Source organism: Euphorbia lathyris, chromosome 10, assembly GCF_963576675.1.
Source record: "Euphorbia lathyris chromosome 10, ddEupLath1.1, whole genome shotgun sequence".
In the NCBI taxonomy this organism is placed as follows: Eukaryota; Viridiplantae; Streptophyta; class Magnoliopsida; order Malpighiales; family Euphorbiaceae; genus Euphorbia; species Euphorbia lathyris.
This window is the reverse complement of record NC_088919.1, coordinates 15,344,415-15,415,734: the sequence shown is the minus strand read 5'-3', so window position 1 is coordinate 15,415,734 and position 71,320 is coordinate 15,344,415. Positions and strand designations below refer to the sequence as shown.

The window sequence follows — 71,320 nt, the reverse complement described above, 5'->3', positions numbered from 1 at the left end:
ACACGCAGGGCGTGTCAACCACCACGCAGGGCGTAGGACATCTGTCAGAAAATGATTAACCCAATCCTGAAAGTCAGACTGCATTGTCCCCTAAGTCAACTATCAATACGCAGGGCGTGTTTTGGGATACGCAGGGCGTACATAGGGTAATTCGAGCAATAAAATGCCAGGAGCTCAAACACGCAGGGCGTATAGCAAGACACGCAGGGCGTCTCCTCCCATACGCAGGGCGTGCCCTGAGAATTCTGCACCAAATAATGTACCTCTATGATTGTACTTTGTGAAATTACCACTCCACCCCTAGCTTGATGTATAAATAAGAGTGACTAGCACTCATTTTAGTATCTAGACTTGGCTATAGAGTTTAGACATTCAGATTTTGTATAGCTTTATTCTATCACCTTGAGAGCTTGTTTGTATATCCCGTCATTCCATCAAGTTCCGCTCCATCATTCGTCACCAAGCTCGAGAGTTCCACCTCCAAGTCCTAAGCGACGGCCTTGAGTCCGGTTGGCTAGTTCCGAGGGCCGATTCTTCCCTCTTCGCTTGCTAATTAGCTTGCACTCTTCCTATGTACTAGGCTTGGTTGTATTCATCATTTATGCTTTCCACATTTATAATATATGGTTTGCAATTTCCGTTTATATATATATGTGTTGATGTTTATTACTTGCTTTGATGCTCATAATTGACTATTGTGTAGGGGAACGTGATTTCCGACGCCATTCGGGCTATCTTTAGGGATTCATATAGGTGTTGCCTTACCGGAAGTGACGCTCCGGAAACCGTAGGACTTGACACGCCACGGAACTTACGGGCCCTAGTTTCTGATCCCCAACATTAGACACGCCTTGACTAGGAATCACGTAGTCTAAGTACTTCACGGGTCGGTCGAACTACACGTAGTCGTCTTTGCAAGAGTAGATTATTAATCGTATATATTCGGAGTCTTTGTTTGTCATATTTATAACTTATCGTCGCCATTGCACTTCGTAGAGTATTTGTTATATAAAATCTGTCTCACCAATAGTTTAGGAGTAGTTGGCAGTCGTCACCAAAACCCCTTTAAAGTATTCACCGCTTAAATAACGTATAAAACCGAGTCGTTTAATACTTGTAGTTATAAATCCCGTGGATTCGATACCCGGTCTTAACCGGATTATTACTTGATACGACGGGGTACAGTTGCCCCTAAGTAGTCGTAGCGTCTAAGTAGAGTCAAAGAGCAATTTGTAAAGACCATATCCATAGACATAGCACATTCACCGCAATACACATTAAGTCGTCGTAAGAAACTCTACCACTAGATTTTACGCCCATCAAGTTTTTGGCGCCGTTGCCGGGGATTTATAATTTCTTGCAATATTAGACAAAAACGTTTTATTGTTAGTTTAAGCATTTGTAAATATTACTTTCTTTTTGTATGAATAAGTTATTTTGTTTCGTGTTGTTACTAATGATTTGCTTCATGGTATGATGCTTCATAGTCGTCATCGGTGGGACGACCGCATGGATGAGGAATGCCCACACTCAACCTCGCAATTCGATGTGATAAATTCTTTGCTTAAAGATATTCGTGAAAGATTATCTAACACTGAGACATATTTCAGGGAAATAGGAAATCTATGGGCCAGATTGAAGTCTCCTCTTGATTCCGCCGCGGACGAATCAATTCGAGATTCCAATTCGGTTCGGCAAAATGGGAAGCTCGAGTTAATTGAGTTTTCTCAAAAGGATCCCTCAAGGAATAAAAGTCGTTTCAGTTGTGAGAAAACGGACATCGATGAGTCGGTTGTGCGCGGACCCATGGAAATAAATCCAAAGTTAGAAGAGTCGGAGGTTCCTTCTACGTCGGAACATTTCGCTCTTTTTGAACTACCAAAGGAGTCAAAAAGGGAGCAAACTAAACTCTTCGATAATTTCTGTAAAAATAGTTTTTGGTTTTTGTTAAATTCTTTTGAAGCTAACAATCCGTTTTGTAGGTACGAGTTGTTTATTCAAGAATTTGGATATCTTACGCGATTAGAGGCATTCACCTAGGATGGAAAGAAGTCGAGCTACTCCGACTCTAAACGTAGCATCGGTTTGAATTTCTCAAACCACTTGTTCATATATATCTAAACCATTTTTCGGCTTATTTATTTGCACTCTTTCTCTATTTTTACGTGTGCCATTTTTCTCCTGTCTTGTTATATTGGTACTATTTTTATTTTTATCCTTTCTCAAAAATTAAAAGAAAAAAAATCCCTTTAGAAATCCAAATATACGCGGGGCGATCACCGCAGGCGATCACCTGCTTCAGGGCCAAACTTTTCCCCTATAGCTTCTGCACACATGTTGATGAATGCGTCCGGGGGCATACTACTTTCAGCTTGCGTTATGGGAGCATTAGAATCAGTGCGGCCAGCACTAGTTATTGGTGGTGTTTCAACCCCTGAGGAGGGGTTATGATCTCCATTTGTCATGTTTCTGATAATCGTGAACGAAAACCCTTTATTTGTTTAAGGATTCCACCTTCACCGCACCAATTGATGACAAGTAGAGAAATTCTGATCAACTTCCGTCCCTGTGGGGGCGTCGTTGGGTTCGACGGGGGGAAGCTCCGATGCCAAAGTCAGTATAGAGGAACGAGAGAGCAAACTGAATTGACGAAGGGTAAGGGAATGTGTACCTGGATAGCATGAGACGTAGGCTATATATAGCTAGAAAGTTGTAACCTTCGGTAACTAGAAAGTCTCCATTAATGTTCCATTAATGGCGGTTACAAGTTATCCTTAAGCTGGCGGTTAGCTAATTGATAGCTCATTAATGGTCTTTATGGCTAGGTCGGCCCAGCCGTTATAATGGCGAATGAGTGTTCAAGGAGATTCGCCTCATAGGTTCGCCGGTGGGTCTCCTTTGATGGGTCCTTGGAGATCCGGTGATCCGCCAGTCGGATCTCGTCAATACGCAGCGTTTCCTTAGGTGAATATCCTTCTTAGTCCTCGGGATAATATCTCAATGTTATCAAACGGCATTGACCATAATTTTTCTGCTCCTAGAACGCCTCAACAAAATGGGGTTGTTGAAAGGAAGAACAAAACCTTGGTTGAAATAGCCAGGACAATGCTGAGTGAGCATAGGCTTCCAAAGTACTTTTGGGGAGAAGCTGTCAACACAGCGTGCTATATTCTTAATAGGGCTCTTGTTAGACCTATACTAAAGAAAACTCCTTACGAACTTTGGAAAGGACGAAAGCCCAATATTGGATACTTTCGTGCCTTTGGTTGTAAATGTTTTATTTTGAATACCAAAGATAGCTTAGCTAAGTTTGACTCAAAAGCTGATGAAGCTATCTTTTTAGGCTACTCAACAAACAGCAAAGCATACAAAGTTTTCAATAAACGAACTCAAGTTTTAGAAGAGTCAGTACATGTAGAGTTCGACGAAACTAACCCTGCAGGTAGATACCAACCGCTGACCGAGGATGATCCACACTCAGCATCCGCTGACCAAGAAACAGCTACTGAGTTGTTTCCTCAAGGGCTGACCAAAGGTAAAGGTGAAACTCAAATTACCTTCACTGACCAATCTACATCTGCAGAGATTGTTGAAACACAACCAGCGCAAGACATCAGTCTACCAAAGGAGATTAGAATACCAAGAGGCCACTCAGAAAGTGCTATTCTTGATGCCGCTGAGAATACCCTGATGACAAGAAATCATCTCAGGAGATACCTCAGCAACGTAGCATTCGTCTCAATCCAGGAACCAAAGAATTTCGCTGAAGCTGAATATGATGAATTCTGGATGAATGCAATGCAAGAAGAGCTTGGTCAGTTCAGGCGAAATGAAGTATGGGATCTAGTGCCAAAGCCAAGAAGCCAGAAGACCATAGGAACAAGATGGGTCTTCCGCAACAAGCTGGATGAATAAGGGAACGTGGTCAGAAACAAAGCAAGACTTGTAGCTCAGGGCTACAGTCAGCAAGAAGGTATTGACTACGGTGAGACCTTTGCCCCAGTGGCAAGGCTAGAGGCTATTAGAATTTTATGTGCATATGCATCTTATATGAACTTTAAATTATTTCAAATGGATGTCAAGAGTGCATTTCTTAATGGAGTTGTAAACGAGGAAGTCTATGTTAATCAACCTCCAGGGTTTGAGGACCCTAAGTTCCCAAACCACGTTTATAAACTCAAAAAGGCTCTGTACGGCCTCAAGCAAGCACCACGTGCTTGGTATGAGAGGCTGACCAGTTTCATGCTGACTAGAAATTACGTCAGAGGCAAAGCTGATACAACCTTATTCATTAAGAGGAAGGGTAAAGATACCCTGTTGGCTCAGATTTATGTGGATGATATCATTTTTGGTGCCACTAACGAGTCAATGTGCAAGGAATTTAGAAAACAAATGCAGATTGAGTTTGAAATGTCAATGATGGGAGAACTCAACTTCTTCCTTGGACTTCAAATCAAACAAGGAAAGAATGGCATCTTCATAAGTCAAGCTAAATATGCCAATGAGATATTGAAGAAATATGATCTTGAAAACTGCAAGCCAATATCTACTCCTATGGGCACTGACATTGTCCTATGTGCTGACGAGAATGATAAGTCGGTAGACAGCAAATTGTATCGAGGTATGATAGGCTCTCTACTTTACTTAACAGCAAGTAGACCGGACATTCAGTTCTCAGTATGCTACTGTGCTAGATATCAATCTAACCCTAAGGAATCTCATTACATAGCTGTAAAAAGAATCCTTAGATATTTGCAAAGCTCAGTGAACGCAGGTTTATGGTATCCCAACACACATGATTTCACACTCGTTGGATACACTGACGTTGACTATGGACGAGACAAGCTTGAACGAAAAAGCACCTCTGGAGGATGCCACTTCCTAGGGAGCTGTCTTGTATCCTGGTTTAGCAGGAAGCAGGCGTCAGTAGCCTTGTCTACCACTGAAGCTGAGTACATTGCTGCTGGAAGCTGTGTTGCTCAAGTCCTATGGATTAAGCAACAGCTTGAAGACTATGGTGTTCAAACAAAGACAATTGAGGTCAAATGTGACAACAAAAGTGCAATTGAGCTATCAAAGAACCCAATTCAGCACAGCAGGATGAAGCATGTCAGCATCAGACATCACTTCATTAGAGACCATGTACTCAAGGGTGAGATCAAGCTGACCTATGTTCCAACAGATGAGCAGCTTGCGGATATCTTCACAAAGCCACTGGCTTGTGAGCAGTTCAGCATACTGAGAGAAGCCATTGGTATGTTTAATCCTCTTCAGTAAGTTCCAGTTCTTAATATATATTCATGCTGAGTGAATTACCATGCTGAATGCTATTACTTGCTGAGTGGATAGATGTATGCTGAGTGTTTAATGCTAAATGAATGAATATCACATACTGAGCAAATATGCGCACTGAGTAGTTATCTCAAACTGAGAAACCAATTACTTAAACCATCCATTTATGTAAAACTGACCACTCAGAATATAGAACGGTTAGAATTCTAACACTGAGTAAAAGACCCGTTGCACTTAATGCTAAAGCACGCGAATAGCCACCTAGGATGATGTATGCGCCGAATGTGTCATAAATGCCAGGATCCTTGTCAGTTGACAATCCCAAGGACAAACTGACACATGGATTCGATAAGATCCACCTCTTACCTTTATAAATAATGGGCAAATCCCCATTTTTATCTCTTTACGCTTACAGAATTCTCTAGCATAAATATTTTTTCTCTCAAAAACTTCAAATCATTCATATCTTCTCTGCGAAAATGACGAACGATTCTGTAAACATCTCCGATGCCGGTCACCAACCTGCTGGAAACCCTAAGTCTCCTACCCAGCATGATCAAACCAAAGCTACCACACCGAGCAAGAAAACCCAAACTGAGCAAGGTACCTCCTCCAAGGGAAAGAAACCTGAGCAACGAACATATACCAAGGTCTATGAGAACGTCAGGGAATACAAGATTGACTACTCAAGGTGGTTCTCAAAAGAATTTGTGGAAAAAGAGCAACCATTATGTGAGTGGATTTCGAAGAATGGCTGGACCGAGCTGTTCTCAATAAGCTACAATACCTACCCTGACTTGGTAAGGGAGTTCTACCACAACCTGTGTGTCGCTGATGACAACCAGGACCACTTAGTCACCAAGGTGAAGGACAAAACCATCTTCATCAATCCCACCTACCTAGCCAGCCTTCTAAAACTCAAGAATGAAGGAGCCATTCTTAGGAAGTCTGGAGATCAGGACATCACTGGGTATTCCACTACGTTCTGCAAACCTACTGGCCATGCTGGAGAAATCTCCAGTACTTCAATGGGCCAACACCAAAAGATGGCACACTACCTGCTGACTAATTACATATATCCGAAGATAAATTGCACCAGCTCAGCAACAAACTTTGAGCAATGCTTCATATGGCATATGCTGATATACAAGCCCATCAACATGCCAGTATTCTTGATTGCCGGCTTTCAAAGGAGCACTAGCACTCTAAGGCTGGGTTCACTCATTACCAAAATCCTCATTGACCACCGAGTAGACCTCACGGGGGAAACTAAGGGCAAAGGATCAGAGATTACTGTCGCTGCCCTATTTGCTTTAAAGTTTAATCAGCCAATCAAGAAAGCAAAAGGTGCTGCTAACCCAAACGCTGAGGGGACGGTAATCAAAAAGGGCAAAAGAACTAAGGCCCCTGCTGACAGGAAGAGGAAAGCTGTGCAAAGCACCTCTAAGGAAGCTGTTCCCACTCCTAAGAAGATAAAGATTGTGTCCAAAGGAACGACTGCACAAGCTGAGCCCAAGTCAGCTGAGAAAAGACCTAGGCAAGATGAGCCTGAGGCAGATGAAAGGGAAAACGTTGATGACAAACCTCTGAGTAAGAAGCAGAAGAACTCTTCGGAGTTAAGTCCAATCGATGCCATTCCTGCTGGGTTCTTTGTTCCCGACGACTCTCACTATACTCAGAGTCAAGGTATTGCCGCTGAGCAACAGAACAATGAAGTTGAACTGGATGATCAGTTCATTGAACAGTTGGAAGAAGAATTAGATGAGGAAGATCAGGATGATGAGCAAGAAGAAGAAGGAGAAGAGAGTGGTCAGGATGACACTGAGGAGACAGCAAGTGAAGAAGATGCTGAGCCAACTCACACTGAGTTGACCACAGAAGAAGGTGCTGAGCAAACAGAATAGCAGGATGCTGATGAAGGATAAAATTCTCCATCTCATTCAATTCACGCTGATCCTACTCCTCAAAGGACTCAGGGAAAAAGAAGAAGACTTGTCAAGGCACATGCAACAACAGTGCTTGACTTCATGGATGATCTAACGCAGAAAAGACCAACCACTGATCCATCGAATATCAAGCTTAAATTCTTCAGAAAACCTTCTACAACTCTGCCAGAGCAAACTGAAAAGTAAGCCTCTGTTTCTCTTCTACAGGAACAAGCCGACTTAGATGCTTCTGAGAACCCGACCAACACCGAGCCAATTCTCAATGCAGATGCTGAACCTAGCCCTCTGCCGGCTAAGGAAATACCTGCTCCAGTCAGCACTGAACCTATCCCACCTTCAACAGAAAGTCAGCTTCAGCCTGACTCTGAACCTGCATCCAATGCTGCTGTTCAATCACCTCTCCATTCTACAGAACAAGTGCAAGTTGAAACACTAAGACCAGTCACTGACCCCACTGGCACTACAAATGATGCACTGAATCTCACTCCTCCACCAGCTGGTCAAACTAATGAAGACTCATACAACTACCTCAATGCCACTGAGTCTGATAGAAGGATAATTAACTCAGCTCAGGCCTTGATCCAAGACCTTCATCAAACTTCAGACACTGCTGCTGGGTCTTCCGATAATGAGTCCACTCAGCTTCCACAAGTCACTCAACTTCTCAACGAGGTTCGAGGTCTAAAAGACTTGCTGAGTGTAATGATCAATATCCAAGCCCAACAACCAAAGCAGGAGTCCATAACAAAGCTGGCTGAACTCCAGCTGACCATGGTTCAACATATCAACTCCCTACATGGACAATTTCAAGCCTTGTCAGCTGCGAACTCAGGGTATGCAACTTCTGCCGAAGTTCATCAGTTATTCACCCAGCTTCAAACTGAGCAAGAGAAGACAAACCATCAGCTTTCCTCTTACTCCCAATGCTCAGTAGAACAGATCGGCGAAGCTGTTCGTCTTCTGAATCTAAACACGACAGAGATGGACACTGACTAGATGAAGCAGAATGAGATTCTCCAGTATACACATCAAATCTTTACCCATGTCTGTCATTCCAACATTCAGCGTCAGTTCTATGACTCATCTCTGCTCAAGATGTTTCATCAAGCTTATGCTGCGCTGACTGATACACTCACTTGGATGGGTAAATCTCAAGCCTACGCACTGAGCATCCTCAGCGCTGCTAAAATTGGTGTGCCTCAAGAGGTATTAGACAATGGTATTGCTATCTTTGATGGCATAAATGAAAGCACCGGCAAGCTGAAGGACTTCTCAGCTCGCATATCTGAAGCTGCTCAGAACAACACCTTCAGGCCTCCTCCTCCTCCCGATGCTGCCAAAACGGGGGAGAAAGAACAAACAGGAAGAACTCAGCATGAGGCTGCTGGAAGTAGTCAGCTTAAGGGAAAGGGAAAACTGATATATAAGAAGAAATAGCGTAGTTAGGATAACTAGTTTCTAAGTCTTAAGTATCCCTGTTATGTTTAATGCTGATTACTTATTAATACTATGCTTGCATCAAAATTTTCAACTTGATTAAAATCTTATGTGATGCTGAGCTATTATGTGTTGCATACATTAACTGTGTTTATCATTCTTAATGTCTTCTGATTGTATGCTATTAACACTATCTTGTATGATTAAAACATTGTCTTATAAGACTCATTGAACATCAAAATACGCAGCGCTCTCTGATAGTTAAATCTTCCGCTTAAAACTGAGTTAATAGAATATGTTTCATGAGCTGGCCTTTATTTGAAAACTGACCTAGGACTTACTCGATTAAACCTTAAAATGTTTAGAGTAAAACTGTGTCAGTAGCTCAACCCTTACAGGGGAGTTTATTAAGTTATAAAAGGTCAACTATCATGAGGGAGCTCAAAACTGAGTTCTTCATTGAATAGTTTTGCCAACATCAAAATGGGGGAGTTTGTTGAAACACCTTTCCACATGATTTTGATTTAACAAAATTATTTGAGTATATGTTTAAAAATATTCTAAAACACACTAAGTTTAAATGCTTTGATTTATTACACTAATGTGTTTGTTCAATGTTGAGTTAAATTATTTATAAGACATAAAGACTAAAAGGCTAAAGGCCCAAAGGAAAGTAAAAGGCCCAAGACAACTCGGCCCGTGTAAACAAAACGCTGTCGTTGTGGACAAAACGCAGCTCAGCATGAATAAGGATCTGGAAGACTTTCTTTATCTACTTCGGAACGAAGCTGCTGAGTTGGACGACAAAGAGTACAAGACAGCAGCTGAGCAAGGAACAACTTCAAGACAAAGTATTTCTACTTTGGGTAAAGTTCAGAAGACACAGAAAGCTGTCTGGAAGACTTTGCCATAAAAGGCGAAACATTCTGCCTGTCTGTCTAAAAGCTGCTCAGCACTCGAAGACAGAAGATACAATAATCTGATTAGCCAACGGCACTGAGCGTGTACTGAGTGACAACGACATCAAGCTGTTTCCCTCCAATGGTTATTTCGAAATTTGAAATAACCGATACCTCAAGTGTCACTATAAATAGGCCTTTCAGTTGCTTCATTCGATGCAGATCTTCAACTAGCCATTACGCTGACCAAATTCACACTCGAAGAATCTGTGAGAAAAAGCAAAGCAAATACTTACACCAATTTCCATATTACTGTGTAAAAGTCTAGAGTGATTATCCAATCATCTAAAGTGTCTTAGCAATTGTTGTTTAGGACAATCTTATTATCAATTCTAGAAATAGAAAGGAGAGACTGAGTACTCGGTTATAGTACTCAGCAATAGAATAGGAGTGAGTAGAGGTATAGAGGAAGGTACTCTTGTTATACTCAGATTCTTGTTGTAAAAGGTTTGATGCTCTACCGTTAAAGAGCCCAGTAGAGAATTCGAAAGCTCGGAACGTGTTCCGGGGACAGGACGTAGGCGTAGAGGCCGAACCTGGATAAATCTGCTGAGTAACATCGTTCTAACCTTAAACTCCTTTAATATATATATTGCTTGCTTAACCAAAACTGACCAAGTAAAGAGGTCACGCTGAGTTGTGTGCATTGAGTATCCGAGTTCAGGAATAGACTTAAGTGCTATCTCCTGACTCAAAGAAAGAAGCTGACTTAGTCACCAGTTGACTAAGCTAGTGTCTTGAGTTCACTCAGCGCGCTGTGTAATTCCTTTTAAATAGTTCCTAACCCCCCCTTGGAACTAACTTGTTACGTTATAAGGGACCAATAGATAGTGTTGGTCGAAGTGGAGGGATTTGTGTGTTCTGGAAAGATACTAGCTGCTGTTCGTTACTGTCTTTTTCGTACCATCATATTGATATGGAAGTTGTGGATCCGTCGAATGGGAATTGGCGGGTTACTGGTTTCTATGGTTGTCCAGAACGGATAGAAGGAGAGAATCTTGGGAGCTGTTGCGGTCTTTAGCCTCTCAATCCCAATTACCTTGGGCTATTCTTGGGGATTTTAATGATTTACTGGCGCGGGAAGATAAGCAGGGGTTACATGACCATCCTGAGTGGTGTTACAGGGGCTTTAGAGAGACAATTAGGGAGTGTGGCTTGTTTGCTCTTCCCCTTATGGGTTATTAGTTCACATGGATTCGTCATAGAGGAAAGCCAAACGAAGTTCAGGAGAAACTTGACAGAGTTTTCGTTAACCTGTCATGGCAAGAAAAATTTCCAAATGGATCCTCTTTAAACACAACAGCCCCGTTATCTGACCATAATCCTATTGTCCTTCAAACTGAGCTTCTACAGGGGTTTCGACCGAGTCGTCGCTTCATGTTTGAGAACAAATGGCTCCGTGAGAATGATTTGGATCCTACTGTCAAAGCGGGTTGGGAAGAAATGAGACATGTGGGGATCCTTGATAGACTGTCAAATGTGGAAGGCCATCTTGATCGTTGGGGTCATGCGCTGTTACGAACGGAACAATCTAATACGCGCGCTGGTTTGGCTCGGATGGAGCAGCTCCGTGAATCCTCTACGGAGCAGGCCGCGAGGGGTTATGAAGTGGCTAGACAACAGGTGATTGACAGTCTTTTGAAAGTGGAGGATCATTGGAGACAGCGGGCGAAGGTGGAATGGCTGTCTGAGGGTGATTCTAATACTAAGCTTTTCCAAGCTGTCGCAAATGGTAGAAAGAAGCGAAATAAAATCAACAGACTGCAAAATAGGAGCGGAAACTGGACATCTGACCCTGACGAACTTTGTCAGATTGCGCAGGATTATTTCTCTAACCTGTTCGACGGCGGATCGGGGGATTTTGCTCCTGTCACTGACCTGATTACAACCAAAGTATCTAGGGAGGATAATGAACAACTGCTAAGGGATTTTACGATCGAGGAATTCAAATCTGCCCTGTTTGAGATGCACCCTGAAAAAGCCCCTGGGCTCGGGTTTAATCCGGGTTTCTTTCAGAGATTTTTGACACTACTTGGAGCTGATATCTTTCAGGCAAGTTGCAGATGGCTTTATTCTAGTATGTTTCCTCCCGGCTTAAATGATACTATTATTGTGTTGATCCCAAAATGTGAACAACCTTGCTCTATGAAGGACCTTCGGCCTATTGCCCTGTGTAATGTAATCTATAAAATAATCTCAAAAGTGCTTGCTAATCGCCTCAAGAGGATTCTTCCTAGGCTTATCTCTGAAAACCAATCTTCTTTTATCAAAGGAAGATCAATTCATGATAATATTCTTATTGCTTTTGAGGTTATTAATAGTATGAAAAGGAACATGCATAGGAAAAATGGGGACGTTGCCTTTAAGATTGATATTAGTAAGGCCTATGATAGAGTGAATTGGGATTACCTTGCTGCCATGCTCCTTAAATTGGGTTTTGACCCTGGGTGGATTAAATACATCATGCTTTGTGTCAGTACAGTGAAATACTCAGTAAAAGTTAATGATAGATTGGTGGGCCATATTTCTCCGAAACAGGGGCTTAGACAGGGCGACCCGTTATCTCCATATCTCTTTCTGTTGTGTGTGGAAGGTTTATCAGCTCTGATTTCACACTCGGAGAGGCTTGGAAAATTGCATGGGGTTCGTGTGTGTAGAAGGGCCCCCCCAGTCTCTCACTTATTATTTGCTGATGATGCATTCATGTTCTTTCGGGCAAATCTCGAGGAAAGTAGGGAGATGAAGAGTATCTTATCCGTGTATGAAGTCGCTTCGGGCCAGGCAGTCAATTTTGCTAAATCCAGCATTATGTGCAGTAGTAATGCGGATCCTCTTCTTACTGAGGGAATCTCCAGCATTCTGGGTGTTAGTCAACCCCTTGATACTGGCCGTTACCTGGGCTTACCATCGTTGGTTGGAAAGAAAAAGAGGGCCATATTTGCTCATCTGAAGGACAGACTGTGGAAAAAGATATAGAGCTGGTCAAATAAGCCTCTATCTAAAGCGGGTCGAGCAACATTGATACATGCTGTGGGACAGGCCATACCCATTTACTATATGAGTGTCTTTTTGCTTCCTATCTCCACGGCTGAGGAGCTCCAACGGATGTTAAACTCCTTCTGGTGGGGAAACAAGAAAGATGGATCTCGTGGAATTAACTGGATGGTTTGGGATAAGCTGTACACTACAAAGGATGAGGGAGGATTGGGATTCAGGGATTTCACTGCTTTTAATTTAGCTTTATTGGGAAAACAAGGGTGGAGACTTCAGTCATCTCCAGATTCTCTTGTCAGTCAAGTTTTTAAAGCCAAATATTACCCAAATGGGGAGTTTATTGAAGCCTGGTTAGGACATTGTCCTAGCTTCATTTGGCGGAGTATCTGGAGCTCTCAATTATTGCTTAATAAAGGAAGTAGATGGAAGATAGGAAATGGCCAATCGATCAATGTGTGGAAAGATAAGTGGTTGAGAAATGATTACAGCCAGAAGATCACCTCCCCTAGAGTGGATGGTCTGGAAGATTTAAGGGTTAGTGACTTATTCATTCCGAATTCATATGACTGGGATGTCGAGTTTCTTGAGGAACTCTTTACTGAGTCAGACATTGCGGATATCTGTCGTACTGCTGTCAGAGTAGAGGGGCGTTAGGATGAATCAATTTGGGGTGGCTCAAAATCTGGTCTTTATATAGTTAAAAGTGCCTATCGCACCGCAATGAGAGAGGATGAGGTTGCTCAGGGTTTTCAAATCGAAGGGGATTGGCGTCTGATATGGTCCGCTGATGTAACGTATAAGGTGCGCTACTTTTGTTGGAAGTTGGTTCGGGATTGTATTCCAACTAGGGTCAAATTAAGGAAACGAGGGATTGACATACCTGACGAGTGTGTGATGTGTGGCCTGGACATTGAAGACGCTTGGCACCTTTTCTGGTTGTGCCCAAAAGCACAGCTGATATGGCGGGAGGCGGGTCTTCATGGAAATCTGGAACTGAAAGTTACTGATACTGCAAACTTTGCATCCTATTTTTTTGATTTCTGCAGGTCAAATAATCCTTGGAATGTGTAGCTCTTTATGGTCCTGCTTTGGTGCTGTTGGCGCGCGAGAAATGATAAATTTTGGAAGCAGACCACCAGTTCGCCAGCGATTGTGGTTGACGGAGGCCGAAGAACTCTGCTGGATTGGCAGGCCGCACAGAGGCGACAGAATCTCTCAAGTGCCGAGTCGTGTTCGGCCCTGTGTGCGAATAAATGGCACCGTCCGCCTCCTCATTCCCTCTCTTGTTGCACTGATTACAACACTTTCACTATCCTTGGAAAATCTGGTAATAGCGCGGTGTTACGAAGACCCGATGGTTCTTTTGTGGCTGCTCGAACTGGGACTACGGACGGCTTGATGGACTCCCGCGAAGGTGAAGCATGAGCTATCCTCCAAGCGATGAAGTGGATCTGTGGTAGAGGAGAAAGTGCAGTAAACTTTGAATCTGACTCACAGGTTGTTGTTCATGCCATCAATTCAAACCTTCCTGATGTATCTGAATTCGGGGATCTTATTGGTCAGATCCGGCTCTTATTATCAACTCACAATGGCTTCTCTATCCGTTTTATCCGAAGGCTAGCAAATAGTTTAGCTCATGTCTTGGCAAGAGCGGCCGCCCAACATGTTAGGCCTTTTTATTATGATGTTGTTCCGAGTTTTGTTTCGCTTTCTGTTCTGAATTTTTGTAATGACTCTCAGCATTAATGAATTTATCTTTAAAAAAAAAAATACATATTAGGTCTAAAATGAGCCCAAATTTCTATTTTTAGACTTTTAAGTACAATTTTTTTTTATTAAGGGTCCATTATCTCTTATTTCGCCTGGGGCCCCTAAAATGTCAGGACCGGCCCTGATGTGGAATATGATTAATTTTGACTGGATCAAAAATAGATCAATAGATTATATATATTAAGTTAGATGAAACCTTACTCTAATGATTTACACAATCATCGAATAAACAATCTCTATTTAGATTTTATTACTTGATCACGATAATATGCACTCACCCTTAGTTTTGCATATACATATATTGAGCATCACTTACCAAAACTATATCCCATACAATACCAGAATCACTTACATTAGTCAATGACTTCTAGGAATATGGTATATTACAACAAAATCTTCACATGAAATGTATATAGGATTATTCCATGTCAAAAATCCCCATTTAGGCCACCAACTTCTCTCGAATAGGGAATAGGGATGGAAACAAGTAAAATATCCACTGATAATGTTATTCTCGTACCCTTACACGTTTATTATTAGAACTAATAGTCTTATCCCACTACCCTAATGAATATCGGGATAATTACTAATCTAACCCAATGAAGAACCCCACTTTACATATCTAACCCACCTTCCTTTCATTTTACCAAATTAGACAAATAAACCCATTTTGGACAAAACTACCCTTATTTTAGTTTGAAGGTTCATCTCCTACCTCCCGCTCCTTCCACTTCCACTTCCTCACCTGACCTTTCCCATTCAACTTCATTGTGGTTCATCTTCTTCATTTTCAGTTCGTTTCAACTGCATTTTACGTTTTGAACTCATCACTATATATAATCCGGGTTGTTCTTCTCTACATTTTCATTTTTATTTTCATCTCCTACCTCGACACCTCCCGTTTCTTTCTTCTGCGCGCGAAAGTGATGGCGAGAAAACGGAAGGCGACGGCGACGGCGGCGGCGGCAAGCGAAGAGGAAGGACGGATGAAGCATAAGGTAAGCATGCATCATCTTCTTCCCTGTTACCGCCATTAATGGATTAAATGCGCTCGAATGCGCTCGAATGCGCTCGTATGTTAACTGTATGTAGATATGGTCGCATTTGTTACCTAAATGCGTTCAAATGCGGCAAGGTATAATAGGCGAACATAGTGTCGCATTTGTTACCTAAATGCGACACATGCGACGAGCCATTCCATTAAATTGTCGCATTTATTACCTAAATGCGCTCAAATGCGACAATATACACCATGAAACATTGTCGCATTTGAGCGCATTCACAGACGAATGCGACATGATTGTAAGCCTTATACATAGAATATGTCAGTTTTGTTAGAGAATTTAATGTGTGTATGTTTAAAATTGTTACAGCATGATCCCAGTGAATCTAAAAAGAGAAAACATAGTTCTATTTTCAAATATCCCAAGGCGGTTAATTCGGATGCTCAAGTAACAGTGAGGTTTAATGTGGATTCTGGGGTCATGATAAAGAAGTATTTGAGTGAAAAGCAGTTAGAAATGTATAGGAAAACATGTTTTGGTCAATATTTGGATATGAAGGTTGCTAGTTTCTCTTCTGGAATAGTGCATCATGTCCTATCACGGGAGATTAAACATAAAGAAAGTAAACACAGGGAGATGTGGTTCAGGGTGAGGGGAGTTGATATGCGGTTTGGAGATTGGGAGTTTGGCTTGATAAGTGGTTTAAGGTTTGGGGTAAACATTGGGGAATTCATGGAAAGAATGTATGAATTAGAGATGCCGCATAGGTTGCGAAATAAGTACTTCAAGCAATACGAGACAATAACGAAAATTCACTTCTTTGAAGTTTTGAAAAGTATACAATGGAAGAAGAAGGATGCGACTGACAGATTTAACCAAGATGCTGTGATGATTGCCATGTTGTACTTTGTGCATGGCAATGTATTGGATAATGCTAACGAGAGGCATGCAAAGGATTGGGTTTTGGATCTTGCAGATTATCCAAGACTGTTTAATGAGTTTCCATGGGGGACATTGGCTTGGGAGGAGACATATAGGTTCTTGGACTGGGCCATTAGCAAAAGACTGAAGCAATTAGAGGCAAATGCAGCGGGAAATAGGAAATGTGTTCCATATCAACTTATTGGATTTGCACACGTATTCCAGGTATGATTTGTGTATATATGTTTGGTGTTTGAATGCGCCCAATTTCCACCTGTGTCGCATTTAGAATGGAATGCGCTCAAATGCGACAAGGTTGGGTTGCTAACCTTGTCGCATTGGAGCGCATTCAAATATAATGCGACATGATTGGATTGTAAACCGTGTCGCATTCGAGCGCATTGAAATTGGAATGCGACATGATTGGGTTATAACCGTGTCGCATTCGAGCGCATTCAAATGGAATGCGACAATGTTATAATTCTTATCAAGGGATACCTCTTATTTGCAGACTTGGATTCTTGAGTTGTGGAATGTGACTCATGCATATTACACAATGAGAAGTGGCAACCCACTTCCACGCTTGCTGAGATGGACCCAGAGAATAGTCCCATCAAACAAAGCAGTCAAAGAAACGTTTTCTGTAAGTGGAATGAGATTCGTATGTTTCTCTTTACTTTGTATTTGTTTACCAATACATTGCTATTTTTTTTTTCAATGTAAGGTTGCTGATCCTCCAGACGCGCGTCTTGTGGTTGAGGATAAAGAGAAAGAGTTCGATTGGTACACGTATTTGGTGGACCATGTTGAAGGACGGGAAGTTGATATAAATGCAATAATTGCCCCAATAATGAAAGGTAAAGAGAAGGTTGAAGCTGATGAGGAGGAGGGTGATGAGGAGGAGGGGGATGATGGAGGTGATGGAGGTGATGATGAAGAGGGTGGTGAGGAAGGGGATGATGAAGTTGATAGATATATCATTGCATCACGGTCACAAACGACCGAGATAAAAACAACTTCAAAAAGTTCTAACGGATGTGCTTGAGAGGCATCATAGGTGGTGCAAGGGACAATTTAGTAAGGTCAACAGTAGGTTAGACAACCTAGATGAACGGGTATCATTGATTGAGGGAGATATAAAAGAATTAAAGGCGATGGGTCGACCCAATGCTAATGTGGAGAATGAGGAGGATGAGACCAGTAAAATTTAGGAGGAGCCAGTGGTCGAAGAGGGGCGGCTGAAAGATGGAAAGGAACAAGAGGCAGGTATGGTTCAAGAGGAGCCGATGAAAGATGGAAAGGAACAGGAGGCAGCTATGGTTCAAGATGATTTGACCAAGGGTGATGAGGAGGTTCAGAATGTTATTGTCATACTAGACGATTCTGTGCAGGAGGAAGTTGCGCAATTAGATGAGGTTGTCCATCTTGATGATTCTGTGCCTGAGAAAGTGACACCAAAGTTGCAGCAAGAGGTACAAGTTGGTTGAATTTATACATATCGTATCTCTGGGTCGCATTCTGTAGTGGAATGCGCTCTAATGCGACATGAGGTTGCACTGCAGCTTGTCGCATTGGAGCGCATTCATCTCCAATGCGACAAGATGTTGCACTATGGCTTGTCGCATTGGAGCGCATTTCTCTTCAATGCGACAAAATGTTGAATTACAGCTTTCAAGTATGAATTATTCATTACCATGTTTTTGTAGGTGGTTGCTCCAAAAGAAGATAAAGGTCGAGGGACCGGGAAAGATGAAGTTAAGGAAAATACTCGAGGAGGTATAGTTCCAACCCGAGGTGGAGGCACAGTTAGAGGTAAAGGAGCAGCACGTGGAACAAAAGTAGTATGTGGAAAAGGTAAACGGGTTGCTAAGGTTAGCAAGTATTTGAATTCGCCGTGGACCGATCCATTAAAGTACACCGATCCAGTAGCATTATATGGTGGCCATATCAAGTCCGAATTTGAGGAAAGACCAGCTATTTGTGATGTTGATGATCAGCGCCACCGAATAGATGCATGTTTGATAGAGGAGCTAGAATCGTGGATCAACGGGCCTGAATCAACTCAGGGAATACGTTTGAAAGGTTTAGAAATATACAGTTTGGATGCAAAAATTTTCAATGCACTTCGGGATGTGGGGACGTATATCTGGAATGAGGTAACCTTAATCAATCCAATATATCCTATTTATTTGTAAGTATGTGACTTTTACTATATTAAATGTTTACATAATCTTGTTGTAGCATATCAATGGTTGGCTGTATTTACTGAGACGACAGTCAGTACAAACTGATGTGGCTGCAGAATGGACTACTGTTGATACTGACTTTGTTGGATGTATGTGCCAAGCCATGTTTGTGAGGGGGTTCAATGAACCGGGGTGGGATAGTGAAGACTATTTCGTACGAAGAGTAAAAGGTGATGCAGATAATTTTGTACGCCCTTGGCACACAGTGAAGAGAGTGTTTATTCCGATAAATTACAAGCAAGAGCACTGGATCCTAGGAGTGTTCGAGTTGCGGTCTATGCACTTATATATATATGACAGTCTTGTATCAAACATGTCGGAGCAACCTTTGGATGCGGTTCTCCAAACACCCTTTGTTAGAGTAATGGAATTGAGTGGCTATTTCGTAGATGGACGGGAAAATGTGCGACGGATGATCACTTGGAGTAGAGTTCCAGGCGTGCCACAACAAATGTCCGGCTCAAATGACTGTGGCGTTTGGACTTGCATAAACGCACAATTCTTAAGTGGATTACATGATCTCCCGCATGACGACTCTTATGTATATCCATACAATTCTACGGATGGCGCTTTCTTTCGTTTACGACTTACAGTTGAGTTGTTTCATGGACGTTTGTTAGACTTCAAATGATATTGTACTCTGATTCATGATGTTGTTATATATGTAATATTTATGCAATATTTGTTATAAACCCTGTCGCATTTGAATGGAATGCGCTCAAATGCGACGCGAAGTATTCACAATGAATTTGCTGAACCGCATTTGAGCGCATTCAACGCACAAATGCGACTAGGATTCTTCTAAACCCTGTCGTATTTGAATGGAATGCGCTCAAATGCGACGCGAAGTATTCACAATGAATTTGCTGAACCGCATTTGAGCGCATTCAACGCACAAATGCGACTACATTTGTTGTACACCCTGTCGCATTTGAATGGAATGCGGTCAAATGCGACACGAATTATTCACACAAGCTAAAGTATTGTACAAGATAAATTTGTTTGTCCCCAATAGAATCATACAAGCACATGCTAAAGACAAATGATATTAATCAACTGGATTATAAATGCTTCGAGGTAGTAGTGTTAGAACAACTTACTGAACTTGAGATTACACTAGGAAGCCGAGTAGTGTTTGGAAGCATGGATGGACAATTCAAACGATTATGATCGATGCTTCCGCATCTGCTACACCTTGTGTGAATTACATCTTCACCCACAGATGGCCTTCTTTTTTGACCTTTTGGTCGACCAGCAAACCGTCCCTCCTTCTTAGGAGGAAGCACTTTCATAGGATTCTCGTTCACTTTCCATTCTGATTGATGACCAAGTGGATATATCGACTCACCCCATGCCAACTTAACTGACTCGTTGGTGTAGTAGCGATGTACCCACCTATAGGCGTTATCCATCCTATGTTTGGAAGCAACTTTGCATACGTGTTCACATGGAAATTGGGCTAGTTGCCATTTCCTGCACGTACATGTTCCTGCATTTAAATCAACAAGTCCCCCCTTAACCCGATCACCGATTTGAAAGGTGTGATTATCCACAGGGAAATATGAACAACGTATCGCTGCCCCTACATGCTTTATCATCTTTTCTTCCGGCTTCCTTGCCAAATAGCCCACACGTTCTCCTGCAGCAACATATTAATCTCGTAAATAATTACGTATGTATAAATAAAATAAAATAAAATAGAATACACGTTTATAACCTGCTTCTATACGTCTCTCGTAAAACCATTTTTGTAGTGTCATGCGTATGAACTCAACCAACATTGTGATTGGTAGACGTCTAGCCTCCACCATTAACGCGTTGAATGATTCTGCCACATTCATCGTGATAATGTTATATCGACGACCACAGAAGAATGCACGGGACCATTTCTCTTTTCCAGCTTGCAGTAAATATTCGGCAGCACCGGAATGTAGTGAACGAAGTGTTGCAAAGGATTCCTCAAAATCAGATACCCGATAGGATTTTGCACATTTCCAAAACGCCTCATCTATCTTACGAATTCCACGAAATTTGGCCTTAACATTTTGTTGCAGATGACGTGCGCACGCCCCGTGAACAGCATTAGGAAAAACCAAACTAACTGCATGTATAATGCTTTGGTTCCGATCTGATATAATGGCTAGATCTTCAACATCATTCAGACACTCTTTCAATTTGTTGAAAAACCAGAGTCATGATTCATTACTTTCTTTCGGTCCAACTCCAAATGCAACAGGAAAGATCATTTTGTTCGCATCAATACCAACTGCAATGTATAATATGCCGGGATATTTACCTTTTAGAAACGTTCCATCAACGGCAATGACAGGTCGAATATGTAGTTTAAAACCTCTCAATGATGCACCCATAGCCATAAAGAAAAATCTAAATTGATCATCATCATCTGTCTCGATATGTGTCACGGTACCCGGATTTGTACTTTTCAACATCTCACAGTAGTCCGGCAACAACATGAACGATTCCTCCGGCGAACCACTTTGTGCTTCCAATGCCCAGTGTCTTGCTCTCCAAGCTTGCATATAAGAAAGATTAACGGAAAAATCTCGTTCAAAATCGAAAACAATATCCTTTGGTCGATGCACCCGATTTTCCAAATCAAACCTGCTTCGGAGTAGTATCCCTGCAACACGTTTCCCCGCTTGCCTATGGTGCGGACATATCTGATCTCTCCCACAAGCATGCATGTCCATACCATCTATTCTTGAAAGCCTGAACAAATTGGAACCTGGAATGACGATCCCTCTAGCCCTCCATTTACATTTGCCCACATCCTTACATTTCACCTCAAACAAAGACTTGTTTGATTTGTAAACCTTCCATTCAAACGAATTTTCAATTTCATATTTTCCAAGTGAATCTTGCAATTCAACTTTGTTTGAAAATATATCATTGACCCTCAAAGTAGTACCTCCGTTTGATTGTTTAGGTGCAATCATATTCACGGGCGCATCGCATGGCTTTGGACACCATCGAAATGGATCAGTCATCCTTTTCATTCTATCTATATCGCCATCATCACATGGGATACGTTGGACGCATTTAGATTGCTTAACTGTTTCGTGAACACTTTTAACAGGAATTTCATTCTGAGTGGTATCTTCATTCTCCACATTGTCACCATTATCGTAACAATAATCATTATCATAATGCTCATCATAATGATCGTGATTATCATTATTCATATAATCATCGATACCATTTCCACAATCGTTGTCATCCTTACCATGTATAGGAGCATCCAGTTCGATGGTGGGATCATTACTTACTACTTCCGTTGATTTGCTTTGACCAACATGTCCATCCTTGTTAGGTCGCAATGTTGAAGCTTGTATTGTTCGCATGTTTAGAGTAGCATACAATGGAATCAAATCGGTCGGATTCATTCGGCAGTACTCTATGAATCCCATGACATCTCCATCGTCATCAATATCTGCTATCCCACCACGCAGTTTATTTGGACCATATGTCGCCTGCATTGACATTTGGAGATCATACGAGGTTGAGTCAACGCGGAGTGCACCATAAACTTTCTCTTTCAACTTTTGCAAGTCAATATCTATTGGCAAAACCAACAACTTCGCTTTACCACCCACGTATGTCATCACTTTTCCTTCTGTAGTCCACAGTCCGTTCCAAGATAAAAAAACACGTACACCTCTCTTTGGTTGACATACTTCTACATTTAGTAACATGGACACGTGATCAAAACATAATAAAGCCAATTCATATGTAAATGATGCTCAAATGCGACATGATACACCAAAATGCGACTCAAATGCGACAAGCTATACCAAAATGCGACTGCCAAATGCGACATGCTACATCAAATGCGACCGCCAAATGCGACCGCAAATGCGACATGGATATATGAATGCGACAAGCTATATGTTAGTCCTTGTCGCATTTTATTCTCTGTGTCGCATTTGAGCACCGAATGCGACACATCGGGAGACAATGGCGGAATCGGAAAATGTCAAGATTCAAGCAAATGTATTCGAAAACCAACTGTGTATTTCTAGTAATGTGTATGAAAAATGAGGGAATGATACTTACATGAACTTGAATGGGGTATGGATATCTTTAGATCTTGGGTTGAGTTGATGAATTTTCCTGTGAGAATGTGAAAGTAAATGAAAGGGAAAGAGGAGATGGTTGTTATATGAGAACAAGGGTAGTTTTGTCCAAAATGGGTTTATTTGTCTAATTTGGTAAAATGAAAGGAAGGTGGGTTAGATATGTAAAGTGGGGTTCTTCATTGGGTTAGATTAGTAATTATCCCAATGAATATCACATCTCTCGTCACATTTAACATGTAGATACCCATTAAAAATCAATAAACTTCTTCCGCCATATTCAGGTAATCCATTAAAGGAAATTTTTAAACAGTCTCAAACTTTTAGCATTGTAATGATTATTAGTGAATCAAATAAAGATAAATCAGGCCAGATCAGCTTACCTTAGGGTTTGATTTATTAAGGTTTCATATTCTCATTTGTTTCTCCTGCATGTCACCGGTTAAGGATTTTCAGAAAGACGGAATGCAAGAAACCATGGGAGAGAAGAAGCGTCGCAGATACGATGATTTTTTCTTTCGGAAATGTTCGAGCACATCTGAGATTTTCTGATGGGGACAAATTTTTTATGCAGGCGCTTTGTTTTTTCAACAAAGTTCAACTCAGGTTTAATTGACAAAATGGAGATACAGAAACTCAGTATCTCTCTACTTGGCGAGAATCCTTCATTAATGAGCAATTTCTCGGTTTTCATGAGCAATTCTTACGATTATCAGTGGATTTTCAAGGAATAAAAGGGAGAAAAATGGCCACCAGAGGGATTATAGAAAACCTAAAACAAGGAATAAAAGGGAGAAAAATGGCCACCAGAGGGATTATAGAAAACCTAAAACGGATTCGGAGGAGGGTTTGCAGAATGAACCGGTGGCAGTATCTGATTTTGTGGCTTCAAGAGAAGAGCATCGACAAAGGAAGGAAAGGTGGCTGAATTAGATACCGCCACTGGTTCATTTTTCAAACCTTCCTCCGAATCCGATTTAGGTTTTCTATAATCCCTATGATGGCCAATATTTTTTGTCTTTTCCCTTGAAAAGTCACTGATAATCATCAGCATTGCTCAAAAAAACCGAGAAATCGCTCATTAATGAAGGATTCTCGCCGATTAAAGAGATAATAAGTTTCAGTAACTCCATTTTGTCAATTAAAAACATTTCATGAACTTTGTTGAAGCGCATGCCTAAAAAAAATTCCCCATCGTTGACTCAGATGTGCTCGAACATTTTCGAAAGAGAAAATCAGCGTATCTGCAGCACTTCTTTTCTCCCATGGTTTCTTGCATTTCCTTTTCTTGAAATTGCTTAGCCGGTGACATACCTGAGAAACAAATATGAATGTGAAACCTTAATAAATCAAACTCTAAGGCAAGCTGCTTCCAACTCGGTAAAGAATAATCTGCTGCCCTTAAATAAAAGGACGCTAAACTTGGCAGCTGCGATTAAATGCATATCCTATGTTTAAAGCCTGATCTCATATATTCTGGGGATAATTGCACATGAGAATAAATAAATAAATTGTTGAAATGAAAGAGGTATAAACTCAATAACATTTTCTTCCCTGTATCAATGTGTATGAATAAACATTGAAAATGGCAGAATTTTCCAATTACAGCTAATCAAGGGAAAGGGCGTCTACAAAACTACCAAGAAAAACAAAATCATGGTTGTAATCTGTAATCTGTAATCAGAATCCTGCTCTACAACGCTATAGAATCTATTACCTACCTCAAATTTACAGCAGCGCTTGGGTAATGATCGTAATGATCGGGAACGCTCCCACCAAACTCAACACTAATATGCCTCACCTTATCACTCTTTGTAGCAAGGAATGATGCCGGGGAAGGCGCCTGTGGATGCAATGTAATGTAATGTCACACTATCTATCTACCTGAAAAGCTTCCAAACTAGGGGGAGATTGTGGTGGAACAGCTGGGGGATGGAAAATATCATCAGGAACGTGCAAGATCCTTCTTGCAGTTGCCACGGATTCTCTGTTTTGGCCAATCTTTCGTGAAGAAATCGTTCCAGATTTTGATACTTCAGAAGAATCACCAGCAGATGACAACTCTGTTAGATTTGACTGTGCCATTGCTATGGTATTGATGAACACACCGGATTCTCTGAGTCCTTGTACAATGACCTGGTATGGGGATGGTCAAAAGTTTAAGGTGGAGAACAGTTCTGCACAACGGAAATATTATAGGCAGCTTAACTTACCATGGGTGCATAAATGCGAGACAAGATTCCCTTTCTCAAGAGTTTAAGTTTCATGTCATGGTCAGTCCACACAACACGTTCTCGATACCTATTGCAATGACATTTGTATAAAGGGTGAATGCAATTATTACAACTCTGAAAGGGAACGACATGACATGAAAAATAATGAAATAACCATAATAGCAAAACGGAAAGAGTTTATAATGCTTTTTACCAGCGAAGCATTTCCTCTTCTGTTGCCGTTGAAGCAATGATGAATGCCTGCTCAGAACATAGTAAAGAAAGAATTAAGCAAAATTTATCAAAAACGAACGTTCTCTGCCATTATCTCGTTATAATTCAATGTTTTTTTTATCATATCAACTCCTGCAATTTATTTTAAAGAAAGGGGTAGGTAAAAATTACGTAAATAAATGTTATACAAGGCATGACTAGAGAGTGAAAGCATGAAAACTTACAGCCCTATCAAAGTCCAACATAAAACATCTTTTAACATCATCTTTAGTAGGCTTGCATCCACAGCGATCACGTCTTGAAGTTAAATCCGAGAATTTAGGGTAAGTAAAATGTAGAATAGCACCTTCATCCAGTTTGAGCTCTCTGTCAGAGTTTAAATGGAAAGTTAATTAGGTACTTTTAGGAGAAATCAAACAAAAACAAGATACTTAAACATGTGCATATTCACACAGAGACACATCTTCACTTCAAAAAAAAGAGAGAAGAAAATGCAAATATAATAGGGAGACATATCAGCACACAATTAATGGGAAGTTATGTAAAATAACTATACCGTGGACTCTTCATATAGTTATGCCATCTGTGTGCACCATTTGGGCGAAGATGCTCCTGAATTCGAGCAGCAGCCTTCCCATTTCCATACGTTAAAAAATAGTTTGGATTACCACGAGTTGCTTCCTTATAATTGCCAAAGTATATATCTTTTGTAAGGTGATCATAGTTCTTCTTAAACATTGAGACCTATGTCAAAACAATAAGAAGAATCAGTTTCATGTAGGAGGATTCTCGCCAGCCTAGCCGAATATCAAACAATATAGTGTCACTCTGCACAGAGTTATTTGGTGGTTTACTTTACTACCTATTAATTTGAAAATAATGTTTCCATTTTCCCGTTTCTTAGGATCATGTAACAGAAATTTATATGTCATACGCAGAAAATTGAAGAAATACCTCACTAAAAGGCTCCTTGATATCATCCCTCTCAACAGCACTCTCCTGAAACAAATAATGCTTTTGTTAAGTATAAACACCAGAAAGAAGATAATACACATACAGCATGGCACATGAAATCTTCTTTCCGACATCAAAATACAGATAAGCACGTAAAAACATTAAGTACTATATCCTCTGAATCTTATATAAGCAATTACACTTACGTAATTTGGAAAGACAACCATATCAACATTTCCTGGAACATCTGCGAGCAATGTTCTCAAAGAATATTCATGAGCACCAGCAGGATGTATTAGCTCATCAGTGTCAAGATGGATAATCCAATCAGAGCTAGCCTCCTAAGGATCAAACATATAGACAAATTATATCAGACATAACATGAGAAAATGATTCACACTGATTACAAGCACGTAATAACCTTACCCTTGCCATGACAATGGCCATTTCCATGTTCAGGGACTGCTTGACAAATAACTCATAATTACATGGTTTGTAGAAAAAGCTTGCCAGCCAAGTCTCATTCCAAATCCGGCTGATAACCAAAACCAGAATAGAAACACAGAATTGTAACACTTTAATCAAACTGATAAAGAAGATAACTAGTACAAAAGAACAAAAATGCCAAGTTTATGTCATATTAAAGCATCTGGAATATTCCAATTTATTCTACATGATCACACATTACATCCATGAAGCAAGAGAAATATAAACCTATCCAGTGAACAGTTTCCATCCCACTAAAATTACAGAATTCCTCCATAGCATGGACAATGAACAGTTCTTTTGCTTGATTATTTATGTTTTCACAATTACAGTCTGCTTGTTTTGAGGGATTGACGGGAGGATGGAGTGAGGGAGGACTGATTGGAAAGAAAGCATCTCATCATCTCTTTGTTTTGACGGATTGAGCCAATGGATGGAAGAGCAACTCTCATCCTTCTTGAATTGGCAACAAGATTTCTACCTCCCAAAATGGGTGGATTTGGAGATGAAGGAAGGTTCAAAATTTTGCTTCATCAAAACTACCATTTTCATGTAAATATTAAATATCTGATGGGTCACTAGTTATTAAATTCTGTAAAAAACACAACACTGAACTTTTCTTATATTTATTTATCCCTATTTTTTCAGAAGAAAAAAGATGACCAAATTAAAAATGCACTAACCTTCTTGCTTGTTGTTCCTCTAACTCTCTTGTCCTGAAAATAACGTTCACACCCTGAAAAAAAAGACAGAACATGCCATCAGTAAGTGAGAAGAAAACAGAACAAAGACAGAGAAATCACTCTGGCAAATCATGCAGCAGAAAAAGAATGTATCAAGTTATAGTATTAAAAAACACTGATTGGTAAGAACAAGAGAATACTCACTGGAATTGATTCCAGAACTCTAGCTACGTTTTTAGAAGCAGCCTTCCCCTCCACAAAAAGAAAAAAGGTTGAAACTCCAATAACTTTGTGATAGAATATCCATGGCAAAGTCTGTTCTAAGCCTGCAGAAGTGCTTGTAGTTATAGATATCTGTCATGCAGAAAATTAAAAATGGAAAAAAGTCATAACATAATCCAAGTCTCCATTTTCTAAAACCAAAAACATAGATGGAAGTTAAAATTTCAATGGAACACAAAGTAAGTATCAGCAGCAATTGCGTTAAGAAAATCAAATGCATTCACAATGAATGAAGTGAAAATTGTATAAGTTTAAAAATCTGAAGAGCTTGGAATAAACTTTATAAAACCATTCTTCAAATCAGAGACACTGCTTAAGGTAAAGACACTAAGAGAACATCTGACTTGCAAATGAGATCAATATGGAACCGGCAATATGTCCAGATAATTTCATATAAAACTACTAGAAAGTGGCACCAGTTTAATAGAAACGAAGATTAAAGTAACCCTTAATCATTTTACAAGGTCAAACCTTTGTTGAATTAGCAGAAGAGATAATGAAATGAAATGAAAATTAGTAAAAATCATAGCTGCATTGTCGTGATCCGACTCCAAGGCTCGTCAACATAGTAAGTTGTAAAATATAGTCCTAATACATAATGTTTGTTGGAATTTGATGAAGCAATATCTCTTGAACCAAATCAAATCCGTAGGGACACATATATATCACTTAAAACTATCTTTTTTTGTAGTGATCCAAGTAATCAAAGAATTTAAGCTAAGTGCATCGGTGGGTATAAAGAAAAGAATTCTCTGTTCTCCACAGAAAAGCAAGATTTTTTTATTATTATCAAACATGAAAATAACAAGAATCCTCTTCCTCCAGATTTCGCCGTTCATAGTGATAATATTTTTTTTAACAAATAACCAGAGAAGGAAAAGAAGAAAATCAATGATAATTTATGGCTTATGACTTATCAACTTGCATCTTTCCAATTCCATGCACCATGGAATCAGCATCTTAGATACAGATAGGAATAAGATAAAAATCAGAAAACAGATCAACGATATCAAACAGAAAAAAAAATCTCAATACGACGAATGCTGAATGCATACATACATACACATATTTGAATATTGAACGTAAACCGCGAAAGATTTAAAAAAAAAATACAAAACTGACCCTGGGCTTCGGATCGGAATCGAAATTGAATTTCCAATTGTTGAAGTAAGGAAACGAAGGGGAATTACTCCGACCCAAAATATCGGCACAACCGGAACCTTTAGTCCTGGAGGAGGAATGAGAGGAGGCAAAGGTTTCCATACCGGGAAATTGATGGTGGTCGGGGGACCAGCGAGAAACAGGGTCAGTCAATCCGCCTCGCCATTGAAGAACAAAAGCGAAACCAGCAAGAGTCAAGGGGAGGATAGTGAGAAGCAATAAGAGACGGGAAGCCAATGGCTGAGAAGGTGACGGTAAAGAAACGATGGAGGAGGAGGAGGAGGAGGGTCTTGAACCCGCCATGAGAAATGGCAATGAAGAAAGAGAAAATGAAGCATATATAGATTTACAGAGAGTTATATATAGATTTAGAGAGAGAGAGAAAGAAAGAGAAAAGAAATGGAAAGATGAAGGAAGGAAGAGGACGAACCGTACAATACAATGCAGTGCAGAGAGAGGAGCCGTGTTGTCGTTAGGTGTAGTTATTGCCGTCGTTTTGGTCTTTCTCTTTTCCAAATTAAGATATATCACCAAATCAAATATTCCAAATTAAATATTAACTATAATTTTTTTTTTATCCAATTTATACATCAATTTCTGATTTTTATTTTTTATTTTTTTAATAGAATAAGGTACTAAAATATATGTTTATGGTTTTTGAGAAATCATCAATTTAGATTCCAGGTACAAAAATTTAAAAGGTCCGAATAAGTCAAATATATGTGTAATAGGTTTTTAAAGCAACTATAGGTGTGTGATAAATTATTTTAAAAGTTCAGGGTGTCAACAGGCAAAATATACCAAGTTTAAGGATGTAGATATGTATTAAGCCTAGTTTTTGAAAAATCATCAATTTAGGTTTCAAATACAAAAAATAGCATCAACACGTTATTTATATTACTCCGTCAAGTTCTATCAATTATACGTTGAGAGAGAAATCAGAACTTAAGGAGTAATATGAATAACGAGTCATGTTCCGTTTCGAGATATAAATTGATACCATTTTTCAACATTAAGTCTATATTTATATTATTTTGTACGTGGAGCTTAAATTGATATTTCCGCAAAAACTATAGATCCATTTTAATACTTTATCTTTTTTTAATTTTAGTTAAAGTTTAATTATGCTGAGCATCTCCAATTCATCTTTAAGAGTTACGAAAACTTAACACATCATTCATAGTGACATGTAAAAAGCCTTAACTGTGAGTGTTTATTTGAGCTAATCAAATGGTTTATATTTATTTTATTTTGATAAAATTATTCTTCGAAATTTTACTGAACATATTTCTTTTTTAATATTAATTCAATTTTTATAAATAATTGTGGAAAAAATAATGTTTTTGTCCGTCTAATAAATTATTATTTTTATTTAAGTTATTTTTATGTTATATTTTATTAATTTTATTAATTTATGTATCGATTAATTTAAAATATATTTAAACACTTTATATACTACTAATAACATTTTATCACCATTTTATTAAACACTTAGCTAATAATATCTATCAACTGAACAACAAATAGGTTCTTGGTGTTAAATAATATTAGGAATATTTGGATGAATATTTCGTATCAAAAGCTTAAATATAAATTTGTAGAAAAAGAATTAAAAATAAAATAAAATCTTAAAGAGGTAAAGATGAGAAATAAATCATTTGAGATTTCATTACCTTATTATTTTATTTTTTTTTGGAAGAATTACCTTATTTCTTTTGGTAGACAGATTTTATTACCTTATTAATAACTGGATTTTGGAGGATATACATTATTTTTAATTTGCTTAGATTTTTTTGCCAAAATAGTTATTTGAGATATTTCAAATGCTTCTGAAATACTCTTATAAATAATTAAAGCTAAAAACCTAAGGCTCCATATTATTCTAATTTTATTTTTCTGTTCAATACACTGAGATTTTGATCTCTTATTTATGTCGCATCAAATCCCTTATAATTAAAAAAAAAAAATCAACTTAATATAAAAATTGATTTATCATTTCATTTATATTTGAAATTTGTATTTTTAACGGTTTTAAAAAGAATATTTATATATATGATATGGTTATATAAAAACGGTGAAAACATTATTTTACACTATAAAACATACGATCTTAAAAATAATAGAAATCTTACTTAAAAAAACATTAAAAATCTATTATACAAGCTCTCCCCTCCTATGCTATGAGTCTATTCCTCTTACCTCAACTTCTGTGTGATGATCTGGAAAGAATGATGAATTCTTTTTGGTGGGGATCTGGGTCTGAGGAGAGAGGCCTGCGTTGGAAGTCATGGGAGAAACTATGTGTCCCGAAGAGCTTAGGTGGATTGGGTTTTCGAAAGTTACATTTATTTAATCTTGCTCTTCTAGCTAAACAAGGTTGGAGGCTACTAACCAATCCAGATTCATTACTTGCACGGGTATATACGGCTAAGTATTTTCCCTCTTCTTCCTTTCTAGAGGCGGATCTGGGTAATCAGCTCAGCTTTATATGGAGAAGTATACATGTTGCACAATCACTTGTTATTTCTGGAGCTAGACGTGTTGTTGGGACAGGGGAGTCTATTAACATCTAGGAAGACCCTTGGCTGCCTGACCCTGATCACCCTTTTGTAGAAAGTGCGCGACTCCCGGGCCTTGAGGTGGATACTGTGAATAACATCCGACAGCCTTCAGGGGAGTGGAACTTGGAATTAATCAATGGGATCTTTGTGGATCGGTATACAGAATTTATTCAGAGGATTCCTCTAAGTCATCGCTTGGTGTTTGATGCATGGGGATGGTATTGGGGAAAGAGAGGCAAGTTTTGTGTGAAAAGTGCATATAAACATCTGTCTGAAAAATATGGCAATAATCCATCATTCACAATTGATGGAGTTAATTGGGGTTCAGTATTGGCACTTCAGGTTCCGTCCAAGGTAAAAAATCTAATTTGGAGAACCTTGGCTGGATGTTTACCGTCGCTGAGCGCTTTATCTGCTAGAAGGGTTCTGATCAATAACTTGTGTCCTTCATGCCTGCAATCAGAGGAGGATGACTTCCATGCCTTAGTTGGCTGCCGTCAGGCTCGACTTTTCTAGGGTCTGACTAGTGTTGCAGGTTTGGGAGATTCTTGCTCTTCGTTTAGAGAGTTCTGGGAGAAGTTAGGGTTATTGTTCCCGTCGGAAACTGGTACGGTGGCAGTCTGTTGCTGGTTCTTATGGCTTAATCGGAACAATAGAGTATGGTCAAAACAAGTCATGACACCTACCATACTCTTCTCCACTGCCATGCAATTTATCTCAAGTTGGAAAGCTGCCCAGAGCCAGGGAAGTGGTGCGGTAGTGACGACTGCTGAAGTAACTCAGAAATGGTGCAAACCCCCGCCAAGTATGTTAAAACTTAATATTGACGGGGCCATATTTTCTGCCTCGGGTACTGCTGGTTATGGATTCATCCTACGGGATAGCGATGGCGGGTTCCAAGCTGCAGGTAATGGTACTATTTACTGTTGTCTTGACCCTTTTCTAGTTGAGGCGATCTCGTGTCGCGAGGCGTTGAGCTGGTTGAAGGATTCTGGTAGACAGAACGTGTTGGTAGAATCGGATTCACAATTGCTAGTGTATATGCTATTCAGTGAGAAACTAGTGGCAATTCGGCTCTGGATCTAGTTATTGAAGACTGCAAAATCCTTATTAAGGATATAGGTAATATGTCAATCTCATTTATTCGTAGGTCAGCAAATTCCGCTGCTCACTTTTTAGCCCGTGCAGCTACACCTGCTTTTGAGAGGAAGGTCTGGATTTCAGTACCTCGTTCTTGTGTCTGTACTGCTATTGTTGCTGATATTTAATAAAATGACCTTTGTTGTCAAAAAAAAAAAACTAACTAATTTAATAAGTATAAAGTTAATGCATTGAAATGAAAAACCAGGAAATTAATGTATAGAAATCGGAATGATTAATCCGTAATGTTTTTTTTATATATAATTATAAGTTGAACAATTTATTAAATTTAATAATATGAAAAGTGAAGTTTCTATGAGAAAAATAATATGAAAATGTCTTTTTTTTTTTTTTTAGAAATTGGGACGAGACAGAACTTGGATGGGGTGAGCACCTATGGAATATGAAAAATGTCTTGTAAAAATAATAGGCTTAGAATTTATTTTTTATAGGAATTATATATTTAATTTAATTTTTTTCATATGCACAATCTACACATAAATGATTGGAAATCTTATATAAACTATCAGTTTTTTTTAATTAAAATTTGTATTTATAGAATAATTTTAATTAAAATTACAAGCTTGAAGACAATATATATAAATAAAGTAAGCACTAATAATTATGTATAACATTCTTAAAAAAAAAAAGGCTATGCATAACGTAATGTATATGTATCAACCATAATATTTGTGTGTAATGAATCTAAATAGTAATTAATGGAGATACGAGACTTTCCGGGCTACATTCCGGATACGCACTTCTCTTGTATTGGATCGGTCCTAGAAACACTCAAATCATCCAAGTTAGACAGATTAAAGAATAGTTAGAGAGAGATAGTCATGGATCAGACCTCTTTCTAATGGGGTTGGTCATCCTATATCTAGGTTTTTTTAAGTGTAGGTCCGGTAAAGGTTGGACCTTTACCACTGTCGATGGGCCTAACCTCTTGTTTGTTGGGTTCGGCCACATAACTCATCAATTAGTTCCCCCTCATAGACTAGACCTAACTATTATATATGAGGTTGCTAGATGGTGGATTGTGAGTGATGACTGCGAAGTTCGTGAATGAACTGAAAGTGAGCTGGTCGGGGGCGTGGATTGGTTGAGACGTGAAGCACTGTAAAAGCTTCTAAAGGACGCTAGTGGAGGGCTTCGATGGGTGCGAGCCATATGGTATTTGAACGATTTATTTCGTGATTAGAGGATGTAATGATGACATGATAGTCATTTATTACGCATTGCTTAGCGGCCATGTGAGTGACATATGTCGATATTTATGCTGTCACGTTCTGGTGTCGTTTTGTATGTCTTATGGCCCCTATAAATAGTTGTCTTTTTTGAAATTGTAGAAGCTCTTGGCAAAAAATTCCTCTCTTTAGTCGGAGAGCAGATGTGTGATATCTGCGGTGGTCGCTTGTTTGAAGCTGATTAAGCACATAGGCCAGTCCTTCTCTTGCCACCCTTTCGAGGTTTTCCTTGCTTTCTTTTATTTGCATACCGTGGAGGGCCTCTCTTTTTTTTGGAGGAATTAGAATTCTTCTAAGTATGTCTATCGAATCGAATCATGCGAAATTCTTTAGTATGTCCGGCGTGCCACTTAGGGATTCCATGTTTGTAGACACAGGACATGTGAGGTAAAGGAAATGCAAGACAACTGATGTCACGCCCGATCCAAAACGGCATCGGGTATGAACAGAAAACAAGGTAACGAACTTTTAACAGTCTAAAAGCTAAACGTATTTTCTAATCGATAACTATTCATTTGCACTACCTAAAGTTTTATTTATTATTTGGCTTGGACTCGATAATTCTATCGAGCTTCCTACGTATCCTGAACATCTTTAAATCTTTTAAATCGAAAATCAAAGCCACGTAGTTCTACCTATTTTAGGTAGTTCTCTTAATTAGGTAGTTCTCTTAACTTATGAACTCATTTTAACTTATTGACACGTTGATTGATTCGCTAATAACTTAATTGTATATTTCACTTTATTACTATATAATTTAATATATATAAATCACTTTATCAAAACAAAACAAATCGAACAATGTTTATCAAAACGAATCAAATCGAACAACGTTTTATGAAAACGAATCAAATCGAATAAACCGCTTTAACAAACCAACTAACTCATGAACGAATAAACATTTCATCAACCCAATTTCGTAATCAAACCAATTGGTTTAACAAATCAACTCGTAATCAAACAAACGTAAAACATTATAATCAAAATCTACTCGTAATTTAAAACGTAAAACCTTATATCAAAATCAACTTGTAACCGAAAACATAAACCTTATATCAAAATCAACTCGTAACAGAAAACATAAACCTTATATCCATTCTAGAGTTTCTCCCCTTACATATCAATCCATAAATCTCATAAACCACATATAATCGAGACGTCTCTTTAACCTTGCCTAATCCCGTATTGGTCTTACTCAACACTTTGCTGCCAATACCCGACTAGGTCTTTAAACTGTGTACACATGTCATGTCCCTCACTGAACATGGTCTTCAAATATCAAACCCACCCGTCCGGATTACTCTAGATGGATATATATAAAATCATAAATCACAATATGTTCAAATCTCTTTTCATAATCAAACTTTCAATTTATTCCATAACCATCAAACCATTTGCCTTCAATTGACTATTTCGCAAATAATCACAATTATTCAAAATAATTCACAAACAAAATACCAAAATCCTTTAAAATTATTAAATATTCTTTTAATATAAGAATAATGGTTAAAAACTCGTATAGAATCACCGATTCGTAATTTAATCAAACTTTAAAATTTAATCGCTCAAACTATTGTATTGATAAAATTTATTATCGTTTAAAGTTAAATTTTTTTATTAGACTATTTTTGAACTAACTTTATACTAACATAGCTAATTAAAACCGATATGACAACATAGATTTGAAACATTGGCATAAGTCTACTTGTCTTAATTTTATGAATTCTAATTATTAGCCCTTCTATTTCATAACTTATTTTAACTCGATATATTAAAATCACTTAATATTATATAAATGGTTTAAAACTAAATTTTAAACCAACAACTTTTATTAGACTATTTTTATTATTTATCACCGAAATCGTAACGTGTGACACTAAACTGGTATCGTTAATTCCGATCGAAGGTTCAGTTACACTCGTGACACTATTAGGAGTGTATGAATACCAATTAATCGTAAAACGTAAATTAACCGTACAACATATATTAAATTCTGAAATTGTACCTAGAATAATTATCGAAACCTAACGGTACAAAATCGGACGTACCTCGTCGTTCTTCGTCTAGAATAATTACCGAATATTCTCGACTCGACTTATATCCGAAATAATTATCGCAACTCAACTGAACGATGTAAAACCGGATGTTTGTATAATATATATGGAACTAACAATTCGTTCCTCTCTCTTTTTCTTATCTTTTTATTCCTTTCATCCACTCTATATATCCCATATCAATTCAAATGAGAATATACCTATATATATGAATTTAAAATGAGAGTGATACATGTTATATAGATTTTATATGATCAAAATATTGATATGTGGATCCAAAACATTTTTAAAATAGCCAAGTGTACTTTAATTCATTTATATTAAGACATGTGTAAATTGGATGACACGAAATCTTGACATGTGGTAGCAAGTGTCTCACATTTATATTGTTTTTTTTATATTTAATTTATAATCATTTATTATTATTATTATTATTATATGGATCAAATTAAATAACTACAATATAGGATATATATTTACGTTAGACATAGGTAATTAATTGAGAAATTTTAATTTTAATCCTCCTTATTTATAATTTCTTATAAAACTTACCCAAATCTTTTAATTTACATCTAAAAACATTAAATTAAACCTTATAATATATTTAAATTCATAAATAATTTACACTATTTATTTTGAAAAATAAAATTTTAGACACGGATGTTAAAACTGAGGTAGGTGTTGACGGAGAGGAGGGTTAACCCCGTATGCGAATAGCGCCGGTGGTGAGGTGGTAGTCGTCCATTCTTAAACCGAATGGTGGTTTTAGACCAAGGGTTCTGGAAGTGATGATGAATGTGTTTATCTAATTTGATTGTCAGAGTGAGTTTTTTTCTAGTATATATCAGGCAGGCTCAACATTTTTGGACCACGGAAATTATCTATATGATATCACTAATTAATTTTTATATAAAAAAAATTTAGAGATAAAAAGGTATCTACAACTCGAGGTGTGCCTTGTAATTACGAAATAATAATATGATAGGTGCATTATCATGTTTGATTTGGAGGATGACCAAAAACCCATAATTATATACCATGATCGCTAGCTAATAGCACACTTATTATCCTAATCCTAATCACATCTATAGATAATGCCATTTCGGATTTGCTCTATTCTTCTTGTTATAAGTTATTTTTTGATTAAATCTCTAGTGTTATTGATAATCATTGGCCCAATTTTCTATAGCCACTATAAGAAATTAAAAGTGGGAAGAGGTTTGATTGTTTTCTTTGGCACAACCCTTTATGGATAATTTTTTTTAAGTTCATCTAGATTCATTTAAATCCAAATTAATCATTGAATATATATTTTAAATATTACTCTTCCATAGACCCAAAAAAAAAATAAAAAAGAAGGAAAAAAATGACACTTTTAGTTAAAGAAAAAGTATTAATTATACATACAGTTAAACCTCGATAAATGAATATTCGATAAAGTAATAACTTCGATTATATAATAAATTCTGAATTATTCAATCAAATGTTTAATAAAATAACATTTCAACATGATTAACGGCAATTTAACATCAATTTCATCCAATTTAACCTCATGTGAAATTGTATGAAATTGGTTGAATTTGACTGAAATTTGATATATAAAATAAGAAACCAGTTATATATATATAGAAGAAACCAGTTCATAACACATGAAAATAGGATGGTCACATGAGCAGGCCAAACCTGATAATTGATATTCCATTCCATGAACAAATAATTTCTGAAATTATAACTATTCTGTCAAAACAACTATTGTACAACAACACAAAGATAGCATATTAGTTTATTAGATTAGACAAGCACACAGTCAAATGATCTGCTTAAAAAATTGTGGGATAAATTCGGTATCTCAAAGAATATAAATCTTTAATTCGGACAGCCGTTACCATTCATTCGTTCATTCATTCATCTCTTTAACACCTTCAGGACATCCCCCACGAGATGCAATGATCCCGTCACAAGTACCTGTAACTCCATATGTAATGTGTGCTCAGTAAAACCAAACTACATTCACATATACATTAAGACACACAATAAAGTATAAGAATTCGTTCATACCTGAATCCGCAGGGCCGGGTTTTCTCTAACACAATCCCTCAACCATTTGATTGTCAATGGTAATGAGGAAATGACAGCACTGCAACCCAACTTTCCATCTGCAGGACGGCAATGGGAAGCATCCGCGTACAGGAATTCACGTGGTGGTAAGGCCTGAACGCTATCCAACTTGGTGTTTTTCTCAACATCTGGTTCCACAAACCGTTTCAAAGATTTTCAATGTAATATATTGACAGGCTAAAAACATGCAGAAATCACTGAGCTGATCAGAAAAAGTAATTTCCTAATCACAAATTGCGACAAGTTCGTTCTTTCGTGCTGGTAATTAAGTAGCTGAATTCCATGTAATAGAAACAGAATCACATTGCACTGCACATAGGCATGATCACCAAAACCACCACAAGGAGTCCTCAATTAAGTATCATAATAGAATTTTACATATTGTAGGCTTATTACACAACAGCGTATCTCTTTTATTATCTGTAATTCTATTCAGATTAAAATTCGCCTCGAGAAGTAGAAGCACATGGCCATGGAGAAGAAAATTTAGGAAGAAAAAGAAAAAATACGAATGCTTTTCAAAAGCACAAAATAGAGTACCTATGCCATGGAGAAGCTTCTCCCAAAGCCTCTGGAGGCTGAATTGCCATGATAAATCCTGGTTAGAGAACTCTATCGGAATGGCTGAGGTGCCAGAAGTGACCTTGTTGTATTTTGACATGCTTGGGACAAAAATGGCCTTTGAGAAGTAGGAACCTGCCAATAATCATTATTTCAAGTTTCATATCTTTAGTATACAGATATTTCTGTGCAAACACGCAGCAAAAAAAGAAGACACAAGTTACAAGCTGAATTTTAATTGTTAGTAAGATAAAAATTTCTGTACAATCTGGATATAATACCTCATGTATACACCTGACTTAATACGTTACGTGGTATGCTTGTTTGGATCATTACATGTATATTACATTTTATTCGGGTCATTTCAGGTGTACCACATTCATCTTTACTTTACAGTCGTTTTATGAAGTTGTCCAATAAGAGGCGTGTTTAAAGAATTTCAGTAAAATCAATCATATCCCATTCCACATTATTTTATTTCTAAATTCTTAGAGAATTTACCTTTAGCGAATATAAGTATCTTGGTCAAAAGAGCCTTTAAGTTTAGGGTACTTGGGCTTATGGCGCACAAATGATTATTGCTTGAAGAAGAGCATAACAATGCATCTAGCTCTTGAATAAAAGAAGCAAGTACCTGAGGCGGCACATGTGTTCACAAGCCGAGGAAGCAAAATTTGAGGATCTCTTACGTCCATGCAATTGAACAAAAGAATCTACAATAAGGCATGGCATATATAAGCCAAAAACTTGGTAAATAGACCATGCACGTAAAAAGTAACAAGGGTAAGAACTTCAACCCCAAAACTAATTACAAAGTTACCTTCTTTATTATTTTGTTGGACTCTTCATATTTACTCCTTTCACATTGGATGTAACCATTTCCCGGAACTATCTTCATACTTTCAGAATCATGAGAAGAAAATAACTGCGGGTATTGCTTTTTGTATTGAACAGCACTAGAGAACCATTTAGCACAAACCTCCATGCTCTCTGGACTATGAGCTCCATCCAAGTAGAAAATCAGATCCCCTGACGAATTTTCAGCTACATCTGATGAATTGTGGGACTTTGAATGAGTATCATAGATGACTTGCCCTCTCCCAGAAAGACGTGCTGTTGCAAGACCCCTGAGAAATGCCTCTGGCAAATTAGCTTCATGGTTTTCCTGCTATATATTTCAGAGAGTCAAGACTGGTGAAATATATATATTATTTTAAGCCAGAAAATACATACTGAGAAAAGAACCTGAATTCAAATAACATTTTTTTCCAGAAAAAGAGAAATGGCGCAATTAAATGACCAAACCAGTAACGTCTTGACAAAATATATGTAAATTGATCTGTCATCGTATAATCACACCACTAGGATATATTAATGCAGTAGGACTAGCACATCAGCTGAAGTTCAAATGAATATATGAATGCAGAAAAGTACATTATCTACATGTAAATGAACATTTACAGAAACATGCACAAATATGTTTACAAACAACCAATCTGGACATTCTTGTCAAGCATTGGAACTTTACATGGTCTAGAATTAGAAAAGGATTCACACGAGTCTAAAGTTCTGATAATAAAAGATTTCACATGATTTTATTTGAAGAAAGATGCAGAATAAAACTAACATGTTGGAATAGTTTTTCCCAATTTCCAGTTCTTTGAAGCCAATATTTACATAGGGAAACAGCAAGACCAGCATTACTGAGTTGGTGATCACCAGACAAGCTAAGCTTCAATCCATCCATCTTTCTGTAATCAAGAGGCTCCACTACTTTCAGGGGTACCTGCAATCAGTACAGATAGATCAAACAACAGCCCCTCGCAAGTCATGAGTCTCCCGGTAAATAAGTGGTCAAGTGAACATGACCAATTTTGAGCTTCAGCAACTCATTTTAAACATGGTAGTTTAAGAACAAAGCTAACAGATATAGCATGATAGAAAATATTCAGAATATATATATATACACACCAAAAACTGACATGCGATTCCTCCTATTTTTCGCCCTACCCTGAATAAATATCCAAAACAGCTAGTGATGGGACAAGTCCTGGAAAAATGTCCATCAATCAACAAAAAATGTATTGAATAAGAAGGGGATATCCAAGTCTGAGAATAGGGTCTTATCCTAGTATACAGCCCACTAGATTAAGTCCGGTCAAATAAATTTGATCTAAAGATATTTTACAAAAGAAGAATATCATATTCTTGAAATTATAGTATAGATGAATAGCGATTACCATCAGTTTATGGGCCTTCTCCTGAAGAACATCCATGGCTTCAGAAAGCTGGGGTACCGTATATGCAGGTACTTGAGGCTTCAGGAGCAGGGAAGATATCAATGATCAACCCAATTCAGAAAATACTTGATAATGAATACTGCCAATTAGAATAATCAAAACAGATACGTTTCTATGAATAATCTGTCATAGAACTGTATTCTTGCCAGTTTTAGCTACTCATACATGAATTTTATACCTTGAAAATTCCAGCTTTATGTGCAGCAATCTCTCCAAGTGTATTACCTGCATAACAGGGGAAAAAATTTGTTGCTTTAATAAATCGTTCACCTCTTTCTGCTCTTGGCATTCAAATTATGAAGCATACTGTCTTGGAAAGAAAACTAAAGAGGAAATTGCTCGAGTTTTTGTTAAAAAACACATTTCAGCCCAGAAAGACAAAATAAAAATAAGATAATCCACTAAAAGAAATTGGCATCTAGAAATAAAAGCAAAAATAGTTAATGAGAAGGATGATGAAGTGGCACACCCAAAGTCTCTGTATGATCCATCCCCAAAGATGTAACGCCACAAACAATAGGCTCTTTGATCTGTAAGAAATTAATCAACCAAATTAGATCATTAACCAAATTTTCTTAACAATCAAATCTTACGGAACTAAGGAAGTGGAAGCTTCTTAAGATACAACTCAAAAAAAAAAAAAGAAAAAAAAATATATATATATATATATATTTTTCTCATCTATCACACTTCTCTTTAAAAAAGAGAAGTAACTAGAAAGTGGAGATGCTCTCCACTTCACAGCCATAGGGAGACTAATTTTGCAGCTAAAGCTCAACCCTTGTTTGATCGCTACTTGAATCAATCCAAACTCTTCATAGCAACAATCATCCATTGAAGTTTTCCTTATACTGACTATTCAATTTTGTTTTTTTCATTGCAACAATCACACTTTGTTTCTTACTTCTCAAAGACGAGATTGCCTCCAACAAATACACAAGAACCAGTGGTAAAACGTTTATCTATATGATCTCCACATACGCAAACTTTCTACCGTGTGGTGACCATGGTTTTGATATGAGATACCACATCCTATGGCAGCTTTTAGATACCTCATAATATGACTAGCAACATCCTGATATGAAGTGCTAGGAGATGACATGAACTGGCTTACAACACTCACTAGAAAAGCCTATATCAAGACAAGAGATTGTAAGGTAGTTCAACTTCCCACCAATCCTTCTATACTTTTCAGAATTCTCAAGTCACCATTCTCAACTTTCAAGCTTACATTTGGTATCATAAGCGCATTATAAGTCTTTGTCTCAATCAAAACTGACATCCTTTTTAATTTGTGAATCTCTAACACGACAACTCGATTTACAGAGACAACCCACTTGACCGGCCCGTTACATGATTATTATTAAGTGTCATTTGTATCGTATTTAACCATGTAGAATATATAGATCACATAACCTGATAACCCGTTTTAACACCCCTAATTTTTAAGTTAAGCAAATTCCTTTACGAATGTGATAAACTTCATTTACCAAGAAGTATTTTAAAGATCCTAGGTCCTTTGTTTGAAAACAAGTACCAAGGATGCTTTCAACTTCATAATCCCAGTCTCATTGTTCCACAAGCACAATTAATAAAATGCCTCTAGAACTAGATGATGTAAAGAACACAAATGATCATTTGCACTTCTATGTAAGCCAAAATCAATCACTGCAGCACTAAATCTCCCAAACCAGGCATGAGGAGATTGTTTTCAGTGTACGAGAATTTTCTTAACTTGCACACCTTCGCTGACTCCCTCTAAGCAACAAACCTAAGTGGATGCTCCATATAAGCCTCTTCACGTAAATCGCAATGTAAGAACATATTCTTAGCATCAGGTTGATGAAGTGCCTAGCTATAAGTAGCAGCCAAGGAGATAAACAGTAGAGTAGAGAAAGTTTGGCAACTAGAGAAAAGTCTCAAAATAGTTTAATCCATATGTTTGAGCATTCTTTCAACTAATAATATCTTAGCTATGGATTTCCGGGTCAAAGTCCCCCTCCTGTTGTGCATGTTGGAAGGGAAACCAAGGAGCTTTCAAATGGATCTGATCCCAAACAAGAGATTGGTACTAAACTTGAATCAAGAGGCCCTTACCTTTTGGAATACACATGGCAAATAAGAGGTGGAAGTGACAGTGGTGGTGCAGCTATTGAAGAAGGAACAACAGGAGATAGGTGAACTTTAGTAGAGGTGATGGTGTAATAGGATGGAAGAAGGAACAACAGGAGATTGGTGAGCTTGTAGACCAGCACATCATCATCATTCTTCCCATTGACTGTGGAGAATCCAAAGATGTAGGATAAAATGGAATATGCTCAAGAAATGTTAAGTCAGCATGCACAAGATATTTATTAAGAGAAGGATAATAACATCTATACCCTTTTGTAGCTTGGAATACCCAAGGAATACACGTTTGACAAATTGGGATCTAATTTGGTTATCTGAGGACGAACATCACGAACAAAACATGTACTCCAAAATATTCTCAGTGAGATAGAAACAATGGTTTAGGAATAAAAACATACCTTTAAGAACGGATGAATGCATGCAACTAATAAAAAAACATGTTGTGGATACTACATACACCCAAAAGTATTTAGCAACATCTGTTAAAAATAGGAGAGCCATAGTTGTTTCAAAAAGCTAAGAAGGTGTCTATTTTTGTGTTCAGCCACACTGTTTTGAGATGCTGCGTCAACCCAAGATGACTGATGGAGAATGTCATTCAAAAGCATGAAATGTTGGAAATCTCTAGAGAAGTATTCTGATAGAGAATGGCCTAGCCCATTATTAGGAATGTTCTGGAAGGGTGAATTGTATTAGATTGGGGTATTTGTGGTATAAATCTTTAGTATATAAGTTAGTGTTATAGAAGGGAAAGGGGATCAAGACTTATACTAAAGACTAACTTATATGATGACCACAAACCCTTCAATCAATCCCAAACAACAGTAGCAAAACAAGATAGATACACTAAGGTAAAAGAAATGCTAACCTCAAGGCAGAGAAGAAATGTAGTATGTCTGTCCCATGCAGACTCGTGGAACCAAGAAAATATCAAAGAGAATACACACACCAACCAAGAGGACCTAACCAGATAATCACCCTGGAAATGATGAGACGACACAGGAGAGAAAAAATGGCCGTTGGAGGACCGGTCATGTAAAGTGGCACGTGGAGAAGAGCTTCTAGACAACAGTGGCGCATGTGGCCCACTCGCAGGGAATCCGGTCACCGGATTTCAAACAACACCTATCTGGGCGCCTGTACTTCCTTTCTAGGGGGCAGTGAGACAAAATAATGTCTCCAAAAGGGTGCTCAAAGAAACCCTAATACTGACTGGAGAAGAAATTCTGAGAACTCATCTCAGAAAGAAAAAATAAATAAAAACACAGAAACCAGAAACCATGGGCTGTAATACCATGAGAAAGCATGGAAATTGGGAAGAATGATATATTCATTCATAGATAAACTATACAATTTATACAGTTTTGATACTATAACTAAAGAAATAGAGTAAATGGTAAATCCATATGATTTCTCGAATGCAATTATCTATTCACTGTGTTCACACTTCACGCATGTGCACAATATAAACCACAGCTATACAATCTGCAACATATAGGTTATTTTACGAGTTTCAAAACCACAATTTGCATGCTCCTCTTCTCCTTCTTGATTTTTGAATATGTAATGGATGGGAGTTTGGGGGAATGGAAATGGAAGTTAAAAGAGGTGAAGTAAAAGAACAATAGACTATTAGAAAAATGTCAAGTACATCATCATGTTTAAGAATATTAAAAATTGTTGAAAATCTTTACATTACAACATTAAATGCCCATTATAGGTAAGAGACAATAGGTATTAGAAGCTTAATAGGTATAAGATAACCTTCATTTATTAAAAAAAAAAAAAAGCTCAAAGAAAAAGAAATAGCTCTCTCGAATAGCTTCACATTTACAGCCGGAGTGAACTTGTACAAGCTCTAGTGCTAAAAGTTTCTAATTTCCAACGAAAACTGAAATTTGGATGGTTTTCAGTGCCTTAGTAGGACTTGAAGGAGCTTTGGCTTTTTGAGGTTGAAATAAAGATGATTGCAATGAAAACACACAGGAAGGTTGTTGCACATTATTTGAATTTTCATCTTTGATTGATGATAGGGGATGACAGAAAGGATGTCAATGTATCACTCTTAAATTAAGGACGCCTAGGTAACTTTACAAGATAAATGCCTAAAACATATATATTAAAAGAAGAGAGCTTACCACATTCGTTGAATCATTTAACCCTCCAAGACCAACTTCAATTATGGCAACATCTACCTGAAAATAGGAAAATAAAAAAGGCAGAACTAAAAATCAAGAGGAACCACAACAAGCTTACTCAACCATTATCTAGGTATGACATTAACTAAGAAGTGGAAAAATAAGCAGAGATATACTTAGGAACATGATGGCGATGGGGATATTGCTAGCAAACAGCATTGCTATTGCTATGGCACTGAGACACTCCATAATTGCAAACTGAACAACCCCAGTTCTAATAAGATCATTAGAAATTTCAAACTCAGATGTATTATTCTTGGCCTAAAGGTATCAAATATCTTAAAAGTTTCATGTTTTCACACATTTGTCCAATGCTCTTTATTTTGTTGATTTTAATCGAAGTTACAGAAATTAGTTCCAATTTTAGATTGTGAATTGATTTCTTTTAAAATGGTTAAATTTTTAGTACTATTAAGAATAGAAATTATTTCTTAAGATTTTCTTCCCCTGCATCCTTGACTGCCGCCTCTCTGACCCATCTTCATTATAACCCGCCCTTTCCTGCCCTATTACCTGGTGTCAGAGATTAATATAAGATCTACGATGGCCTTAACTATCAGCTTGAGCTTTTAGTTCAATTGGTTCCTTGACATGGTATCATAGCCTCTTGGACCAAACGGTCGAGGGTTCGAATCCTGACAACCTCGTTTATTGATGAATTAAACATATGGTGGGATGGGCCTGTGTTGTACACGCTTCAATCCCAAGAGGCATTCGCATGTGTGTGTCAGAGATTAATATAAGATCTATCTATGATTGGCCTTCACTATCAACTTGAGCTTTTAGTTCAATTGGTTCTATGACACCTAGCAGTTTGACCATATCTATAACAGCATCGCTCTCTTATACACCTGATCCAGTTACCAGGGAATTTTGTTTCTAATTCATCTAGAAAATTTGAGAGCTCTTAGTCGCAATGTATAAGAAGATTTGAAGCACGCCAAAGCTAGTGCGCAATGGAATGGACCCAAAAAAAGGTTAAGAAACTGAACATGTCATTGGAACTGCTCAATTGCTTCAACTATAAATGAGGGACCATTATTAATTTGAAACTAACTGGTTTTACCAACAAATATTTTAGTGCAAGATTGTTTCAAACTAGAAAATGAGCATCCATGACAAATTTGTAACTAACCTGTTCACCAACAAATATTCTGAATGCCAAGACTGTGAGGAACTGAAACAGTGGTGGCATTGGCAGTTCCTCAGTTACATGCTCCTGGAAATTAAAATTTCCAGAATTAAGTTGCAGCAATTTGATAGATCATGCATGCTAACTATTTAGAATCATCACTCGGCAAGGAATAGTACCCTCAAGCGATTCCAACAATCCCAAAAGTAAAATAGAAATTTATCTTCAGATATGTCCAGTCTGTTAAAGAAATTCATCATTAGATGTATTAAGATATCTACAGTGAACTTCCAAAAAAAACAAGATATATACTACTAGCTTAGATATCGAATCAATAGGAATAAGAAAACCCACAACAGCTAGCTTAAATCTGATTCATATGAATAAAAATACTATTGTTGCACCAACTCGTAGGCAAAATGTCTCTCCATTAAATAAATAGAATACCTGAACATATTGATTTAGGAGCTGGAAAAAATCCAGCCATCTTATGTGAAACTTAGTTTCATAATTCCATAGATACATGAATTTTCCTCTAATTTGACGGCAGAAAAAAATTAATAAAACCACTTGACATTGAAGGTGGAATAGTTGTAGATCACAAATGTCACAAGGATTCTAGCGCATCTGAAGAATATTGAAAAATCTTGAGGCGCACTTGATGGCCCAATGGCCACTAAATGGTTTGTTGGTTTACATTGCCCTTAAAGCTTATGGATTTTTCTTCTATTTCATCAGCATTTGATCTTCAATAACTTCAGCAAACTGCAGTCATATCCTTAGAGAACATTTCTATTGTTGTATAACTCATGACCATGGTTTACATTTTAAATGCATAGAAGTGATGAATATTTATTCCATAGTGAATGGGAGGAAATTTTAAATTGATAAACAGCCATGAATATGAAAACTAACCCGTCTACACGAAATCTTTCTCTCACATCAATTAGGTGAGGGGAAGTAAACAGCCCTGTTCGAACACCACATTCTCGTAAAATAGCTTCACAAAATGTGCATGTGGAACCCTGAAATGTGGATCAAATCAAAGGAAGAACAAACTATAATTAATATAACAATTGCAATTGTGCATAATTGCATGTTTTAATACATTTTTAGCAATGTAAGCAAATCAAATCAGATCTTACAACATAAATAAGGGCAGAATTTATGCGATAACAATCTAGATATTGCCTATTCTATACTTGTAACATGTATTGAAGTCAAACTACCTATATTCATCTGCATATGCGTGTAAGCATTCAAATTAAATCTTTCCAGAAACGTAACTGTTTCGGACACAACACAATGTAAGGTCAAATCTGTGCAGATGCTAGTCTATCAGCTAGTCAAGTTAGTAAAAGCACATTCGAAACTAGAACCTTACCTTTCCTTTAGTTCCAGCAACATGGATAATTTTGAGTCCATGTATATGCTCTTCCAAGTCCAATATCTGCAGAAAAACATGTGTGCTGTCTTTCAATATCCAGGCAATAACACTTAGGACAACAGAAATAAGATACTTCAAAGAGCAGTTCTCCTAAGATAACCAGCTTTGAGCATTGCCAAAGCACTCGAAGTATGTTATAGTACCTCAAGATACATAAGCATTCTGTCCAATTTTTCATATTTACTAACAAAAGGTGAGTGGATTCCGCGTTTTGGGCGTGTAATAAGAGAGGAAAGTGCTTCCATTGCAGTTTCATAAGAATTTGAAAGAGGCGGTTTTTGCAGATAATCTTTGACAGATAGATCAAAATCCATGTTATCCATGAACTGTGATGATTTTATTTGATAGTTAATACCTGAAATAGTAGAACACCAAAGAAGTTTTAAAAACTCAAAATCCACAAAGAGCAAGAGTAAAATATATGATGATTTTCACTTTTATCTAAGTTCCATAAGTTATAAAAGTAATTGTTTGAGTAATAAACCCTTGATATGCAATGTTTGTAAGTTTCATTTACCTCTTGCTTGAGAATGTAGTATCCTATGCCTGTTCAGACCTTTAGAGCCCCCATGACCTGCATGAAAAGAACAGTTCCATGGTGTTGTTGTAGGAATTTGATAATTGCTCCTGTCGAAGTGTGAAACACTGGCTATTGCACACTTCAGATGACAGTTCCTAACGAACATAGGGAACATCAACCCTGCTTCAAAGAAAAGGGTAAATCGGATGAATTATGATAACACAATTAATAAATTGGACTGTCAAACAAATATGAAAGGGAAGCTCTAGTCAATGAAAAGCTGATATTTCCCACACAAAGCTAGTTGTTTTCTTTTTCAATTAAAAAAGAGTAACTAAATGAACATCACTCAATTCTAAAATAAGTAAGAAAAGATGTGTTTTGTGAGCCCTTAGCAACACCAAATTGCTTTTACTATAATCTAATCCAACAATAAACTACATCAAATATCAGCGATTTCCGAATATGCTTGGGATCCATTATCTGGATCTGGATATGAATGTCAGAGATTAATATAAGATCTACTATTGGGCCCTAGTTATAAGCTCGAGCTTTTAGTTCAATCGGTTCCATGACATGGTATGAGAGCCTCTTGGACCAAACGGTCGATGGTTCGAGTCCTGGCAACCTCATTAATTTGTGGAATTAAAAACACATGTCGGGATGGGCCTGTGTTGTACACGCTGCAAGCCCACGGGGCATTTGAGTGTGGGGGTGTGTCAGAGATTAATAATAAGATTTACTATGGGGGCCTTAGCTATAAGCTCGAGCTTTTAGTTCAATCGGTTCCATGACAATGAACACTCTGCTTTCATCAGAGAAATCTCTCCACAAGTTTTCAACTTCCATTCAAAATTGATACCCAATTGAAACAGAACCATCCGAAGCAATGCCCAAAACTCCCATTTAACAATGTATCTGCAAATCAATATTGGAACACCACAATCCAACAGTCCAATGTGAGGAAACATTCCTAAAATTACAACCATATTCCATCCCCACTTCCTCAAATGAATTGATAAATAAAAACACCAAAAGTAAAAGCATATATGTTCAGAATTCCACCTCTGTTTCACTCTCTCGTTTCAAATTTTCAGTACAAGAACAAAACCAAAGTCAATCAGTTAAAGAAGTGGATTGGGTTCAGTAGAGCAAAGGTCGTTGCTTTATGAAAAACAACAAAGTAAAAAAACGAAATAGTCCGTACCCAGAAGTTTTGGGAAACAAAGAAAGCAAACAACCATAGGAGAAACTGTAAATATTCATATTGATTAGATGTATATGGTAGACAAAGAAGAAAAAGAAACACTTACAGAAGGAGCAGCCATAGTGTTTAAGTAGGGACTGGAAATCCTCTCCAACCTGTCTGCTATTTTTGTGGCTGCAACTGACTATGCGCTTGCTTCATTGGTTTTTGGTATCGTATCTATACACATTCTATTTTATATTATTGTTCTATAGCTTCATACAGAAAATTGGCTTTTTTTTTTTAACATAAAATTTCCCAAACTTTGAGTGTACTGATTTAGGGTTTAGTGGGACCCATATGTCTTCTTCCATATTTGTTTTTTTAGAGCATCTCTACTTCATACAGAAAATTGGATTTGTATTTTTTGTATTTATTTTTTTATTAAATAAAGTATTATATAAATAAAATTAATATATGAATTATAGTATGTAAAAATAAATAATAGAAAATATTTAGGGTAGAAAAACATAAATATTTTAATATTATTTATATTAATATCTTTAAAAAATAACAAATAGATCAATAAAATAATATTTATAACATAATATGTCAAAATAAAATAAAATTAGGTAACGGTACTATTTACTGCTTTCTAGACCATTTTTTAGTGGAGGCGATCTCTTGCCGTGAAGCGTTGAGTTGGTTGAAGGAGTCTGACAGGCAGAACGTGTTGGTGGAATCGGATTCACAATTGCTAGTGTATGCTATTCAGCGAGAAACTAGTGGTAATTCGGTTCTGGATCTAGTTATTGAAGACTGCAAAAACCTTATTAGGGATATAGTTGATATGTCAATTTCATTTATTCGCAAGTCAGCGAATTCCGCTGCTCACTCTTTAGCCCGTTCAGCTACACCTGCTTTCGAGAGGATAGTCTGGATTACAGAACCTCCTCCTTGTGTCTGTACTGCTCTTGTTTCTAATATTTAATAAAGATGACTCTTCCTTATCAAAAAATAAATAAATAAAATTAATATTCTTAAAAATAAATTTAATAGTTTAAGGTTTTTTTTATTTAATATTTTTTTAAAATTAAAAAAAAATTGACATGAAATTTAAGGACCAGTTTTTTCAAAAAGACCGCCTAGACCTGCCTAGGACTGCCTAGGAGGCCAAAAATCAATCAACCGATTTAGTGGAAATCGGGACGGTGTTCTAAAAATCTCCGCCTAGCGGCCGCCTTGGCCGATTTTTAGAACACCGCATGTTAGCCAATGTAAAGTCAGGTTTTACATTACTTTAAAACCATTCATCGCTTTAGTTGTAGGCTGGATTGTTCAGATGATCACATTATTTCATCAGTATCATACCTATGAAAATGTATCCATGAATTTCAAAGCATTATTTTAAATAATAAAACAAACTAAAAACATCTATATCCAATATAAAATGCAGAGGATGTCCAATCTCTAAATAGGAACATCGAGTGTACCAAGCGTAGCACACCAATCCAGATTGCAAAATTAGAACGGTGACATTGTGTCGTTCATCCCTTATATCTAATACTTTGGATAAATGTGATCGAGACTATCTAGGAGTTTATTGAATCAAGAATTATTCTATAGTTCCAAGCCATTCAACTATGTGCTTTCTAAGGACCGACATTGAGAACAAGTGTTTGCTATTATTTAAATCTACATAGAATAATTAAAGTTGGTTAACTTGTAAGATCTTTTGTTTCTTCTCACTAAATGAATTAATATCCCTATGACTTAATTCATGTTGCAGTATGCATTTTACTTAGTGAGCCGAGATCCTTATTTAACTTCGACTTAGTCAAGTTGAGTCTGTAAACCTACGCCTAAGTTATTTGGGTAGGACTATTTGGGTACATCTTGTGTAACTCTCGGTTTGGAGATAATAGTGTTTAGGACTTTGACACTTCACAACCTATGTTTAGGGTCAGGGTTTGCCTGGGCTCCATGTTAAGTCAAACCACCAATCTGACATTAGGCGTATCCAATGGCCTAACCCTTGCCTCACAAAAATGACCCAATGCACCTGGCTTTGGCATGACGCATGTTGGATAATTGATGTTTTGACAAGGCTCGTTGGTGGAAAGCATTTATTGACTTACTACTAAGTGATTTTATTTATTGATTTTAAAGCGGCTTCTGAAACGGCTTAAAATGACTCATGGATTTCAACGTGTGGTTTATGTACTATAATGCAAAAATAAATACTGAAAGTGAAGTGGCGTGACCTGGGCTAATCTAGTACAACCCTATAAAGTTCTAAACTTTTACGTGATTTAAATTTACTAAGCTAAGAAAGGAAATTACAAAATACTCGAAATGGCACGTAGGTCGTATTTGTAAAGTTGAAAATTACAAGCTAGCAATTCTAAAAGCATAAGCATGTGTCATTCACAAAACATATAGCACATCAAAAACTAATTTGTTTTACCAATTACAACATACCATGATCGAGTTTGAAATCGTATAAATTGAATCTCCAAAATCATCCAATGATTTATTTATCCAATAAATGATTCCAATTATGACACTAAAATGTTTTGTGCCTCAGAAACACTCATAGTTTAATTTCCTTTAAAACATATTACACGTGTTTATCCAAAAATATTTATTTAAATCAAAACATTGGTTTTAATCTCACTAATTTGTTAGTCCAATTAACAAAACTTAAACTAGGATTTATGTTGTATCATGTCTAACATGGATTAATTAGATTCAGGATTAGATTAATTTTGAACTTTGAAATGGGCATAGCTCAATAAATAATACTACCTCCGTTTCATATTACATGAGTTTATGAAAATTAATTAAAATAATGGACTTATTATAGAATAAATAAATAGTGGAATCAATGAGAGGCAACAATGTATTTTCTCTAATATTCTTAATTTCTATGCAACTCTCTAAAACGACATGTAATATATGTAATATGAAACGGATGGAGTATAATATATAATACTATATCTATTTACAAATATATATAAATATATAAACTAATGTCATTTTACTATATAAAATATAGGGTTAATTTTAAAAAAAAAAAAATCATGTGATTTCACATTTTTGCAGATCGATACTTGTGGTTTTTTTTACCAAAAAATAACTATTGGTTTGCACCGCTAGCACAATCAAAGTAAATGATATGACACCATTAAAAGAGTGACATGGCAGAGTAAAAAAATTGACTTTGAAAAGTAAAACAAACACTCTCTTCTTCTTTTTCTTCTTTTCTATTTTTCATTTTTTGAAATTCCATATTTTTGAAGAAAAAATCTAAGACAGATGAGAGTTGGAGAGAGGGAGGATGCTTGAAAAAATGGAGGAGAGAAAAAATAAGTATGGAGATGTAAGATTGAAGAAGATATGTGGGTCCCATTTTTTATTAAAAGATAGCTAAAAAAATTGGTGATGTGGCAGATTGACTAGGGTTGATCGGTCATTTTTATATGTTGTTAGCGATATTTTGCGAATATGCTAATTTCAACCTTGTCACGTGTGGTTAGGGTGCGGGCGTGCCAGAGAAGCTTACTTCTCAATTAAAATGGTTAAGTTTATGGAATTTGCGCACCAAAACTTGAAATCTAATCGAAGCGATTGGCGAGGGACGCAAGGATTGAAAAAGTCTCTCTTGGGTCTCTCGCGCCGTTATAGAAACTTTACGAGATAAATTATTTTTACTTAGGCTAAGCGTATAAATTGAAGACGAGAAAATAAAGGAAATTAAAGTGCGAAATTGACACGAGATTTGGTAAAAATCGGTATTTTATTGATGTGAATAGGTGTTTGAATACATATGTTCAAAGTAAGCATTAAAATGAATTGAATTACAATTGAAAAATCTCTATATTAAACATATAGGTAATCAATTAAATTAGAATGAACAAATCAATACAAAGAATTGAAATGCAATTAAAATAAATCGGAATTCAACAACAAACTCGGAGCCACAATAGCTATCTCGGATTGATGTTGAATTTTGGTGTCGGCTGGAAGTTCTCGGGGAGCTGTGGTCGGTCGGGCCCGTACGGTATGTGCTCTTGCAATGACTAAACGTGTGGTAGGCAAATGGGGCAGATTTAATCTTTAACTTCGGGAGGCTCGTTTGGGCGCTTAAGAACACGGAATTGGACGAGTAAATAGGCTAAATTTAACTTCAGGAGGTCAGGAACAAACTTCTATAAGGGATCAAAGGCTAAAACGGATGCTAAGTAGACGGAATTGGGAGTTGAAAATAACTGGACGGATCTGGAAAATTCTGGAAACAGAGTATCTAAAAGAATTTGGGCTGGAAAGATCGGCTTGTAACTAGAGTTTCTGGGTACGGAATTGGGCAAATAAATACACTAGATCGAACTTTAGGACGTCAGGAACAACTTTGTCGAAGGAATTGAAAGCAAAAAATGACTTTAAACGGACAAAATCAGGCTTTGAAAATAGTTGGACGAATCTGGAAAATTAATTTGAAAAACAGAATTCTAGCTAAGAATTGGGCAAATTAAGAGCTTGGGAATGCTAAATTGAATTAGAAAAACTTGGAAAGAGGCTATTGGAACTTGAATTGGAGCTAAAGAAGAGCTAAAAGAGGAATCGAAGCTAAGAAAAACGAAGAACGAAAGGAAGAACTTGAAGAACTAAGAACTAGAGAGCATTGGAAATGACCTTAGGAAGGGGGTTTTGTTGTGTTGGATTGAGTGATTTTTATGAAGGAGAGGGGGTCTATTTATAGTTTTTTGGAATGGTGTTTTGGTAATTATTCAGTGGTATTTTGGTAATTATTTGTCAACTAACTTACCACTAACTTGCCACATCATCAACTAACTCAACTTCCTCAACTTCCACTAACTGCTGCTAACTGTTTGCCGGAAGAGAGTACACGCTCCGCGTGTGTCGGGCTACGCCCTGCGTAAAGCGGCTCCTGAAGCTTGTGCGTTTTTGTTATGGTGTTTACGCGTGGCGTACAGGAAGGTATGTCCCGTGTAAACGAGTCTCTGAAGCGGAACGTCTTCGGACGCGCGGTATACGCCCCGCGTATGGAAATGCACGCCTCGCGTATTTGAGGTGAGTTTACGAATGTTTTTATTTTTTTATTTTATTATTTTCCAGATAAAATGTAAACTATATCCTAAAATCTAAACCCGAGCATTATATATATAAAATAAAATTTATTTTATTTTTGGGCCAACACATGTATAAAGATTGTATGCTAAAGTGTGAAATATAGTAAATGTTGTAAACACGTATGTAATAACTGTGTTAAATCTACATGAATCAAGATTGAAATAGACATATTTGCAAAATAACACCCCAACAAGGATGATTAACAATTTGCGTTTTAATTCTTAAAAATCAATTTCCTTTTTAATTTTTGTAATGATAGTTGCGTGAAATTTAAGTGATGTGCCACAATTTGATATCGATAGCATTCTGGTGAGTCTCAAAATTGGGTTATTTATACAATTTATGAAATTCAACCTAAAATTGTAGGATTATATGTGCAATTTTTATAAGTGTACGAAAAGCAACTATAAATTATAATTTAGAATTTTCCAATGTTGTCAGGCTCGGACCGGACCGGCCGGTCCGACCGGTGAGGAAATAAAAAAATGTAAATGGCAAAAAGTCCCTAAGTAACTGTAGCTCACTACGGTTCAGCATTCGCGTCGCCCACATCGTGCGGGTGCGTCCCTAACCCAACAGTTAATTGATTGCACCCCCCACCCTGCGCGTGAGAGAGCCTTTTCCCTAGTAATTGGTTAAAGGCTTGTAAAGCCTATTTACTTATAAACTAGTTAAGATTCTTCTTTCTTTTCTATGTGGGATGTGAATGCTTCATTTCATTTTATCTTCTTTCAAACCATTTCAAGTCATTCACTTTGAGCATCAATTTCTCATTCATCATTTGTCCGTTTTAAATTTATAATATATTTTTAAAAAGATCTTATGACATAGAATACGTTGATATATTTCAATTTATTCTGAACGTAATTTATTCGTTATATATTTAAGACTCAAATTAATAAAAAAAATAACAAACCAAAAGTTGTTTATAATTTATTTTAGATATATATAATATATAAAAAATAATTTTAAATTAATTATATATACTTAATATATATAAATATTATTTATTTATTTATTACGTCATCCGGTTCGACCAATCCGAACCATCCGGTGCGACCAAGTGACCCGTGATCCAGTCATCAATCCGGTTTGATGTCCGGTCCGGTTCTAACAACATTGGAATTTTCTCGTTTTGCTTAAAAGAGAAGATAATGTTAAATTATTGACATTTGCTTTCATGGTTAGTTTTATATTATTTTTACTAGGGTTAGTTTTTTTTATATAGGACGTCCCGATGCACTATGCGTCCTTGCTGGACGAGGGTTAGTTTTTTATATATAGAAAAAAAAAATCATCATCATGGTTTTAATATGTTGAAGTATGTTATTATCGTGTTAAGCATCAAACTGAAGAATAAAAAAGAAGACATTGGCGGGAAAATTAAATTTTTGTTACAGCAATGAGGGGGCAATTTGTTTTTTTTGTTTTTCTGTAAACCAGATCCTATAAATAGTAGCTTATAACTGAGGTAATTCAATTCTGTTCATTAATAAGAATTTCACATTTTTCTTTCTCTTGGCTTCTTTATGGTATCAGGGCAATTACGAATTTATTTTCTTCCTTCTAGTATACAACGAAGAGTTATCTTTGAGCATTAAAGACTGGAACAAGCGACACTGAAACAAAGCATCACTTTGATGTTTCACTTTGATTTTCCATCGTGGTTCTGGTGAAAATGAAGAAGTTTCACATTCTATAGACGGATATTCAACTCACAACGCACGTGGTCCACCGGAGAGCGAGAAGCGGGAGAAAAAAATGAGTGATACGAATTCTTCAGGCACAAACAATGTAGATTCATTTGGATCCACGTTGGTGATGGACATTTCAGGACTTGTTCCCACGAGGTATGTGCTCACAAGAAGTTGGAACTTCATAAGTTTCTATGTTTTGTCATATGAGGACTAAACAATGTGTAAGATAAAAAAAAAGGACTAATAAATGATTTACTCCATACATTTAATAAAGCATCGGCAAATTTAACAAACATGTTGTGTTCACATGAATTGGATCACCAAATGAATTTGGTCATTCACCATTAGATTTAACGGTGGGCGACCAAATTCATTTAGTCACCCAGAGTATGCCACTATCTAAATACAAACATTCGAAATCACTCAAATTATCAAGAAATTAAAACACTAAAAATAAAAATAAATAGTTCATTTTGATACAATGATAATATTCATTTTTTCAAATACATGGCAGGTAGCGAATAGCCGGTATAATCATGTACCCATGGCGGATAAACTTTTGTATCCCATACCCTTTTACACATGTGTTCAGGTAATCTCATTAAAGTCGGACAATGCCGGGTACTTATAAAACTCGTAACCGTTGTCATCCCTAGATGTGCCTATGCTCATATGTAAAACGTTAAGAGCATGCATATATTGACTTAGTTGTAGCTAAAAAATACAAAAAAAAAGATAGGCGTATTAATTTCAATCTGTGTGTCTAATTCTGATATGAGCTCCAAGAAGAGGTTCAATATTCCCATCCAAAATAGAGTTTAAATCAGGAAGTTGAATCCCAGTTTTTACATCTTGTACAAGTTTGTAAGGAACACACACATACCTTCGTCTCTCTTTCTCCCACACTTGCTCTATTTTCTCCTTCTTTATGCTATTTATATCTGTAACCTTTTGCTCCTCTGCAATCACCACCAGTTTAGCCTTCAACCGGTTAAGTGCCTTTACTTTATTTGCAAACTGGTTCCTCTCACCTGCAAATCAAAACTAAGTATTTGCCATATACAACAAAGCAACTTTTATGTGCGTCGGTTGAACTCGTTCAGGTACCTGAAGATTGGACACTAATGCCAGTAGGAATATGCTGAATGCAAACTGTTGGTTCTCCTGAGCTGTTCTCTTCATGCAATGTGCACGAGATAATCAAATCCTCGTCCTTGACTTCGAGGTCAGGCGCTGCTCCAAGAAAAAGAGGAATAACATCCACGCAAGCAGAGTCGACCTGTAACCATATTCCAGTCTCAGTTTGTCGGATATTAATATGAAGTGGACCCTTAACTATTAGCTTGAGCTTTTAGTTCAATTGGTTCCATGACATGGTATCAGAGAGCCAGTTTGACCAAGTGGTCTAGTGTTCGATTCCTGGCAGCCCCATTTGTTGATTTAATTGCAAGACATGGTAATATGGGCTTCAAGCCCAGTGCGCATTCGCATGTGGGGTGTGTCAGATATTAATATGAAGCGGGCCCTTAACTCAAAGCTTGAGCTTTTAGTTCAAATGGTTCCATGACATAGTTAAACGACAATCACATCCTATTATCTAATTACTGAGATTCTATAACCTGAAAAACATGTGTCAAATTCAGATATTTTATCCAACTTCAGTACCTTTTATTTACAGGTAGCAAACATTTCTTTCAATATACAAAATAAGATGCAAGCAAGTGGCAAACTTACAGGACAAATGAATACATGTGTAATCAAACTGGTTAACTTAACGCATATTACAGTTTAGATGCTTGCCTGAGACTGGTTTATCATGCGATGTAGGCCTCTCTCCCCTAAAAGATAGCCATAAGCGCACTCGAATTCAAATTCAATACTCGCCAATAGGACACTGGCATTGCTATTGATAGAGAGATGCTTATCAACTAGCCTGCCATTATGACCAAGCTTTTTGGCCCATTTGATATACATACTGAGAAGATTTTCAGCCCACATCTATCAAAGGGAAATTGAGGTCAATCCAATTTCTAGTAAAGCAAGAGAATATACTTGTTTGTAGCTGTCAAATAAAGAGGAAAGCCTATGGAAATGGCTAAGAGTAAGAGTGTAAGACATGTAAGTTGCAGAAACCAGAGCAGTTCAAAAGACATTTTATCCATTTGCATGCCAACTAAAATTCTTGATATCAAACAGATAACAAATATTATAAAACATGATTTTGATCTCCTTCTGTTACAGAGAAACATAAAAATTGTTCGATTAAAAGGACATTTTTCAACTAACAATTATCAATAAGCAAGGGGCAAGCAGGGACGGATCCAGAGGAGGGCTTGAACACCCACTAGTTGCTAGAAAACGCTAAAAATTCTATGGAAATTGTGTACGGGTTTCTAATTTTTTATGTAAAAACACAAAAATTATCAATTTAGCACCCATAAATCACAAGAGAAAGTGAATCCTGGATCCGTCACTAGGGGCAAGGGGCAAAAGTGCTCACATGTGGATGTCTACATACTCCACATTTTGTTCCTCAATTCACTTATTGGACAAACGGATAACCGAAGATTTGGAAGTACATAAATTAGCATCTCGATACTTTTCACCTATACTTGTTTATGTGGAGAGAGAGAGAGAGAGAGAGAGAGAGAGAAATTACACCTGAGCATTAATGCTCTCCGATCCAGCTCTTATAGTTACACAAGCTCCCTCCTTGTCATATGGCCCCTTGAGAAGCTTTGCCATCTCATATTGATCCAACAACTTGTTCACATCTAAAGATGTACTGTATCCTTGCTTAAAAAGTTCATAATTAATACCTTCAACCTCTGCCAGCTGAGAGATCAGTCTTGCCTCTTCAACCTAAATAAATAAATGCTGTGATCAATGTCAACTCAGAGGTCAATGGTACAAGTAGTCATAACACAGACAAGTTTACTAGTGAACAAGCAAATTCAAGAATAATCAGAACAATATAAACATTGTAGTTCGGTGAGATTTGGCCCCTGAATTTTGATTTTGATTAAATGTAGCCCTTAATAATTGTCTTGTTACATTTAAAAGCGGCTATTGAACTTCGATTCGGCCCTACAAACTTGAATCTTTATCCATCTCACCAAATTAAAGTGCAAGGGATGAAAGTTGGGACTTGGCCATGTTATGCACAATTCCATGGAAGACTTACTATAATACTTCATCATACATAGCTATGAAAATAAAGAGGAAAAACTTAAAACTAGTCTCTGTAGTACTTCACCTTATACTTTAGGTCTCGGAGAGAATCAACCAGTTTAACACTATCAGCCAATCCACCAAGAATTTCATTGAATTTGACAGGGTCATCCCATAGGTCAAACTCACGCATCACTTCTTCTTGCTTCATCCGTCTTGTTTCTTCAAGTTCTAGTGCTGTTGGTGCTGACATTTCAGCTCGGAGAACTGCATCTTCAATCTTCTTTTTCAATGAAAATAAACCTAATTAAATTAACGACTCCGAATTCCAAGTTAGAAGTCCGAATTGTAGAACAGTTAAAATGAGAATGTAATTATTGTCCTAGATCCTTTACTACATTCTTCCATATGTGTATTCTCATATTATAATGATAACTTCAGAAAATAAACTAATTAAGTGCCGCATGCCATGGGAAGCAAGCTCAATTGAATTTCTATAGCATCTGCCAAATAAAATGCATTGAACTTTAGCTTTATGCATTATTCTCTATAGATTAATTCCACAAGAACAATAAAACATTGAAACCATTTCGGGATAGATAAAGAAACCAACTTTGGCTAATAAACTAAGATAATCGCACAAAAAGGCCTAATACATCACCAGCTTCCTGAACTTTTCATAATAGTAGATTGGCTCCCTAAACTTTGCAAATGTCTCACCAGCTCCTTGAACTTGATTATTTCGTATCACCAACTCCCTGAACTTGTCCATAAAAGTAGATTAGCTCCTCAGACTTTATAAGTATCTCACCACTCTCTAAACTTGCTTATTTTGTAACAACTAAATACAAAAACCTATTAAACCTAAATTCTAAAAATACATTTTCATCTATTTGAGAGGTAATTTTTTCTCTTCTACTAGCTTTCAACCTATTATAAGAGTTAGTGTTGCAGGTTCGAGAGATCGAATGGACGAGGATTGAGAGTTAGTATTATGGTTTTTATATTTAGTTGTTACGGAATAAGCAAGTTTAGGGAGTTGAAGGAGCTAATCTACTTATATGGATAAGTTCAGGGAAATAATCAACTTCAGAAGCTGGTGAGACAATCTATTATTATGGACAAGTTCAGGAGCTGATGGTGTATTAAACCGCACAAAAACAATGGTAAGCAATTTCAGTTTGTTAACAGCAGAATTAGATACGAAAAATCTTAAGAATTTTCTTTTCAGAAATTGACTCAGAAACCATATCAAACAGTTGGCGTACTAAAAATAAGCCCATCAATTTCCTTCAGAAATTGTCTATTTCCATCTAAAATTTCTGACCCATCCCAGCTATAATACCACCAAATACCATTAAAACAAAAGAAATTCAAAGTTGAGGTTCTCATGAATACACAGAAGGAGAAAGAGCGGAAATGAAACATACCCAGTTGTTTATATAGCTTGTTCTCGTCCTCCGTGGAACTAGAGGCGCGAATCCTGGAACAGGAAAGAAGCTTAGCTTGGGAGTTATAGGAATTCGTTGATATTGTTGAAAATCGCCATTTGAAGTAAAAAGCTGCTGCTCTATTCATAAATGGAGATTCTGCCGCCATTTCTCTTTTCATGAAAAAATTAAAAAAGAAATTGCAGAAAGAAGCTAATTAGGATGAATATCTACGGTCTCCTATATTCGCAGCCTTATCCTCGTAAATATTACTGATAAAACTGCTCTCCTCACTTGTTGAGATTTTTCAAAATGATAGCTTGTTTGTCCATTCATTCTCTTTCAAAGGCTTAAAGCTGCGTCGTCGTGGTTTGGCTAAAATTTGTTGTTACACCATAAAAAGAAGAGATTTAAAAGGAAACCTTTTTTTTTTTTTTTTCTTTTGGTTTAAGACCTTATAATTTCTATTTTAACATTTTAGGACTTCATTAAAAAAAAAAAATTAAAGGTAAATAATTATAAGCTCTTTAGGTTTTTACTTAATACACTAGTCAATTCTTCTGTTTTTAGAAATAATTATATAGTCCCACAGTTTTTGTTTTCATCAACTCCTTAGTCCTTATGTTTGAGTCTATGGTCAAATTATACCAAATAAATTTTAAAATACCAAAATTACCATTTACTCTATGTTTTAATAATAAAACAGTTATTTTGCTTTTTTTATGTTTTTTTCTCATTTTTTCCTACATAATCTCTAAAATATTGAGTAATTTATTTATTAAATTTTATAAAATCATAGAATTTTAATTTAGTAACCTAAATTTTATTGACTAAAAAAACGAATGGAAAATATTTTAAAAATTATCAAAATAAAGGAAAAACTATATAAAAAGTAATTTTTGTTTATATCTAATAAATTTTATAAATGAAGAAAAAATATATGATTTTTTATAAAAAAAATTAATATTTAATGCTAGTTTAAAAACATTATATTAAGAAATAAAAATTTAAGAGAATAAAAATACATTTTTATGATTAGTATAATACAATTATATAAATTTCGGTGTATATATATTTCATAAATTTTATTAAAACTATTTAGATTAAATTTGAAACTAACAGATAAATTTTTTTTATGTAAATAACTAGGGGCAATTTGGACTTTCATCTACAAAAACAAATGGAAGGACTAAAGAATTGATTAAAATAAAACTTAAGGACCTTATAATAATATGATGGACCTACTAGTATGTTAAGAAAAAACATAAGAACTTTATAATTATTTACCCAAAATTTAATTGCTTGCTGAATCATTTTTATAAAAATATTTTAAAGTAAAAACTTAATCCATAATTTGTCATATGAACTTATCTTAAAAAAAAAACTTAATTGCTTCTTGAATTTTTAAAATGTCTTGATAGCACTCTCAACTTGTACAAAATGTAAACAATTACTTGCGTAAAATGTAATCAATTAATCAGTTTGTTACGCTCTTATTTTTATTTGGACTAATTTCGTGATTAATTACTTTTTCTAATCTAAAATCGTGTAACATATTGGATTCGGACCGAATTAATAAAGTACCAAATATTTTGACTCAAATATATAATTAATTATTTAATTTGACCTAAATTGTGTAAATTGGTAAAATTAGAGCTAATTAGATAATTTTACCAAATATTCTAACTTCAACTTGTAATTATTTAATTAATTACTTTTCTTACTAAATTTTTTACGTAGCTTATAAAATTTTGGACCGATTTAGTAATTACCAAATATTCTGGCTTAAACTCGTAATTGGTTGATTACTACATAACAACATATGACCTTAGAGCTTGGTGGGAAATGGATAGGAGAGAGCGGATGAAAATAGTTGAAGAGCAACTTTGCTTTATTGGTAACAGTTGAAAACAGTTAGGTAACATCTTTATTTGGATGCGGGAAAAGGAGAAATTTTACAGTACTTTTGGAGAAATTTTTAGGTAACATAGAATTTATTGGTGGGGAGTATTACTTTAGGAGTACTGTAAAATTTCTCGTGGAAAAAGAGATTGAAGGAAGTTACGTGCAGAATTTTAACAGCACAAGTAGAAGATTTTTACATCAGAGAAGAGTCAACCAAATCAACACAAAATCAAACTCAATATTAAGTATTTGTAAATTTCTTTCTCATTTTTTCAGTTCTAGTTTTAGAGAATCCTTAATTTCTTTGAAGAGTTTCTTAGTTTACAATCTTCATTTCAATTCCTAAGTTTGTAATTCTTAAATTTCAAGCATTTTACTCTCAATTCGGAATCGTTTCCTTTAATTAATCTCATTTCCACAGATTTAATTTTGAACTTTTAAAATTTTCGTCCTTTTAGCTTTTCCACAATCTTAGTTAGAAGTTAGATTACTCTTTTGGGATTTCCATTACAAAATCTTTGGCACGATCACACCAAATCAGAAAAGGCAGAAACACACTCAATCATCGAGATAAAGTAAGCTGAATGTATAAGGTGTGTTACATGAGTCTTAGAATGTTATTGCATGATTCACATAATAGATTAAAGCCTCATACCTCGATCTTAACCGTTTTACTTCTTCAAGGCACGCACAACACACCTTCTACATGAGGGGCACCTATTCAAGACACAAGGGATGCAGGAGCCCAAAAATAATATTTTTACTTAAATAATAATATAGAAATTAAATCTTAAAAATGTATCAGACTTAAACAAATAGCAACACACATTTCAACACAATGGAGGGAGGTGCCAAAAAATAAAATTTTTATTAAAAAAATACAAAAATTAAAATCTCAAAAGATGCAATGACAATAAATATAATCTTAGACTTAAACAATCACAACACACAAATTTATGTTTCAAATGATTTTGTTAAAATTATTGATGTTAGTATTTGAAATTCTTGAGTTTGTCAAAACAACAGTAGATTGTCATCCAAATATTTTAATTGCTTTTCGAATCTCCTAACTATACTAGTGACTATAGTATTAGCTGGAAAAAAAAATATGTTAGAGCATATTAATGTAATGTAAACATTATTTTTAGTGCATCCGCATCTAAAAATGCTCATAAACAATGTTTTACGAAATAAAATGTTTTTTATATAAAATAAATGTTTTTATTAGTTTCCTTATTTAGTGTAATAAAAAAAGTGTCATTAAGTAATTTTTTTACATAATTAGGGTTTTTCACTTTATTTGATATATGGTGTTGAGAATAGCCAGAAATAGAGGCACTGTTGATGAAGTGCCTCGGAAGCTACATTGAAGAAGACTTTGCAAAGTGATATCTGACTTACAATCCGTGGATATATTAAAATTGTTCTGTTTTCGCAGATGCAGGTTAATTGTTCCTCGTAATATCAGAAAAAGCAATTCATATTTTACCAAACTAATCTGGATCCTGAAATTCAAACTTTATAGTAATGTAATGGGACTTAACAAATATATTTCTGCCACTAGTATAAAAGCAAGAAATGAAAATGAGACATCTACTGATCCTACACTTGTTCTTTACAATAGGGATCGCAATTTCTGATGTGAAAACGCGATTTATAAAGACAATTCGACTGTCACCATACGATTAACATAAAATTCATTTTTCTTGTATTTATATATATAACCACATGGAAAATATATATTATATAACAATTTTAACACGAAACCTAAAATTACCACCTTTACAAGGATGCAGCAAACTGAAGCGCATGCAAGTCCAATTCTTGTCTCATGATGCAGTTCATTAGCCACTCACAGCTGAAAGTCAGTATTCCTTTTCTTGCAGCTGATAATGCTTCCTCCATGTCTTCTTCACAAGCAATGAAGATTGTCTTTGATGTCTCTTTTACTTTCTCCAATCCTGAAATTATCTGTATTTACATCACACTCATTAGCCGATTCATGCATATTTTACTATTAGGATGCTATCCCGAAAAGCTGAACACCGCGTAAATCTAAATGCAGACGTTAATGGTAACAGATGTGGTCAGCCTATAATCAGAGTGAATGAGAATCCAAGTACTTACATTTCCACCAGCGGACATGACAATTGCGGATAATGTTTTAGCTGGAGGTTGCACATGAGAGGCAATACAGACATTATACCCTTTAAAGAGAGCTCTAGGACTGGCCTTAGCTCTGAGAACTGCATCTTTCAATCCCATTCTGTACTTAAGCACATAGTCGTCATCATGCAATATATGAGCTGATTCATCTGCATATTTTAAGGTACCAAAATAAATTATGATTTTCCTGATAAGGGCTTATGTAATGAAATTTACAAGTCATTTCACTCACCCACAAATATGCCTCTTCGGGAACTTTCTTTTAACCAACTTGATGAAACTATCCAAGCGCTGTTTAAAGAAGCATACATTCATTTTACTGTTTATAACCGGTGCACTAATAACTCGATATAAGAAAGATTAATATCCGTGTCAAAGCAATCAAAGAGCGAATACACAAAAATGAAAAGGCTTAAACGATAAGCTATGAACAGAAAAAATGACTTTGATAAAAATGAAAGACTAACCCTGCACAGAGAGCGGTGCAAAAATTCAGTGTTTTTCTGACTTTTCCAGTGACTACATGTGTGCTTGAACTTCCATCATCAGTAACAACACCACCAAGGATTTCAATTACCTGTGCAGAAAAAAAATGTTCAACATTGTACAACGTGGTAATATTGGACTAACAAGAATAGTTTGACCTATATAAATGCCACATAAAAATGGCTACAGCTATAATTAAGTTATAGGAAAAACTATGAAGGCAAATTTCTTTCTTTCTTTACCATCATTAATTCTTTTAGTTTGATCAGAATTCAACTAAGCTATCTCGTGTTTTAAAATCAAATCGTTAGCAATTGAGAAATCAGAAGGTAATAGCATCATGTCATTAATTCATTCATATATAAAGAAAACAGTTATAAAAGTAGTATAAGGTTCTCCGAATTTCAACTGGAATAAGGCTCTAAATAAGCAGAATAAGTTTCAGAAGGCAAAAATAGAATAATGATAAATGCCGGCTGGGTTTTTCCCAAGAGGGGATCAGTCATAGAAGAGGCATCAAAAGTATGGCAACATTATTTCTATTATTTTTGAAGCTTCAAAGAAACAATGTGGCTATATGCAATTTGTCTGAAACCAAGAAAGCAAACCAGCTTTACCTTTGTGAGATGAGTTTTCTTGGTATCATCGGCAATATTCATCAACATGATTCTGATCCTATCTCCATGGGGCTTGAGTTCATTGCTGATAAGAGCTCCTGATTCCACAGTAGTTGATCTACCTTCTTTAGCGTTCGTGGTCAAAGGATCTCCAGCAGAAGTCTCCATGAAAGAGCTACATTTTGAAATGCCCAACGAGCATCCATGATAACAAGGATCTCTTCCGTCACTTCCGGAACCTAAACCCAATATAGATTCTGTTTCGCATTCAATTCGATGGCTTCCCTTCACTTTTTTCGACTTCAGTGACGACAATGAGGCTTCCCAAGCCCTCTTTTTACCTTGTGTAAAGCAAGAACAGCATTCAACATCACTATCAGCTACAATCTTATCCAGCTCTGCACTAGTTGTATTCTTGCTGCATTTCTGAGCCCCAAAAGTATCTGGTTCCTCAAAATTTTGGTTGCTACAAATACCTGATGACAACAAAATAGAAGATCAAATTCTTTGCAGTCAGCGAAACTTGTTACTAAAAATAGACAGAGCTTAAAGTTTAACACCAGATTGCAGGATTAGGATGCATCTAACTTCAAAAGCAATTAAGTGCTAATACTGGATTTCAAAATATCAATAGCACAACTTTAAGTTTTAACATTTGAATCCATTGTTTTCTTTTCCGGGTCAGCTTGGTAAGAAAATCCGTTGTCAATAATGATTTCATAGTTATTAAAGGTACATGGCGCACTATGGCGCAAGGGGTCCTAGAGCCTTGGCACATGGCAATGGCGCACGCCATAGCGAGACAAGGCACACTTACAAAAATATAAATAAAACTATAAAACTAACATAAAAATGCAATGAATACTAAATCATGAAAATATCTCAAGTATAAATAAATTTTAAAACGCAAAATAAACTCCATATTGGAAAGATAAAGTTGAATACTAAATCCTAAGTTCTACTAATCAAAACTCTCCAAATTCATCACTACGCATCATCACTATCACACTCCTCATCTAAAGCATCATCAACTCTTGATCATGAAGCTGATCCTCTTCATCCTCATCAACAAAATTAGTTTCTTCTTCCTCCTCATCTCGAACAACTACAGGGGCTTTTGCAAAATCCGTTTGATGTGTTTTCTTTCTACTAAACTTCTTCCTCTTATAAATTATAATGACTCTGTCTCTTCCCCTTCAAATCAAAGAGGCTCTTACTCTTCTAATAAACGTATAATCTCCCTCTCTTTTAACACTTTTTTTTAATAGAACTGCCCCTAACTGCTAAACATTCCAGAAAACTGCCCCTAAATGCCAAACATGCCAGAAAACTTCCCCTAACTGCCAAGGCGCGCCTTGGTGGCCCTTTGGCAACTGCCTCTTGGCGCAAAATGGCGAACCAGGCGCGCGCCATGGCGGTTGCGCCTCGCCATGGGGCTGCCATGGCGCTAAGGCATGCGCCATAGGCGCGTTTTTAATAACTACTAATGATTTCATCCAAAGCAATGAGTACAATAAATCTAATGTTTAACTGCAGCACTACGTATAACAAATAATACTGAACTGCTAGAGCTATTACCATCTGACTTATTTCCTTTTCTGGAAAATCTATCTCTTGACAGTCCTTCAGGGTGACAACTTTCTTTTGAAATTGTGCCAGTTTCTGCTTGCAAAGTTTTGCAGCCATCTGCTGGCTGAAAAACTTTATCAACTGGCGATGTAGATTCTATATGAGGCTTTAGTGGAAACTGGAACTCCATTAATTCTGAGTAGTTAGAAGAAGAATCCTCATTGAGATGAGAAACCATAAGGATTGAACCTCCAGGGAAGCATAATGCTCTTCGGATATCAGCTTTAATGGGCAGCCTGCGAGCTTTACCCTTTACGTCTACCTCTGCTATTGATTCAAAGCCCTGAATAATTTGAAAAATTCATATAAAATCGCCACTCCTGTGTAAACGAGGAAAACATAGTCTATATGTACAACAAAAGTCTGTGAGTTAGAATAAAATTAGAACTACAGATATTTCATTATAAATGTTAAAAGAAGAGAAGACCAACAGAGAGAAATAAGCAAGTGTGATTTTTGAATCATTTCAAGATTTTATTACAAAATCTATAGTTAGGGCACAATGGAATCACATCAATACATTTTATCCCATTGACCAGATTTATAGAGAACGGAACATAATTAATCTACTGCCAATCTATCTAACTTCCAAGTTATTTAAATAAAAGAGTTATGGAATTTGTGTTCCGCGTATTACCACAAACAAATCAAATGCAGTAGGAATGGCATTTCTTTTCTCTTTCACAGGAAAACAAAAGTTGACTTTTAATTAAAAGATTGTGATGTATTGAACTCCAGTGTAAAGTTTCAATCTGAGAGCTACCTGTTTGACCCAAAACCCCTTAGATTCCTTATCTCCCCAACAGTATATAACACGAACACCGACACTCGAAAGTCTCTTCCTCAATTCCATGTATAAGAAGCGACCCAAACCCTGCAAGGAAATAAGATATGTTTGTTTGGAGGAAGAAAATCTGTAGTACAAAGGTACAAAAGTAGATTCTTGGACTGCACAAGGCTTCATATACATTTAATTTACATGTATACATGCTTCAGAAACAAACATCGAACCATTATCAAATTAACTCTTAATCTAAAATCAGCACCATGATCATCATTCAATAAGCAGTAAATTTTTCATGGTCATGAAGCACCGGGAGAGGTCCATTTATGCAGAATTTATTTACAACATACACCTATCTTGCCTACCTTGACATGTAATAGAATAATCCACATTACTTTGCATCAGAAGTAACAACAAAAACACATAAAAGAACGAACAATTCCAATTAAAAATTGGAGATAATGATATGAAATGAGACTAGAAATCATAAAACAAGATCCAATAGGAAAAGACTGCAAATAAACCTTGTTTTGGTAGAATGAACTAACAGCAGCAAGAGGAATCTCAGCATATTGAGTATTTGCAGGGACTAATTGATATGAAATTGCAGCTATAACCTGCAAAAGCGATGTAAAGATGAACCAAGCATTGATACAAAATAACTTAGAAATGTCTTCATTCAAGCAAATTATGAACCAATAAAAACAAATGAGCACCTCTTCGTGCACAAGCTTTATGATCAGCTTGAAAGCAAGATTAAATTTGCTCAATGGACAAGGCAGAAAGGGAATAAAAGCAAGACCATTCATGCCATCATTATATTGTAAAATCCTGCCTTGCCAAGTGCATAAACTTCTCTTTTTACTTATTTTTAGCTGTAAAGATGAGAGAACTAAGTTTACACCTTTGGTGAGTGGCGACAGTTAAATAACTAGATGCTACACTTTTATGGTATGATACTGCTATTAGTTCCATGGTATTTGGTGTCTAACTGTCTCAAACATACAGCATTCAATCAACTTTTTGGAAAAAGCAAAACAAAAAGAAAAGGGAGGCCTACCTCTCCAGGATTGTCTTTGCACTTGAATTTCAAAAGCAGTGAACAGTATTTTCTGAAAAAATAAATAGTGCATCGTCAAAAGATTCTTATTCTTCACAATATGACAGCCATTAGTAATGGAATAGTAAGTGCTATTGCTAGTCTGTACACCACAACAGAGCATCCAGGATATTCATTATTAGTACTAACAGCAGCCCACTCAAAGTAACAAATTAACAATCTTATGGGTAACCTATGTTGCATGGAAACTCCTCTTTGTCAGTGTTTCCGCGTTTCGTGTCCGTTTTTGTTTCTTTTCCGTTTCCATTACGGTTTCCTAGATAAGTTTTCTTAGAAATAACATTTCCCGGTTTCCGTTTCCATTTCTGTTTCGTTTCCCGTGTCTGTTTCCGTGCAACATAGTGGGTAACTGATACTAGGTAGTGAGGAGACAGAGAGTAAAGTTTCAGCTATAAATTGTAGAAAAACAAAGAAATGCTGACTCCATACTCAGTAATGGTAAAGAAGCACAGGAACGTTCTTTTGAATCAAGAATTGATATTGAATTGGAAGTGCAAGTTAAAGCATTATATACCATACCCATTTGAGACACATTTTTCCAGGAACGTTGAATGTTTTCCAGTATTTGCTGCATAATTCATTGCAGGTAGTTCTCTTGTGTATATCTTTAAAGCTTCCTGTAAATGCATATAAAAGTCAAATATAGGAGAAACATAGCAGCCTGAAGAAGATGGACAAACAAAAAAGTTTACATGAAACAATAATTAAAAATTAACAAAAAATATTACCAAATGAGAAACATCTTAAACATAATTACATATCATAATATACCGTTGATAAGAGAAAAATGTGCAGGGTGCAATAGCGTACCTGGAGATAGGATTTGGTGCATTCATTAGAGTCTTTTGAATTTACAAGGATAAATGCATAGTCATCTTTAGAAGTGGAAGCTCTCCCTACTTCAATTATTTCAAGAAAATAATTATTGAAAATTATACTGACAAATAAAGTTTCCTGCAAATCAGTAGACGCACGTACCTTCTCCTTCAGCTTTAGATTGCCCAAAGTCATCGCTGCATTGCTTATTAATCTCTTCCTTAACTGTCACAGATAAATAAAAGATTGGGCATCATAGTTACTCATTATGAAGTATAAAGACCACTCCATCATCTAGCTTGTATTGATAACTAATTCACCTAATTACCTTTAGAAAACATCAATTGGAGAAATTCTATAATGTACTACACATTTTCCCCTACATCCATATCTCTAGGGAGCTTACCACCAGCAATTATGCTAAAATGGTAACAATCACGTATTTAAATCGCAATTTACACTTATCGAGCAAAACTGTAAAGGTCTTTGTATGATACACATTGAGATAAGGAAGAAATTTCAGAAGTTCTCAAAAAAACTAAATCCATCAATGTAACACAAATAATAACAATGATAATAACATACCTGAAATTTGGATTTTTGCTCTTCTACTGGTGGAAATTTGAAGGTTGTTTGTGTCGGATATGTAAGTGAAATTATTGGTTTCTACAACAACCTCGCAATTACCTGCGAAAATTATTTTTGAAAAAAAAAAATCAGAGATATGGGCTAAGGTTTTGAATAATAGATTTCATGGAATGAAGGTCCTATTCATACCGATTAGGATTGGACAAGGAGAGGATGAGATCTTTTTCGACACCATGGATTCCAGATTTTGAAGTGAACAAAGGGGGGAAGGGCGGAGGGGGATAATATATGAAAAGCAAAGAAGCGGGAAGTTAGTTCGAATTACCTTTTCTAACCCTCCGCGGATGAAAAAAAGAATGCGGGAAGCTGGGATAAATTACACTCAAGGCCCTGAACTTTGCAGTTACTTTCACTATGGTCTCTGAATTTCAAAACCGAACATTATGGTCCCTGAATTTTATATTTTACTAATATAATGACTTTT

The 71,320-nt window shown here is 36.5% G+C and overlaps 5 protein-coding genes across 11 annotated transcripts; all 5 read right to left on the bottom strand.

The window, feature by feature from the left end:
• Nucleotides 1-20,306: 20,306 nt before the first annotated feature.
• LOC136209635 (uncharacterized) lies at nt 20,307-22,803 on the bottom strand. The gene is made up of 2 exons (XM_066001169.1): nt 22,644-22,803; nt 20,307-22,266 (listed from the first exon to the last, which is right to left on the bottom strand). Exon 2 carries the CDS (start codon nt 22,190-22,192, stop codon nt 20,762-20,764), a length of 1,431 nt encoding a protein of 476 aa, XP_065857241.1. The 5' UTR covers nt 22,193-22,266; nt 22,644-22,803; the 3' UTR covers nt 20,307-20,761.
• A 1,393-nt stretch (nt 22,804-24,196) lies between these two features.
• Nucleotides 24,197-29,100, bottom strand: LOC136209634 (glycosyltransferase-like At3g57200). The gene is made up of 11 exons (XM_066001168.1): nt 28,638-29,100; nt 27,438-27,587; nt 27,234-27,286; nt 26,491-26,599; nt 26,271-26,405; nt 26,065-26,109; nt 25,667-25,854; nt 25,335-25,476; nt 25,091-25,137; nt 24,877-24,964; nt 24,197-24,799 (listed from the first exon to the last, which is right to left on the bottom strand). The coding sequence occupies exons 1-11, from the start codon at nt 28,977-28,979 to the stop codon at nt 24,536-24,538; spliced, it is 1,563 nt and encodes a 520-aa protein (XP_065857240.1). The 5' UTR covers nt 28,980-29,100; the 3' UTR covers nt 24,197-24,535.
• Nucleotides 29,101-37,285: 8,185 nt separating this feature from the next.
• Nucleotides 37,286-49,557, bottom strand: LOC136208818 (folylpolyglutamate synthase). 3 transcript variants are annotated; one of them, XM_066000068.1, is made up of 17 exons: nt 49,401-49,557; nt 48,085-48,267; nt 47,711-47,922; nt 47,505-47,570; nt 47,036-47,145; nt 46,300-46,360; nt 46,124-46,207; nt 44,929-44,985; nt 41,130-41,190; nt 40,839-40,885; nt 40,601-40,678; nt 39,988-40,146; nt 39,181-39,528; nt 38,995-39,073; nt 38,340-38,495; nt 37,740-37,927; nt 37,286-37,646 (listed from the first exon to the last, which is right to left on the bottom strand). In XM_066000068.1, exons 2-17 carry the CDS (start codon nt 48,260-48,262, stop codon nt 37,587-37,589), a joined length of 1,944 nt encoding a protein of 647 aa, XP_065856140.1. In that variant the 5' UTR covers nt 48,263-48,267; nt 49,401-49,557; the 3' UTR covers nt 37,286-37,586. The 3 variants fall into 3 exon arrangements, with proteins under 3 accessions (XP_065856140.1, XP_065856142.1, XP_065856141.1); XM_066000070.1 differs by having other exon boundaries at nt 39,181-39,525; XM_066000069.1 differs by having other exon boundaries at nt 48,085-48,270; nt 49,401-49,545.
• Nucleotides 49,558-56,581: 7,024 nt separating this feature from the next.
• LOC136208346 (peptide chain release factor PrfB3, chloroplastic) lies at nt 56,582-61,086 on the bottom strand. 4 transcript variants are annotated; one of them, XM_065999179.1, is made up of 6 exons: nt 60,726-61,086; nt 59,381-59,598; nt 58,786-58,986; nt 57,925-58,122; nt 57,232-57,403; nt 56,587-57,155 (listed from the first exon to the last, which is right to left on the bottom strand). In XM_065999179.1, the coding sequence occupies exons 1-6, from the start codon at nt 60,904-60,906 to the stop codon at nt 56,875-56,877; spliced, it is 1,251 nt and encodes a 416-aa protein (XP_065855251.1). In that variant the 5' UTR covers nt 60,907-61,086; the 3' UTR covers nt 56,587-56,874. The 4 variants fall into 4 exon arrangements, with proteins under 4 accessions (XP_065855252.1, XP_065855251.1, XP_065855253.1 ...); XM_065999181.1 differs by having other exon boundaries at nt 59,381-59,578; XM_065999182.1 differs by having other exon boundaries at nt 59,381-59,575.
• Nucleotides 61,087-64,315: 3,229 nt separating this feature from the next.
• Nucleotides 64,316-71,092, bottom strand: LOC136209219 (uncharacterized). 2 transcript variants are annotated; one of them, XM_066000629.1, is made up of 14 exons: nt 71,026-71,092; nt 70,834-70,935; nt 70,411-70,473; nt 70,243-70,331; nt 69,952-70,049; nt 69,373-69,424; nt 68,837-68,929; nt 68,292-68,402; nt 67,478-67,811; nt 65,900-66,375; nt 65,264-65,373; nt 65,029-65,087; nt 64,758-64,945; nt 64,316-64,601 (listed from the first exon to the last, which is right to left on the bottom strand). In XM_066000629.1, exons 1-14 carry the CDS (start codon nt 71,069-71,071, stop codon nt 64,413-64,415), a joined length of 2,010 nt encoding a protein of 669 aa, XP_065856701.1. In that variant the 5' UTR covers nt 71,072-71,092; the 3' UTR covers nt 64,316-64,412. The 2 variants fall into 2 exon arrangements, with proteins under 2 accessions (XP_065856701.1, XP_065856702.1); XM_066000630.1 differs by having other exon boundaries at nt 70,243-70,328.
• Between the last annotated feature and the right edge of the window lie 228 nt (nt 71,093-71,320).

What these genes read in the sequence shown, in the direction of transcription:
- LOC136209635 (XM_066001169.1), bottom strand. Translation starts at nt 22,192, where the DNA reads ATGACATACGTGGGTGGTAAAGCGAAGTTGTTGGTTTTGCCAATAGAT.
- LOC136209634 (XM_066001168.1), bottom strand. Translation starts at nt 28,979, where the DNA reads ATGGCGGGTTCAAGACCCTCCTCCTCCTCCTCCTCCATCGTTTCTTTA. An exon ending in TCAAGGAGCCTTTTAGTGAG is followed by an intron (nt 25,855 to 26,064) that starts GTATTTCTTCAA and finishes GTTTTGACATAG; the next exon opens with GTCTCAATGTTTAAGAAGAA. An exon ending in GAAGAGGAAATGCTTCGCTG is followed by an intron (nt 24,965 to 25,090) that starts GTAAAAAGCATT and finishes TCATTGCAATAG; the next exon opens with GTATCGAGAACGTGTTGTGT.
- LOC136208818 (XM_066000068.1), bottom strand. Translation starts at nt 48,262, where the DNA reads ATGTTCCCTATGTTCGTTAGGAACTGTCATCTGAAGTGTGCAATAGCC. An exon ending in GAAAGATTTCGTGTAGACGG is followed by an intron (nt 46,361 to 47,035) that starts GTTAGTTTTCAT and finishes TTTCTTTAACAG; the next exon opens with ACTGGACATATCTGAAGATA. An exon ending in GAATATTTGTTGGTGAACAG is followed by an intron (nt 44,986 to 46,123) that starts GTTAGTTACAAA and finishes TCCTATTTTCAG; the next exon opens with GTAGATGTTGCCATAATTGA.
- LOC136208346 (XM_065999179.1), bottom strand. Translation starts at nt 60,906, where the DNA reads ATGAAAAGAGAAATGGCGGCAGAATCTCCATTTATGAATAGAGCAGCA. An exon ending in CAAGCTATATAAACAACTGG is followed by an intron (nt 59,599 to 60,725) that starts GTATGTTTCATT and finishes TAATTTAATTAG; the next exon opens with GTTTATTTTCATTGAAAAAG. An exon ending in GCATGATAAACCAGTCTCAG is followed by an intron (nt 57,404 to 57,924) that starts GCAAGCATCTAA and finishes ATATGGTTACAG; the next exon opens with GTCGACTCTGCTTGCGTGGA.
- LOC136209219 (XM_066000629.1), bottom strand. Translation starts at nt 71,071, where the DNA reads ATGGTGTCGAAAAAGATCTCATCCTCTCCTTGTCCAATCCTAATCG. An exon ending in GAAAAATGTGTCTCAAATGG is followed by an intron (nt 69,425 to 69,951) that starts GTATGGTATATA and finishes TTATTTTTTCAG; the next exon opens with AAAATACTGTTCACTGCTTT. An exon ending in TGCACCGCTCTCTGTGCAGG is followed by an intron (nt 65,088 to 65,263) that starts GTTAGTCTTTCA and finishes TTCTTTAAACAG; the next exon opens with CGCTTGGATAGTTTCATCAA.